Source organism: Pristiophorus japonicus, chromosome 12 (genome assembly GCF_044704955.1).
Source record: "Pristiophorus japonicus isolate sPriJap1 chromosome 12, sPriJap1.hap1, whole genome shotgun sequence".
Lineage (NCBI taxonomy): Eukaryota > Metazoa > Chordata > Chondrichthyes > Pristiophoridae > Pristiophorus > Pristiophorus japonicus.
The window spans coordinates 84,668,785-84,739,120 of NC_091988.1; the positions used below are offsets into that span (position 1 = coordinate 84,668,785).

The following is a 70,336-nucleotide window of genomic DNA, read 5'->3' on the forward strand; positions in this document are numbered from 1 at the left end:
TAGACACAAGGGGCGAGATCTTCGGCTTTCCGTTTTCAGGGCGAAAACAGAGGCGAGGCAGGAAATTTACTGCCCAATTAACGTTAGCGATTAATTGCTTAACTTTCAACATGAGGTGGAGCACAAAGGGAGGCGTTGAACTACTTTTGCAGCGCAAAAACAGGAACCTCGCCAACTTTAGTGCGGGGCCAGGAGCGCTCAGAGAGAGGCCTTGGGAGGGAAAAAAACATCAAAAAATCATTAAAGAAACATTGACAACACCCTTACCTCACAAATTGCTGCAAAAATTAAAACATTAAAAATTTTAACTTTCCAGTTTATCCAACTCACCACCGCCGACAGGGCTGTGTTTTCCCTGGTGGTCATCGTGGGGCGCGTTTCGCGGCGTACGGGTCGAGTGAGACTCGAAACTCGCAGCGGTGTCACAATGTGAGCCGGTGCACACCTGGCGCAGCTCTCCCCGGTGTTTCTAAGCGCCACCGCAAAAAACGAATCGAGGATCGCGGCAGGGTGAAAAACAGCTGACCGACAGATTTTTCGCCGCGGAGGGTCAAAACCCGGCAAAAACCCGGTCGCAAATGACCCCAAAATCCAGCCCAAGTTCGTTCTTTCTTTTCACTGGGTGTACAAATGGATTGTCCATTTTACCGTAGTAAAACCACACTAAAACATGACGCATCGGGACACTTCCTCCAATGGGGCCGCGCCACACTACCTGAGCACAGCTTCTGCCGAAACCAAACCACAAGTTCCTGAGGCGGCGGTTAATCCCCCCAATAAACCACAGCCAGCTTCCTCCACATCTTCCTGCCAAGGTCATGAACAACACAGCACAGCACTCCATAAACCAATTAATCAGCAAGGCCAGGAATTATAGCAGGGCATTGACTGACTTTCTCACCCATCCATTACCGAGAGACACTAAGGCAAATTGATCAGCACCATCGCCAAGATTAGTAAGATCTGGACAAGTTCAGAAGTTAAATGTGGTGTCTGCTTGCCTGTCTGGTTCATTTCCATCCTGTCCACCCTGAGTGAGCCATTGGGTCATAGATCAGGAGCTGGGATTCCAGGGCTGAGACTAAGGAGTGGGCAAGGGATGGTTGGAGAGGGGGAGGAGGGCACGGGGAGATCCCAGAGTAACAGAAGGGGGTTGGGGGCAGGGGCCAGCTGGTTTGGCAGGGTTCGGACAGGGAGTGGGGAGCAGTGCGAGTGGTGAGGTGCTGGGGCATATCGTGGCCAATTGAAGGGGAAAGGTGCGGGAATGAGGATGGGGGGGGTGGGCTGGGTGGGGCTAGGATGTAGGTAACAGATGTTGGGGTGAAGGAACTGTGGATGGGATGGGGTCAGTAGCTGGCAGCATCAGTCGGGGGAGGGGGCAGGGGATAGTTAGCAGGGTGCTTGAATTGGGGATGGGGGTGAGTTCAGGAGCCAGGAGTGGGTGCGGAGGGAAGCTCAATTGGCAAAAGAATTTTCAATGATAATCGAGAGAGAAGGAGACTTCAGTAATAACTTGACCTCTGACCCAGGGCCTGGCGAAGGCCCAGACTGAGTGCAGCCCACGGATTGCGAGGGGTCACTCAGCCTTCCTGTCTCTCCTCCACAGTCTTGTCCATGCTCAGGTGGCCCTGGAGAGGGAGCATGCGGTGCCCATAGGTACACTCGAGTCCTCCTGCAACCGATGGGTACCGCAGGGAAAGGAAAGTCTTATCGACACGAGTAATAATATTGTGATTTACATTATGAGTTTATTTTAGTTTAATAGGTGATGATGTTTAATTATATTAGTGGTACTGCCTCAGTTTGAGGGGCACTTATGCAGTTGCCTCTCTGTTGGTGGAACTGGGCAATCCAGTGTTACTTCTATTGATTTATTAAAATAAACCAAGACTTGACCAATTCTCAACATGCAATCAGCTATTGGACCTCAACAGGTCACTACAGACTGCATCAGGTTGTAGGCGCGTTATCCTGTTTAGATCTGAATCCAATCTCACTCTAAACAAGTCTCCAATCGTTTTCGGGTCTTGCACCAAAAGGATTATAAAAGAGCCCATATACAGCTTTAAAACCAACAACAACCTGCACTTATGTAGCACCTTTAACATCGTAAGATGACCCAAGGTGCTTCACAGGAAAGTTATCAAACACAATTTGACACTGAGTCACAAGTGGAGATATTAGAACAGGTGATCAAAAACATGTCAAATAGATAGGTCTTAAAGAGCGTCTTACAGGAGGACAAAAGCAAAATACTCCAGGTGTGGAAATTTGAAATAAAAATCGAAAATTTTGGAAATACTCAGCAGGTCAGGCAGCATCTTGGAGATAGAAACACAGTTAACGTTTCAGGTCGATGAACTTTCGTCAGAATTTAATGTCGATGACCTTTCATCAGCGTCTGAAAGGAGGAGAGAGGCAGAGAGGAGGAGAGGCTCAGGGAGGATATTCCAGAGCTGAGGGCAAAGGCAGCTGAAGGCACAGCCAGCAATGGTGGAGCAATCGAAATCAGGGAGACGCAAGAGTTAACAATTGGAGGAGCGCAGAGATCTCGGAGCGTTGCAGGGTTGGAGGAGCCGAGGCAGGGGCGGAGTCGGGCAGTGGTACGGAGATGGAAATAGACTTCTTTCAGTTCAACATTATCAAAGCTCTTAATAAAATATAGCTCTGTATTTATCTGAAGTTGTAAAGTTTGATTAAATTTACATAGTTTGAATAGAATGTATGTTCTTTAGGTGTCTGTATATGTTTCTTTCATTATATTCTGTTTCAGTAAATCTTCAGTACATCAAAAAACAAAAGCTGAACTTGTCTTGTTCCCATAGACCCAGATAGTCTCCAACCTGGAGCATCTCCCGATCACTGACCCAGTCTGTGTGAAAAACTTTCTGGAAACAACCAATTAGTAAGATTGTTGGATAGGCTATTGGTTTAGTTTAGCCACACCTGCTCCAATTGTTTTCAGGTGATGGCAGGCTGTGTGTATAAAAGGGGATCAGGGGACTCCCCACAGAGCACAGTTGAGCTGCAGTAGTTTGTATTATGGGGCAACTAGTGAAGGGTTTGGGGCCTCTGTTGGTTTTGATTGGAGCTGTTTGTTGCTCTGATACTAGGCAGCGGTTTAGAAACTGGGACTTCCCATGGAGCATTGACAAGGCCACTCGTGTCCCTCCTGGCCCAGCTTTTGATTCCAGTTTCAGTAAGTCTGAGGGGCGAAGTGTGTCTCCACTGCAGACTGTGATGGTGCAGTGTGGAGAGCAGAACCTGCTGGTCAGAGTACAGATGGATTTATTTGGAACCAGGCACCTGATTAAAGCAGCTGATCTGACCCTGGGGTCAACAGGTTGTCTGCCAACTGGGGTCTACTCTCAGAACCACACTGTCTTATTTCATTATGGGCTCCATGAATGTGACAGCACAGTAAAGGTAATGTGATTCTTGATCTAAAACCTTCTGCAAACAATGGGCCCCTGGGAGGAGGAATACTGGCATAGATTAGTTGGGCTGAATGGACTATTTGTGCTGAACATTCTATGAAATATTTGGACCTGAAACAATATGATTTTAATGTAAGCTTTCATTTTGATTGGACTTCATGTTCAGAATATTTTAGTGAGGCTTGTTTAAATGAGATTCTCCATTGAGGTTTCTTTCCCTGATTCAACCTCTTATTGATTGAATCAAAACTGGGCATCTGGACTGAAGTACAAGGTTATGAGACTGCCTTGAGCAATGTAATAGTGGAGGGTGAGATGAAGGGTTGCAGCTACATGAGTGACTTTTTTGCTGTACATTTGGTGGTTTAGCCTTGATTTTCTGAGATTGGTTGGGACACAGTTGGAGTTCCATGCTGTTTTTGACATGTAGAAAGAATCATGGGAACTGATTACTAAATATTCAAGTGTTCTTTATGCAAAAATGCTTGGAAAGATTGAGGCATTTTTCATCAAATTGAGGTGCCTCTAGAGTAAAGGCAGAACATGCTTATGGTGAAATTGTACTGAGGAAACCTAGACTGAAGACAATCCTTTGAAGGGATTCTCAGGATTGTTGACATTTTAGAATGTTATGTCTTGAATAGTCAGACTAGATACTGCAAGCTCAAAGTAAGATGTGACCATAGTCCTTTTATTACAGATCACAGTGCCTCTCCAGCCTGAGACCTCCTTTTTTTTTATATATACAGATGCTCGCATGGCATTGTGGGGTCCCTTGGGACTCCAGGGGATAAGTCCTCTGGTGGTTAGACATGTTTACATACATCACAGACTGCATCACCATAAGTGACCATAAAGTACTGAGACCCAATGGTGACCTGCTGATTTACACCAGCCACCTGTACTACAGGCCAAGCCGTATTGGAGGAGTCATTGTGAGAACCAGTGGAGCAGTTGTCCCTATTGTGTGCCATTATCCCAGGTAAGGTGGATGATTGACAGGCTCTCCTTTCCTCTGATGGGGTTGTGAATTGGAAGTAAAACTGGCCTTTCTTCTTCCCACAGGAAGAGGACAGTGAGCAGCAATGCGATCAAGCCCACCTGGGTCCCCTTCTCCTCCACCAAGGCCGGAGAGGGACATCTGTCATTCTCCCTGCGTCTGATGACTGGTAAGTGATTGTCAATGATCTACCATGCATGTTTTACCCATTCCTTGGAATCAAGTGAGGAACTCAAAGCTTGTGTTCCTGCTCTCATTCCCTTTCCCTTTCCAGCTAACTGGAGTGCAGAGCGTACCTCCAATATCTACCACCTGGGTGACCTCATTAACATTGAGGCCTCTGTGATGACTGTGAACCACATGCCTCTGAAGCTCTATATTGACCGCTGTATAGCTACACTGAGCCCAGACCAGGACTCCACCCCCAGATACAACATTATTGACTTCAACGGGTAAGGTCTTTATCTGGGCTGCATATGTCACACACATAACTGTTTGGCGGAGGGAATCCATTCTTAATGATGCAGCTCTTTCTGACCCTCTTTCCAGTTGCCTGTTGGACAGCCAAGACGAAGACTCCTTTTCGTCCTTCGTCACCGCGAGATCACCTGGATAAGCTTCAGTTCAAGCTGGATGCATTCCGCTTCTTTGAGGATGACAGGGACTTGGTAAGAGGAGACCAGATGTTGAGACAGTGAGCGTTTGACACTGAGTAACTCGTGCATGTGTCTCCTGCAGATCTTCATCACTTGCCACCTGAAAGTAGCTGCAGCAGATCAAAGGCCAGATTCAGTCAACAAAGCTTGTTCCTTCCAGAAGCCAGCCAACCAGTGAGTGAAATCTAACCAACAATGGTGATCCTCTTTGGTCAGAATGCATCCATATGCCAATGGTGTGCTTCCTTGTTTGTTTAGATGGTCCCTGGTGACTGAATTGGACCTGTCCATGGTGGAAGGATCCACTGAGGTTTGTGCATGTTGTGATGGGGGCAACTGCGGAGCCTCGAGATTGCGATCTGGAGGAAGACTTCACTCCAGGGGCAGGAGAGAGGTCCTATCTGAGCTGGGTATGTTGTGGTGGTGTTGGGACTATTGTTCGATGTTTGTTTGTAACTGGATGGAATGACTTGTTGCAGAGTCGGAGCCTGTGTGGGAGGGTGAAGCCTCCCTTGGGCCCCTGATCATTCTGGATGCTGATCTGAAGGACCTGGTCCATTCGATGGGAAGTGAAGCTGTCGAGCCTCGTGAGGAGATTCCGAGTTCTTCTCCAGGTGAGTGTTGATTTTGAGAACCCAATTCCAGTCTAGTGACTCCTGACTCAATGGCTTCTCATTCTCTGCAGGTGAGGTGCTTCTGGTTGTGATGTTGGTAGCTGGGGCCATGATCTCAGCCACTCTGGTGGCCTTCTTCCTCTTCAGGAAACACACCTGAATCCTTTCTCATTTGGGCTTTTCCACCATTTGTCAAAAAATGGAGTAATAAATTTGAAATGTGACTTGCTTGAATCAGTCTTTGGTCTTGGTGTTTTGAACTTCAGTTGTTTCAAAGGCCCCTCCTGTGTTTACATTCCACATTTCCCTTGTAACAAGTGTTTATATAAAAAAAAAAGACTCCATTCCTATTGCAGCTGCTTGTGCTATTATGATACTGGTCACGGCAACCATCCCACTCCCACTTTCCCTAATGAGCCCCGATTCTCTCTGACTATTTCCAGCACATTAGTCGGTCCCGGTTCTCTGATTCAATGAAATGGCCTTTTGCCCATCTGATATATTTTTTAACAATTAAAGGCCACAGGCTTTTGTTTTATTGTCCAAATTGGTCCCAGTAGTGTGCAGATCATTGTTGGAAGTTTGAAATCGCAGCTGGAACACAATATTGAGTGAAAAATTGGGTCTGAATGTGAGGCCCTCCTTGGTAAAGCAAGACTGCTAATGCTCACAGGTGAAGAATGAATGAGTTTGGGCAGCAAAGGGCAGCCAACACCCTTGTAACTATTGGTGTGAGTCAACCATTCAGCAGAGAAAATGAGGGCCAGGGTTGAGTTACTGCAGATTATATAAATGTGTTTGCAAACTGTTTCTGTTTTGCTGGTAATGGTGCCATTCAACTGGGCTGTCTCCCAAAAGACAGTGACTCACTGACCCTAGCATCTCCTTTACTCCCGGCACCTGCTGCCTATTTCCTTTCACCTTCATTTGATTGACAAACCTGACCGCACAAATGAGTGGAGAGTGGAGAGTGGAGAGTGGAGAGTGGAGAGTGGAGAGTGGAGAGTGGAGAGTGGAGAGTGGAGAGTGGAGAGTGGAGAGTGGAGAGTGGAGAGTGGAGAGTGGAGAGTGGAGAGTGGAGAGTGGAGAGTGGAGAGTGGAGAGTGGAGAGTGGAGAGTGGAGAGTGGAGAGTGGAGAGTGGAGAGTGGAGAGTGGAGAGTGGAGAGTGGAGAGTGGAGAGTGGAGAGTGGAGAGTGGAGAGTGGAGAGTGGAGAGTGGAGAGTGGAGAGTGGAGAGTGGAGAGTGGAGAGTGGAGAGTGGAGAGTGGAGAGTGGAGAGTGGAGAGTGGAGAGTGGAGAGTGGAGAGTGGAGAGTGGAGAGTGGAGAGGATTCTCACCACCTGCCACTTTGGGGTCAATTGAAACTCAGCAGTACCTGAGTTTAAAAGGATGGAACCTGCATGCATACAGCAGGGTAGGAGGCCACTTGACCCTTTTTGCCTGTATTTAATATTGAAGCATGGAAAATAGGAGCAGTAGTAGGCTGTTTGATCCTGTACCACCATTCAATATGATGTCTGATCCTCTCTCTCTCCTCTCCTCACCATATTCCTGCTTTCTCTCCATACTCCTTTGTCTTGCTATATCTCAAATATATTCCATGACTTAATTTCCACAGCCTTCTGTGGTAGAGAATTCCACAGGTTCACCACCCTCTGAAGAAATTTCTCATGTCCTAAATTTCCTACCCCTTATCCTGAGACACTGACCCCTTGTTCTAGACTTCCCAGCCAGGGGCAATATCCAGTCTGTCCAACCCATCAAAATTTTATATATTTCACTGAGCTCTCCTCATTCTGCTAAACTCTAGTGAATACAGGCCTAGTTGACTGATTTCTCGCCTCATACGAGTCTTGCCATCCCAAGGAATCAGTCTGGTGACCCTTTGCTGCACTCCCTCTATGGAAAGTATAACCTTTAGTACTTTAAATCTATCATCTGGTGACTGACCCTTCTGCTAGAAAGTGTTCTCCTTCCCATTCCTTATGAAAACCTTCATAACTTTTTGAAAGTCTCTATTAAATCTCCACTCCTCTGGATTAAATATTGTGCCTTTAAATGGATGTAAGTAATAAGGAGCTGCTGCCATCTTTCTGCAGAAGGTAGATGGGGTTACAGACATTCAGCATTCAGTCAGCCAGGAAGTTGTGTGAGCAGGTTCTAGTCTCTCTCCAGTGCCAAGGGAATAGACCAAAGCAGCATCTCCTTAATTGGCCACTGCAGATAGGTATGTTTTGGCCTGTGTACTGTAACTTCACTAAATGTGATCCATATTTAATATCCCTCAAGGGTTAGTTGTAATTGTCTTAATTTTCTATGGGTACATAAAGAAAGAATAGTTAAGGTAAATGTTGGCCCCCTAGAGAATGAGACTGGGGAACAGGGAAATGGCAGACATTGAACAAATATTTTGTAATCTTCGGTAGACAATTTTTTACTGCTCCAATGATTGACCTGGACCTTGTATATTTGTCACTGGTCACCATCCAGCACCTGATGGCCTACCTGCAGTAAGCTGGCTGCTGTGCATTCTCCCTGCCCCACAGGGGACAATGGAAAGCGTTGTGACGTCGAGGAAGCCATGCCCCTGTCACTCCCTGCTCCCGGAGGCAGGTGGACTCATGTTGCCCAAAGATGGCACCTAAAACTCACTGCAACCCCAGACAGTAAAAAAAAAAAAGCCCTTCCACCCAAAGGTGCCCTGCCGCCGACTCGGTAGCCAAATCTCTCCACCCGCACATGTACTTGAGTAAGTCTGCAGGGAGGTTGTGCGCTGCCCAGGACGCTCCTCCATCCTCCGCAGTGGCTGTGAAACACGTCTGTCCACCAGTAATCTCCCACATGGAAGGTTATTGCACAAGATAAAAGTTCACGGGGTTGGGGGTAATATATTAGCATGGATAGAGGATTGGCTAACACAAGAGTCGGGATAAATGGGTAATTTTCCACTTGGCGAACAGTAACTAGTGGGGTGCTGCAGGGATCGGTGCTGGGTCCTCGACTATGTACAATCTATTAATGACTTGGATGAAAGGACCGAGTGTAATGTAGCCAAGTTTGCTGATACAAAGATGGGTGGGAAAGCAAATTGTGAGGAGGACACAATCTGCAAAGGGATATAGACAAGCTAAGTGGGCAAAAATTTAGCAGCTGGAGTATAATGTGGGAAAATGTAAGGTTATCCACTTTGGCAGCAATAATTGAGAAGCAAATTATAATTTTAAATGAAGATAAATTGCAAAATGTTGCGGGGCGGGGGGGTCCTTGTGCAAGAAACAAAGTTAGTATGCAGCGACAGCAAGTAATCAGGAAGGCAAATGGCATGTTGGCCTTTATTGCAAGGGGGGGATAGAGTATCGAAGCAGGGAAGTCCTGCTACAACTGTACAGGGTATTGGTGAGGCCACACCTGGATTACTGTGTACAGTTTTGGTCTCCGTATTTAAGGAAGGATATACTTGCATTGGAGGTTGTTCAGAGAAAGTTTACTAGGTTGATTCTGGAGCTAAGGGGGTTGACTTATGAAGGTAGGTTGGGCCTATATCATTGGCGTTCAGAAGAATGTGAGATATTGACAAGATAATGAGAGCTTGACCAGGTGGATGCAGAGGACTTAGTCTCAGAATAGGGGGCTGCCCATTTAAAACTGAGATGAGGAATTTCTTCGAGTGTTGTAAATCTATGGAACTCTGTCCCAGAGCGCTGCAGTCATTGAATATATTTAAGCTGGTGATAGGTTTTTGAGCGGGCAGGGAAGGGAGCTGAGTTCATTATCAGGTCAGCCATGATCTTATTAATTGGTGGAGCATGCTCGAGGGACCAGGTTGCCAACTCCTGCACCTATTATTCTCATACTACTTCTAGGCTCCCTGACCAGAGGAAATATTTTTCCTCACCAATTCCTTTTAACCTACATCTCAATTCGATCACCCTTTTTCCTTCTTTACTCAAGGAATACAAACCTAGTCGAAGCAGCCTGTTTGTATAATTTAGCCCTAGTATCATTCTGATAAATATTGGCCAGAACATGTAGAGGACTGACCTCTTTTCAATAGTCCCATCGGATATTTTACGGCCGCTAGCGAGGCCAGATGGAGCCACGGTTGAACGTCCCATCAGAAAGACGAACCTCTACCAGTGTAGTGCTCCTTCAGTATTCAACTAGTGTTGGCCTGGATTTTGTGCTGCAGTCTCTGGAGTGGGATTTGCATACATGATCTTCTGACCTCGGGTAGGGGTGCTACCTACTGAGGCAAATTCAATGTCTGATCTCCTCTGTACTAAACATTGTTAATGGTACTGAGGCCAACAGAGCAGAAAATCCCAGATTCGATGCTTGGTCTGCTCAGTGTTTGCCAATCTCAGCAAGGGGAGCAGTGGGGGGGAATAGAGTTGGCCTCTGACTCTAGGCTAGTGCGGTGGCAAGTTAGCTGAAGATTCTTGCTCCTGATCACCATCTGGACATCCTGTCTGGAAAGTGCAGTTATGAGGAGTGGATTCAAATTTTTGATGCTGTTTTCCAATCCCCCACCCTCAACCCAACACTCCCTCAATATCCCTTTCCCAACTCCACCCCTAGGCTGGAATCAGTATAAAACTGCCCTTGGGCTGTACTTGTAATCTTTTTGTATATATAAAGCACCATGTAATGCAAGTTCTGTTCAGTAATGTATGTTGCAAAGAAATCTAACTATAACCTCACCCATTCCATGTACTGTAATTTGATGACTGTATTACAATGTATCCTGAATTGTACCTCTGCAATGTAAAGCAAGCAACTGTATTGAATGGAACCGCTGTCAGTATCCAAATGTATTGTATTAAATTGCTGACCACATCCAACTGTACTGAACTGCTTTTCAATGTATTTTGAATATAAAAATTTACAATTATACTTGGAAATGAAACAAAAACTCCACTTCCCTACCCTACCACGGTCAAGTAACGAAAACATGCATTGGCTGGGCATACAAGAACAGCAGCCAATCAGGGTGAGGAATCTCTTTGAATCAATGCCTTCAGGCAAGGAGAACATTGGAGTGGGGAACAAAAAGACCCAAACTAAAACAAATTGAGCTTTCTTCTTTGGGCTTTTGGGATTCAAGGTATGGATTTGACCCAGCCTGATGAAATGGAAGACTCTATACTCTCTTTCTCCCTTTTTTTTTTTTTTTTACTTCCTGCTGCCTTTACTGGTTAGAGGATAATCTCCACTCTTCCCAACCCAGACCCACAGCACAAAACTAACTCTCAATCAGGTGCTTAAAAATGGTCGTTCTCACTCTCCCAGCTCACAAGGAGTGTCTAGTGTGAGATGGGGTAATGCCACACTGGTATAGGGGTTCTTGCCCATGTCCGCGCAGTGTTAATTTTCATTGTTGGGGTCAGCATTCCTCTTCCCAAATCTCCAACCACCATTGTAAAAGGTCTGGGAATCTGGTTCGAAAATGAAATTGTGGGGAAAACTGGCCCGCCCTGGATATAGGGCTGCCAACGCTCCAGGATTATCCTGGAGTCTACACCAAATAAAGATAAATCTCCACGACACTGCTGCAAGCAGAAAAATCACAGGAGCATTAAAATAAATTGTCGTCTTCATTTTCTCTGAGTACTTCTGTTTATTGATGATAAAAATATTGGAGAAAGGATAAAATGGTTATCTGACTGGGAATTGGGAATCAAGAATCACCTGCGTGGGTAAGGAAATGACTCCGCTCTTCAATCAGGATGGGAAGGTGGGGTGCCCTCAGGATGAACGTGTTGGTGGAGGGGTTGGAGGTCATGTGATGAAACCTCCAGGAATATGTCCAAAGAGGAGTTGGCCGTTCTGCCTGGGTATCGGAACACTCCGACTGGGTTACCGCCTCCGCATCTTATTCATTCATAGAGTAGCTTTATATATTACACGAGTCGATCTCTCCTGGTGTTGTTCATGGGAAGTCCAGGATCTCTTTCTTGATAACTATAGGGGCCCTGTGGAAGATTATACATAATAGAGGCCCAACTGGTCAGCCATGGTGCAATAGGTAACATGCTCGCACCTCAGTCAGAAGGTTGTGGGTTCAAGTCCCACTTGAGGGAGTTGAGCAGGTAATCCAGGCCAACACTTCCAGTGCAGTACTGAGAGAGTGCTGCACTGTCGGAGGTGCCGTCTTACGGATAAGACATTAAACTGAGACTCTGCCTGTAATTCTGTCATTACAACTGTGACCACACTTCAAAAATTCTTTGTTGACTGTAAAGTGCTTTTGGATGTTCCGTGGTTGTGAAATGTGCTATATAGACACAAGGGGCGAGATCTTCGGCTTTCCGTCTTCAGGGTGAAAACAGAGGCGAGGCAGGAAATTTACTGCCCAATTAACGTTAGCGATTAATTGCTTAACTTTCAACATTTGGGCTCTGTGCCAGAGGTGGAGTGCAAAGGGAGGCGTTGAACTACTTTTGCAGCGCAAAAACAGGAACCTCGCCAACTTTAGTGCGGGGCCAGGAGCGCTCAGAGAGAGGCCTTGGGAGGGGAAAAAACGTCAAAAAATCATTAAAGAAACATTGCCAACACCCTTATCTCACAAATTGCTGCAAAAATGAAAACATTAAAAATTTTAACTTACCTTTTTTCCAGTTTATCCAACTCACCACCGCCGACAGGGCTGTGTTTTCCCTGGTGGTCATCGTGGGGCGCGTTTCGTGGCGTACGGGTCGAGTGAGACTCGAAACTCGCAGCGGTGTCACAATGTGAGCCGGTGCACACCTGGCGCAGCTCTCCCCGGTGTTTCTAAGCATCGCCGCCGCAAAAAACGAATCGAGGATCGCGACAGGGTGAAAAACAGCAGACCGACAGATTTTTCGCCGCGGAGGGCCAAAACCTGGCAAAAACCCGATCGCAAATGACCCCAAAATCCAGCCCAAGTTCTTTCTTTCTTTTCACTGAGTGTACAAATGGATTGTCCATTTTACCATAGTAGAACCACACTAAAACATGGCACATCGGGACACTTCCTCCAATGGGGCCGCGCCACACTACCTGAGCACAGCTTCTGCCGAAACCAAACCACAAGTTCCTGAGGCGGCGGTTAATCCCCCCAATAAACCACAGCCAGCTTCCTCCACATCTTCCTGCCAAGGTCATGAACAACACACCACAGCACTCCATAAACCAATTAATCAGCAAGGCCAAGAATTATAGCAGGGCATTGGTTGACTTTCCCCCCTTCCATAACCGACACTAAGGCAAATTGATCAACACCATGGGCCAAGATTAGTAAGCTCAGGACAAGTTCAGAAGTTAAATGTGGTGTCTGCTTGCCTGTCTGGTTCAGTTCCACCCTGTCCATCCTGAGTGAGCTATTGGGTCGTAGATCAGGAGCTGGGATTCCAGGTCAGGGACTAAGGAGTGAGCAGGGGAAGGTTGGAGAGGGGGCGGAGGGCTCCGGGGAGGTCCCAGAGTAACAGAAGAGGGTGGGGGCGGGAAGGTAGGGGAAGGGGATGGGGGGCAGGGACAGTTGCAGGGGGTGGGGTCTGGACCAGCTGATTTGGCAGGGCTTGGACAGTGGGCGGGGAACAGTGCGAGTGGTGAGGTGCTGGGGCACATAGTGGCCAGTTGAAGGGGAAAGGTGTGGGAATAGGGACGGGGGGTGGGTGGGGCTAGGAGGTAGGTAACAGACATTGGGGTGCAGGGATTGTGGATGGGGTGGGGTCAGTAGGTGGCAGCATCAGTGGGGGGAGGGGGCAGGGGATAGTTAGCAGGGTGCTGGAATTGGGGATGTGGGTGAGCTCAGGAGCCAGGAGTGCGAGAGGAGGGAAGCTCAAGTGGCAAAAGAATTTTCAATAATAATCGAGAGAAAAGAAGAATTCTGTAATAACTTGACCTCTGACCCAGGGCCTGGCGAAGACAAATATTCACAGGCCCAGACTGAGTGCAGCCCACGGGTTGGGAGGGTTCACTCAGCCTTCCTGTCTCTCCTCCTCGGTCTTGTCCATGCTCAGGTGGCCCTGGAGAGGGAGCATGCGGTGCCCATCGGTACACTCGAGTCCTCCTGCAACCGATGGGTGCCGCAGGGAAAGGAAAGTCTTATCGACACGAGTAATAATATTGTGATTTACATTATGAGTTTATTTTAGTTTAATAGGTGATGATGTTTAATTATATTAGTGGTGCCGCCTCAGTTTAAGGGGCATTTGTGCAGCTGCCTCTCTGTTGGTGGAACTGGGCAATCCAGCATCACTTCTATTGATTTATTAAAATAAACCAAGACATGACCAATTCTCCACATGCAATCAGCTATTGGACCTCAACAGGTCACTACAGACTGCATCAGGCTGTAGGGCAGTTAACCTGTTTAGATCTGAATCCGATCTCACTCTGAACAAGTCTCCAATCGTTTTAGGGTCTTGCACCGAAAGGATTATAAAAGAGCCCATGTACAGCTTTAAAACTAACAACAACCTGCACTTATGTAGCACCTTTAACATCATAAGATGACCCAAGGAGCTTCACAGGAAAGTTATCAAACACAATTTGACACTGAGTCACAAGTGGAGATATTAGAACAGGTGATCAAAAACTTGTCAAATAGATAGGTCTTAAAGAGCGTCTTACAGGAGGACAAAAGCAAAATACTCCAGGTGCTGGAAATTTGAAATAAAAATAAAAAATTTTGGAAATACTCTGCAGGTCAGGCAACATTTTGGAGAGAGAAACACAGTTAACGTTTCAGGTCGATGAACTTCCATGAGAATTTAATGTCGATGACCTTTCATCAGCGTCTGAAAGGAGGAGAAATGCAGAGAGGAGGAGAGGTTCAGGGAGGATATCACAGAGCTCAGGGCAAAGGCAGTTGAAGGCACAGCCACCAATGTTGGAGCAATCGAAATCAGGGAGATGCAAGAGTCCACAATTGGAGGAGTGCAGAGATCTCGGAGCGTTGCAGGGTTAGAGGACCCGAGGCAGGGGCGGAGTCGGGCAGTGGTACAGAGATGGAAATAGACTTCTTTCAGTTCAACATTATCAAAGCTCTTAATAAAATATAGCTCTGTATTTATCTGAAGTTGTAAAGTATGATTACATTTACATAGTTTGAATAGAATGTATGTTCTTTAGGTGTCTGTATATGTTTCTTTCATTATATTCTGTTTCAGTAAATGTTCAGTACATCAAAAAACAAAAGCTGAATTTGTCTTGTTCCCAGAGACCCAGATAGTCTCCAACCTGGAGCATCTCCCGATCACTAACCAGTCTGTGTGAAAAACTTTCTGGAAACAACCAATTAGTAAGATTGTTGGATAGTCTATTGGTTTAGTTTAGCCACACCTGCTCCAATTGTTTTCAGGTGATGGCAGGCTGTGTGTATAAAAGGGGATCAGGGGACTCCCCACAGAGAACAGTTGAGCTGCAGTAGTTTGTATTATGGGGCAACTAGTGAAGGGTTTGGTGCCTCTGTTGGTTTTGATTGGAGTGGTTTGTTGCTCTTATGCTAGGCAACAGTTTAGAAACTGGGACTTCCCATGGAGCATTCAGAAGGCCACTCGTGTCCCTCCAGGCCCAGCTTTTGGTTCTGGTTTCAGTAAGTCTGAGGGGCGAAGTGTGTCTCCACTGCAGACTGTGATGGTGCAGTGTGGAGAGCAGAACCTGCTGGTCAGTGTACAGATGGATTTATTTGGAACCAGGCACCTGATTAAAGCAGCTGATCTGACCCTGGGGTCAACAGGTTGTCGGCCAACTGGGGTCTACTCTCAGAACCACACCGTCCTATTTCATTATGGGCTCCATGAATGTGACAGCACAGTAAAGGTAATGTGATTCTTGATCTAAAACCTTCTGCAAACAAAGGGCCCCTGGGAGGAGGAACACTGGCATGGACTAGTTGGGCTGACTGGACTGTTTGTGCTGAACATTCTATGAAATATATGGACCTGTAACAATATGATTTTAATGTAAGCTTTCATTTTGATTGGGCTTTATGTTCAGAATATTTTAGTGAGGCCTGTTTAAATGAGATACTCATGGAGGTTTCTTTCCCTGATTCAACCTTTTATTGATTGAAAATAAACTGGTCATCTGGACTGAAGTACATGGTTACTAGACTGTCTTGAGCAATGTAACAGTGGAGGGTGAGATGAAGGATTGTGGCTACATGGGTGACTTTTTTTGATGTACATTTGCTGGTTTAGTTTTGATTTGAGATTGGTTGGGACACAGTTGGAGTTCCATGCTATTTTTGACTTGTAGAAAGAATCATGGGAACTGATTGCTAAATATTCAAGTGTTCTTTATGCAAAAATGCTTGGAAAAATTGAGGCATTTTTCATCAAATTAAGCTGCCCCTAGAGTAAAGGCAGAACATGCTTATGGTGAAATTGTACTGAGGAAACCTAGACCTGAAGACAATCCTTTGAAGGAATTCTCAGGATTGTTGAAATTTGGAATGTTATGTCTTGAATAGTCAGACTAGATACGGCAAGCTCAAAGTAAGCTGTGACCATAGTCCTTTTTATTACAGATCAGAGTCCCCTGAGACCTATTGATATATAAAAATATAATATATTATTTACAGCTTTATATGCATCACCATGTGACCATAAAGTACTGAGACCCAATGGAGCAGTTATCCCTGGTGCTGTCTTCCATCCCTAAACCCCTCTGCCTTTCTACCACTCCATCTGTTTATGGCACTTATTAAAACTTTGTTTGTGGCCAAGCCTTTGGTCAAATATCTTGTGTTGATTTGGTGCCAAACCTTTTTCTGAACCTCCCTGTGAAGTGCCTTAATGTTTTACAATGTCAAGTGAGTTTTATATAAATGCACAAGTGCTTGATTGTGGTTCACTTCCCCCAGAGGCCTACAATATCTCTTCAAATGGATTTGGATAGGGCTGGGACTCTAATTAATAGAAGTATGAATTGCTGTGTGTGTTTCTCCAAACACTGCTCTCTTGTCCAAGAATAACTCCCTTGTTCTGTACCTGACCAGATCACATTTTCTCTCCCAGATGACGGATGACCTGCTGATTTACACCAGCCACCTGTACTACAGGCCAAGCCATTGTGAGAACCAGTGGAGTAGTTGTCCCTATTGTGTGCCATTATCCCAGGTAAGGTGGATGATTGACAGGCTCTCCTTTTCTCTGATGGGGTAGTGAATTGGAAGTAAAACTTGCCTTGCTCCTTCCCACAGGAAGAGGACAGTGAGCAGCAATGCGATCAAGCCCACCTGGGTCCCCTTCTCCTCCACCAAGGCAGGAGAGGGACGTCTGTCGTTCTCCCTGCGTCTGATGACTGGTAAGTGATCGTCAATTATCTACTATGCCTGTTTTACCCATTCCTTGGAATCCAGTGAGGAACCCAAAGCTTGTGTTCCTGCTCTCATTCCCTTTCCCTTTCCAGCTAACTGGAGTGCAGAGCGTACCTCCAATATCTACCACCTGGGTGACCTCATTCACATCGAGGCCTCTGTGATGACCGTGAACCACATGCCTCTGAAGCTCTATATTGACCGCTGTATAGCTACACTGAGCCCAGACCAGGACTCCACCCCCAGATACAACATCATTGCCTTCAACGGGTAAGGTCTTTATCTGGGCTGCATATGTCACTCTCATAACTGTTTGGCGGAGGAAATCCATTCTTAATGATGCAGCTCTTTCTGACCCTCTTTCCAGTTGCCTGTTGGACAGCCGAGACGAAGACTCCTTTTCTTCCTTCGTGTCACCACGAGATCACCTGGATAAGCTTCAGTTCAAGCTGGATGCATTCTGCTTCTTTGAAGACGACAGGGACTTGGTAAGAGGAGACCAGATGTTGAGACAGTGAGCGTTTGACACTGAGTAACTCCTGCATGTGTCTCCTGCAGATCTTCATCACTTGCCACCTGAAAGTAGCTGCAGCAGATCAAAGGCCAGATTCAGTCAACAAAGCTTGTTCCTTCCAGAAGCCAGCCAACCAGTGAGTGAAATCTAACCAACTATGGTGATCCTCTTTGGTCAGAATGAATCCACATGCCAATCGTGTGCTTCCTTGTTTGTTTAGATGGTCCCTGGTGACTGAATTGGACCTGTCCATGGTGGAAGGATCCAATGAGGTTTGTGCCTGTTGTGATGGGGGCAACTGCGGAGCCTCGAGATTGCGATCTGGAGGAAGACTTCACTCCAGGGGCAGGAGAGAGGTCCTATCTGAGCTGGGTATGTTGTGGTGGTATTGGGTGTTGGGGCTATTGTTTGTTGTTTGTTTGTAACTGGATGGAATGAATTGTTGCAGAGTCGGAGCCTGTGTGGGAGGGTGAAGTTTCCCTTGGACCACTGATCATTCTGGATGCTGATCTGAAGGACCTGGTCCATTCGATGGGAAGTGAAGCTGTCGAGCCTCGTGAGGAGATTCCGAGTTCTTCTCCAGGTGAGTGTTGATTTTGAGAACCCAATTCCAGTCTAGTAACTCCTGACTCAATGGCTTCTCATTCTCTGCAGGTGAGGTGCTTCTGGTTGTGACGTTGGCAGCTGGGGCCCTGATCTCAGCCACTCTGGTGGCTGCCTTCCTCTTCAGGAAACTCACCTGAATCCTTTCTCCCATTTGGGCTTTTCCATCATTTGTCAAAAAATGTAGTAATAAATTTGAAATGTGACTTGCTTGAATTAGTCTTTGGTCTTGGTGTTTTGAACTTCAGTTGTTTCCAAGGCCCTTTTGCCTGTGTTTAAATTCCACATTTCCCTTGTAATGGTTATTTAAAAAAAATTAAAAATTAATAAATTCCTAGTGCAGCTGCTTGTGCTATCATGATACTGGTCACGGCACCCATCCCACTCCCACTTTCTCTAATGAGCCTCCATTCCCTCCGACTGTTTCCAGCACATTAGTCGGTCCCGGTTCTCTGATTTAGTGAAATGGCCTTTTGCCCATCTGGAATATTTTACATCAGTTAAAGGTCACAGGGTTTTTTTTCTTCATCCCAAATTGGTCCCAGTAGTGTGCAGATCACTGTTGGAAGGTTGAAATCCCAGCTGGAACACAATATTGAGTGAAGAATTGGGTCTGCCTGTGAGACCCTCCTTGGTAGAGCAAGACTGCTAATACTCACAAGTGAAGAATGAATGAATTTAGGCAGCAAAGGGCAGCTAACACCCTTGTAACTATTGGTGTGAGTCAACCATTCAGCAGAGAAAATGAGGGCCAGGGTTGAGTTACTGCAGATTATATAAATGTGTTTGCAAACTGTTTCCGTTTTGTTGGTAATGATGCCATTCAACTGGGCTTTTTCCCAAAAGCCAGTGACTCACTGACCCTAGCAGCTCCTTTACTCCCTGCACCTGCTGCCTATTTCCTTTCCCCTTCATTTGATTGACAAACCTGGCCGCACAAATAATACATGGGAGAAAAATTCCAAGCTGAAGTGGAGCCTCCATTGGCTGATTTCAATAGTCGCAGGATACTTGAAGTGGGTTAGTGTTGCAGCTGGTGACTTCTGCAGGGAGAGGATTTGGGGAGTGAGGAGTGAAGTTCTTCCAGAAAAAGGAAGACCAACCAACATAACATGGTGTTGGAACAAGTGGCGGTGGTGAGGTATGAATTATCATTACTGGTTCTGGGGGAGGTGGGACCAGTACAAACCAAATGGTCTGCACCTGGGCAGGACCGGAACAAATGTCCTCGGGGGAGTGTTTGCTAGTGCTGTTGGGGAGGAGTTAAACTAATATGGCAGGGGGATGGGAACCAATGCAGGGAGACAGGGAAACAAAAAGGAGACTAAAGCAAAAGACAGAAAGGAGATGAGGAAAAGTAGATGGCAGAGAAACTCAAGGCAAAGAACAAAAAGGGCCACTGTACAGCAAAATTCTAAGGACAAAGGGTGTTTAAAAAAACAAGCCTGAAGGCTTTGTCTTAATGCAAGGAGTATCTGTAATAAGGTGGATGAAGTAAGTATGCAAATAGATGTTAACAAATATGATGTGATTGGGATTACAGAGACGTGGCTCGAGGATGATCAGGGCTTGGAACTCAACTTCCAGGGGTATTCAACATTCAGGAAGGATAGATTAAAAGGAAAAGGAGGTGGGGTAGCATTGCTGGTTAAGGAGGAGATTAATGCAATAGTTGGGAAGGACATTAGCTTGGATGATGTGGAATCTATATGGGTAGAGCTGCAGAACACCAAAGGGCAAAAAACGTTAGTGGGAGTTGTGTACAGACCTCCAAACAGTAGTAGTGATGTTGGGGAGGGCATCAAACAGGAAATTAGGGGTGCATGCAATAAAGGTGCAGCAGTTATAATGGGTGACTTTAATATGCATAGATTGGGCTAACCAAACTGGAAGCAATACGGTGGAGGATTTCCTGGAGTGCATAAGGGATGGTTTTCTAGACCAATATGTCGAGGAACTAACTAGGGGCAGGCCATCTTAGACTGGGTGTTTAATGAGAGGATTAATTAGCAATCTTGTTGTGCGAGGCCCCTTGGGGAAGAGTGACCATAATATGGTTGAATTCTGCATTAGGATGGAGAATGTAAGTGTTAATTCAGAGACCATAGTCCAGAACTTGAAGGGTAACTTTGAAGGTATGAGGTGTGAATTGGCTAGGATAGATTGGCGAATGATACTTAAGGGGCTGACTTGGATGGGCAATGGCAGACATTTAGAGACCGCATGGATGAATTACAACAATTGTACATTCCTGTCTGGTGTAAAAATAAAAAGGGAAGGTGGCTATCAAGGGGAAATCAGGGATAGTATTAAAGCCAAGGAAGTGGCATACAAATTGGCCAGAAATAGCAGCGAACCCAGGGACTGGCTGAAATTTAGAACGAGGCAGACAAAGGGTTTGATTAGGGCAGGGAAAATGGAGTACGAGAAGAAGCTTGCAGGGAACATTAAGACGGATTGCAAAAATTTCTATAGATATGTAAAGAGAAAAAGGTTAGTGAAGACAAACGTAGGTCCCCTGCAGTCAGAATCTGGGGAAGTCATAATGGGGAACAAAGAAATGGCAGACCAATTGAACAAGTACTTTGGCTTGTTATTCACTCAGAAGGACACAAACAACCTTCCAGATATAAAAGAGGTCAGAGGGTCTAGTAAGGAGGAGGAACTGAGGGAAATCCTTATTAGTCGGGAAATTGTGTTGGGGAAATTGATTGGATTGAAGGCCGATAAATCCCCAGGGCCTGATGGACTGCATCGCAGAGTACTTAAGAAGGTTGCCTTGGAAATAGCGGATGCATTGACAGTCGTTTTCTGACATTCCATTGATTCTAGATCAATTCCTATCGAGTGCAGGGTAGCCAATGTAACCCCACTTTTTAAAAAAGAGGGAGAGAAAACAGGGAATTATAGACTGGTCAGCCTGACATCGGTAGTGGGTAAAATGATGGAATCAAGTATTAAGGATGTCACAGCAGCGCATTTGGAAAGAGGTGACATGATGGGTCCAAGTCAGCATGGATTTGTGAAAGGGAAATCATGCTTGACAAATCTTCTGGAATTTTTTGAGCATGTTTCCAGTAGTGGACAAAAGAGAACCAGTTGATGTGGTATATTTGGACTTTCAGAAGGCTTTCGACAAGGTCTGACACGAGATTAATGTGCAAAATTAAAGCACATGGGATAGTTGGGGGTTGTGTGCTGACATGGATTGAGAACTGGTTGTCAGACAAGAAGCAAAGAGGAGTAAATGGGTACTTTTCAGAATGGCAGGCAGTGATTAGTGGGGTACCGCAAGGTTCTGTGCTGGGGCCCCAGCTGTTTACACTGTACATTAATGATTTAGACGAGGGGATTAAATGTAGTATCTCCAAATTTGCAGATGACATTAAGTTGGGTGGCAGTGTGAGCTGCGAGGAGGATGCTATGAGGCTGCAGAGCGACTTGGATAGGTTAGGTGAGTGGGCAAATGCATGGCAGATGAAGTATAATGTGGATAAATGTGAGGTTATCCACTTTGGTGGTAAAAACAGAGACAGACTATTATCTGAATGGTGACAGATTAGGAAAAGGGGAGGTGCAATGAGACCTGGGTGTCATGGTACATCAGTCATTGAAGGTTGGCATGCAGATACAGCAGGTGGTTAAGAAAGCAAATGGCATGTTGGCCTTCATAGCGAGGGGATTTGAGTACAGGGGCAGGGAGGTGTTGCTACAGTTGTACAGAGCCTTGGTGAGTCCACACCTGGAGTATTGTGTACAATTTTGGTCTCCTGAATGGCTTGTATTCATTGGAGTTCAGAAGAAGGAGAGGGGACCTCATCGAAACGTTTAAAATTCTGATGGGTTTAGAGAGGTTAGATGCAGGAAGAATGTTCCCAATGTTGGGGGTCCTGAGCCAGGGGTCACAGTCTAAGGATAAGGGGTAAGCCATGTCGGACCGAGATGAGGAGAAACTTCTTCACCCAGAGAGTGGTGAACCTGTGGAGTTCTCTACCACAAAGTTGTTGAGGCTAATTCACTAAATATATTCAAAAAGGAGTTAGATCAAGTCTTTACTACTAGGGGATCAAGGGGTATGGTGAGAAAGCAGGAATGGGGTACTGAAGTTGCATGTTCAGCCATGAGCTCATTGAATGGCCGCCTCCTGCACCTATTTGCTATGTTTCTCTTTCTATAAGCTGCGGGGAGTGGAGGGCGGAGAGATTAAGGTGGCAGACCAGTGCTGCCAGCTTTCTCCCTTCAGTGAGCAGGTCCCTGGGCTTAGTGGCCGCTGCCGCCATCACAAACATTGGAGCGGGGGCTGGGGGACAGTGTTGTGTTCGGATCACAGCCACCTTTTTGCTCGGCTGGATTTCCCACCTAATATGGTGGGTTTTTTTAAAGCTGACTTATTAGTTTTTTAAAATCTGAGAATGCTGAACCTACTACCACTGAGTGGTTGAAACAAATAGCATAGATGTATATAAAGGGAGGTTGGACCAGCATGTCGGAGAAGGGATATGCTGCTAGATTTCAATGAAAGACTGGAGGAGGCTCGAGTGGAGCGTGGACTGATTGGACAGAATGAACTGTTTCTGTGCTGTATATCCTGTGTAAAATCCCAGGCTGCTTGGCAAGCTCTTTGCAATATTTTTGCAGACCATTGGTTGAGAACCTCTGATCTGAAAGACATGAGACCAGATTTGGAGGCCTAGATTTTACTGATTCTCACCACCTGCCACTTTGGGGTCAGTTGAAACTCAGCAGTACCTGAGTTTAAAAGGATGGAACCTGCACGCATACAGCACAGTAGGAGGCCACTTGACCCTTTCTGCCTATATTCAACATAGAAGCATGGAAAATAGGAGCAGTAGTAGGCTGTTTGATCCTGTACCACCATTCAATATGATAATGTCTGATCCTCTCTACACCATATTCCTGCTTTCTCTCCATACTCTTGTCTTGCTATATCTCAAATATATTCCATGACTTGGTCTTCACAGCCTTCTGTGGTAGAGAATTCCACAGGTTCACCACCCTCTGAAGAAATTTCTCATGTCCTAAATTTCCTACCCCTTATCCTGAGATTGTGACCCCCTTGTTCTAGACTTTCCAGCCATGGGCAATATCCAGTCTGTCCAACCCATCATAATTTTATACATTTCAATGAGATCTCCTCATTCTGCTAAACTCAATAAATGCAGGCCTCGTTGACTGATTTCTCTCCTCATACAACAGTCCTGCCATCCCAAGGAATCAGTCTGATGACCCTTTGCTGCACTGTCTCTATGGAAAGTATAACCTTTTAGTACGTTAAATCTATCATCTGGTGATTGACCTTTCTGCTAGAAAGTGTTCTCCTCCCCATTCCTTATGAAAACCTTCATTTTTTTTGAAAGTCTCTATTAAATCTCCCCTTCACAACTTTTCAAATAAATAAATCTCCACTCCTCTGGATTAAATATTGTGCCTTTTTAAATGGATGTAAGTAATAAGGAGCTGCTGCCATCTTTCTACAGAAAGTAGATGGGGTTACAGACACCCAGCATTCAGTCAGCCAGGAAGTTGTGTGAGCAGGTTCTAGTCTCCCTCCAGTGCCAAGGGAATAGACCAAAGCAGCATCTCCTTAATTGGCCACTGCAGATAGGTATGTTTTAGACTCCACATACTGTAACTTCACTAAATGTGTTCCACATTTAATATTCCTTAATGGTTAGTTGTAATTGTCTTTTTTTTAAATAAGTTTCGACAGGTACATTAAAAAGGACAAGAATAGTTAAAGTAAATGTTGGTCCCCTAGAGAATGAGACTGGGGAACAGGGAAATGGCAGACATTGAACAAATATTTTGTATTCTTCATGTTCGACAAAAAAAAAAAATCCAATAGTGGATAATCAAGGGACTATAGGATGGCAGAACAAGCTCTAAAGAAGTGGTACTCAGTAAAATGATGGGATTAAATGTGGACAAGTCCCCTGCCCCTGATGGCTAACATCTGAGGGTTTTAAAAGAAGTGGCTCCAGAGATAGTGGATGGATTGTTGTGATCTACCAAAATTCCCTGGATTCTAGGGCAGTCCCAGCAGATTGGAAAACCGCAAATATAACTGCCCCTCATTATTTTTTTTTTTTAAAATGAGGCAGTAAACTATAGACCAGTTAGCCTAATATGTAATTGGGGAAAATGCTGGAGTCTATTAAGGAAGCAGTAACGAGACATTTGGAAAAGCATAACTTTATGAAGGGGAAATCATGTTTGACAAATTTGCTGGTGTTTTGGTGAGGATGTAACAAGGTGGGTGAATAAGGGGGTACCAGTGGATGCGATGTATTTGCCTTCTGGAAATCTAAATAAGGTGCCATATTCATCACAAGCAGTCCCTCAAAACTAGGATGACTTCTTCCATGCCAAAAAAGGATGAGTTCACAGGTGTTTCAATGAAGGATCCTGAACAGTGGAAGATACCAGTACATGGATTTTATTAAACGTTGGTGTCCGTTACACACCAGCCACCACACGGGCTTGACAGCTAGGTCTTGGTCCAGTGGCAAGGGTTATCCAAGACGACTGGAGACCTGCTCTGCTGCACTGGTCTAGTGCGCGCACACATCGCAGTGTGGGCTGGCCGGTGCTGCCCCTGGCCCCGAACTCTCCTCTCCTGGGCCCCGATCACATCCCTCCAGTCTCTTGCCACTCCTGCTGTATTGCCCATGCTCCAATCACCGACCTGGACATTTATGTCACTGGTCACCATCCAGCACCTGATGGTCTCCCTGCAGTAAGCTGGCTGCTGCGCATGCTCCCTGCCCCACAGCGGGACAATGGAAAGTGGTGTGACATCGAGGAAGCCCCGCCCCATTGCTCCCTGAGGCGGGTGGACTTGTGCAGACCAAAGATGGCGCCCGAACTCACTGCAACCCCCGACAGTAACAAAGGCCCGTCCATGCCCGAAGGTGCCCCGCAGCCACTGCCGCTGACTGTGGCCAAATTCCCCCCCCCCCCCACCTTCCTGCACATGTACTTGAGTGCAAGTCTGCAGGGAGGTTGTGCGCTGCCCAGGCCACACCTCCATCCTCCGTGGTGGCTACAAAACTTGCCCATCCACCAGTAATCTCCCACGTAGAAGGTTACTGCACAAGATAAAAGTTCATGGGGTTGGGGGTAATATATTAGCATGGGTAAAGGATTGGCTAACAGAAGAGTTGGGATAAATGGGTAATTTTCCAGTTGGCAAACAGTAACTAGTGGAGTGCTGCAGGGATTGGTGCTGGGTCCTCCACTATTTACAATCCATTAATGATTTGGATGAAGGGACTGAGTGCAATGTAGCCAAGTTTGCTGCTGATACAAAGATGGGTGGGAAAGTAAATTTAAGAGGAGGATACAAAATCTAGAAAGGGATATAAACAGGCTAAGTGGGCAAAAATTTAGCAGCTGGAGTATAATATGGGAAAATGTGAGGTTATCTATTTTGGCAGCAATAATTGAGAAGCAAATTATAATTTAAATGAAGAAAAAGTGCTGCAGTACAGAGGGACTAGGTCGGAGGGGTGGTCTTTGTGCAAGAAACAGTTAGAATGCAGGTACAGCAAGTAATCAGGAAGGTAAATGGAATGTTGGCCTTTATTGCAAGGGGGATAGAGTATAAAAGCAGGGAAGTCCTCTTACAACTATACAGGGTATTGAGGCCATACCTGGAATACTGCATACAGTTTTGGTCTCTGTATTTAAGGAAGGATATACTTGCATTGGAGGCTGTTCAGAGAAAGTTCACTTGGTTGCTTCTGGAGCTAAGGAGGTTGACTTATGAAGGTAGGGTGGGCCTATATCATTGGTGTTCAGAAGAATGAGAGATGATATTGAATCATAAGATAATGAGGGAGCTTGACAAGGTGGATGCAGAGAGGATATTTCCACTCATGGGGGACATAGTTTTAAATGGGCGGCCCCTTATTCTGAGACTGAGTACTCAACTAGTGTTGGCCTGGATTTTGTGCTGCAGTCTCTGGAGTGGGATTTGAATACATGATCTTCTGACCTCGGGTAGGGGGTCTACCCACTAAAGCAAATTCCATGTCTGATCTCCTTGGTACTAAACATTTTTAAAGACACTGACTCTTGTGGTACTCAGGCCAACAGAGCAGAAAATCCCAGATTTGATGCTTGGTCTGCTCAGTGTTTGCCAATCTCAGCAAGTGGAACAGAGTTGGCCTCTGACCCGTGGCTAGTGAGGAGGCAAGTTAGCTGAAGATTCTTGCTCCTGATCACCATCTGGACACCCTGTCTGGAAAGTGCAGTTGTGAGGAGTGGATTCAAATTTATGATGCTGTTTTCCAATTTCCCCCACCCCCCCAACACTCCATCTCCCAGCTCCACCCAGGGGCTGGAATCAGTGTAAAACTCCCCGCGGGCTGTATTTGTAAACTTTTTATATATGTAAAGCATCATGATCTGAAAACATCGATGTAGCGTCATGTATAATGCAAGTTCTGTTTAGTAATGTATGTTGCAAAGAAATCTAACTAACCTCACCCATTCCATGTACTGTATAGTGCCATATGTAATGTAATTTAATGACTGTATTACAATGTATCCTGAATTGTACCTCTGAAATGTAAAGCAAGCAACTGCGTTGAACGGAACTGCCGTCAGTATCTAAATGTATTGTATGGAATTGCTGACCACATCTAAATGTACTGAACGGCTTTCCAATGTATTTTGTAAATTTTATATTCATGAAGTATATTGTGAAATTAAAAAAAAAACTCCACTTCTAGTCCCACTACACTCAAATAGAGTGAAAATACTCATTGGCTGGGCTCACATGACCAGCAGCCAATCAAGGTGAGGAATCTCTACGAATCAAAGCCTTCAGGCAAGGAGAACATTGGAGTGGGGAACAAAAAGACCCAAACTAAAAACAAACTGAACTTTCTCCTTTTGGCTTCTGGGATTCAAGGTATGAATTTGACCAAGCCTGATGAAATGGAAGACACAAAACTCTCTTTCTCCCATTCTTTTTTACTCCCTGCTGCCTTTAATGGCCTTGGCTGAAATAAGTTTTAGGATAATCTCCACTCTTCCCACCCCAGACCCCACAGCACAAAACTAACTCACAATCAGGTGCTTAAAAATGGTCGGTCTCTCTCCCAGCTCTCAAGGAGTGTCTAGTGTGAGATGGGGTAATGCTACACTGGTGTAGGGGTTCTTGACCATGTCTGCTCGGTGTTAATGTTCATTGTTGGGGTCAGAATTTCTCTCCCAAATCTCCACCCAATAATGTGAAATGTCTGGGAATCTGGTATGAAAATGACATTGTGGGGAAAACGGGCCAGCCCTGGATATAGGGTTGCCAACGCTCCAGGATTACCCTGGAGTCTCCACAAAATAAAGATTAAATCTCCAGGACACTGTCGGTGAGCAGAAAAATCACAGGAGCATTAAAATAAATTGTCTTTTTCATTTTCTCTGAGCACGTCTGTTTATTGATGATAAAAATATTGGAGAAAGGATAAAATGGTTGTCTGACTGGGAGTCAAGAATCACCTGAGTGGGTAAGGAAGCGAGTCCGCTCTCCAATCAGGGTGGGAAGGTGGGGTGCCCTCAGGATGAACGTGTTGGTGGAAGGGTTGGAGGTCATGTGATGAAACCTCCAGGAATATGTCCAAAGAGGAGTTGGCCACTCCGCCTGGGTATCGGAACACTCTGCCTGGGTTACCGCCTCCGCATCTTATCCATTCATAGAGTAGTTTTACATATTACACGAAGCAATCTCTCCTGGTGTTGTCCATGGGAAGGACAGGATCTCTTTCTTGATCGCTATAGGGGCCCTGTGGAAGATTATACACAATAAAGGCCCAACAGGTCACCCATGGCTCAATGGGTAACATGTTCCCTTCTGAGTCAGAAGGTCATGGGTTCATGTCCCACTCCAGGGAGTTGAGCAGGTAATCCAGGCCAACACTTCCAGTGCAGTACTGAGAGAATGCTGCACTGTCGGAGGTGCCGTCTTACGGATAAGACGTTAAACTAAGACACTGCCTGTAATTCTGACATTACAACAGTGACCACACTTGAAAAATACTGAATTGACTGTAAAGTGCTTTTGGATAATCCGTGGTTGTGAAATGTGCTATATAGACACAAGGGGCGAGATCTTCGGCTTTCCGTTTTCAGGGCGAAAACAGAGGCGAGGCAGGAAATTTACTGCCCAATTAACGTTAGCGATTAATTGCTTAACTTTCAACATGAGGTGGAGTGCAAAGGGAGGCGTTGAACTACTTTTGCAGCGCAAAAACAGGAACCTCGCCAACTTTAGTGCGGGGCCAGGAGCGCTCAGAGAGAGGCCTTGGGAGGGAAAAAAACATCAAAAAATCATTAAAGAAACATTGACAACACCCTTACCTCACAAATTGCTGCAAAAATTAAAACATAAAAAATTTTAACTTACCTTTTTTCCAGTTTATCCAACTCACCACCGCCGACAGGGCTGTGTTTTCCCTGGTGGTCATCGTGGGGCGCGTTTCGCGGCGTACGGGTCGAGTGAGACTCGAAACTCGCAGCGGTGTCACAATGTGAGCCGGTGCACACCTGGCGCAGCTCTCCCCGGTGTTTCTAAGCGCCACCGCAAAAAACGAATCGAGGATCGCGGCAGGGTGAAAAACAGCTGACCGACAGATTTTTCGCCGCGGAGGGTCAAAACCCGGCAAAAACCCGGTCGCAAATGACCCCAAAATCCAGCCCAAGTTCGTTCTTTCTTTTCACTGGGTGTACAAATGGATTGTCCATTTTACCGTAGTAAAACCACACTAAAACATGACGCATCGGGACACTTCCTCCAATGGGGCCGCGCCACACTACCTGAGCACAGCTTCTGCCGAAACCAAACCACAAGTTCCTGAGGCGGCGGTTAATCCCCCCAATAAACCACAGCCAGCTTCCTCCACATCTTCCTGCCAAGGTCATGAACAACACAGCACAGCACTCCATAAACCAATTAATCAGCAAGGCCAGGAATTATAGCAGGGCATTGACTGACTTTCTCACCCATCCATTACCGAGAGACACTAAGGCAAATTGATCAGCACCATCGCCAAGATTAGTAAGATCTGGACAAGTTCAGAAGTTAAATGTGGTGTCTGCTTGCCTGTCTGGTTCATTTCCATCCTGTCCATCCTGAGTGAGCCATTGGGTCATAGATCAGGAGCTGGGATTCCAGGGCTGAGACTAAGGAGTGGGCAAGGGATGGTTGGAGAGGGGGAGGAGGGCACGGGGAGATCCCAGAGTAATAGAAGGGGGTTGGGGGCAGGGGCCAGCTGGTTTGGCAGGGTTCGGACAGGGAGTGGGGAGCAGTGCGAGTGGTGAGGTGCTGGGGCATATCGTGGGCAATTGAAGGGGAAAGGTGCGGGAATGAGGATGGGGAGGGGGTGGGCTGGGTGGGGCTAGGATGTAGGTAACAGATGTTGGGGTGAAGGAACTGTGGATGGGATGGGGTCAGTAGCCGGCAGCATCAGTGGGGGGAGGGGGCAGGGGATAGTTAGCAGGGTGCTGGAATTGGGGATGGGGGTGAGTTCAGGAGCCAGGAGTGGGTGCGGAGGGAAGCTCAATTGGCAAAAGAATTTTCAATGATAATCGAGAGAGAAGGAGACTTCAGTAATAACTTGACCTCTGACCCAGGGCCTGGCGAAGGCCCAGACTGAGTGCAGCCCACGGGTTGCGAGGGGTCACTCAGCCTTCCTGTCTCTCCTCCACAGTCTTGTCCATGCTCAGGTGGCCCTGGAGAGGGAGCATGCGGTGCCCATAGGTACACTCGAGTCCTCCTGCAATCGATGGGTACCGCAGGGAAAGGAAAGTCTTATCGACACGAGTAATAATATTGTGATTTACATTATGAGTTTATTTTAGTTTAATAGGTGATGATGTTTAATTATATTAGTGGTACTGCCTCAGTTTGAGGGGCACTTATGCAGTTGCCTCTCTGTTGGTGGAACTGGGCAATCCAGTGTTACTTCTATTGATTTATTAAAATAAACCAAGACTTGACCAATTCTCTACATGCAATCAGCTATTGGACCTCAACAGGTCACTACAGACTGCATCAGGCTGTAGGCGCGTTATCCTGTTTAGATCTGAATCCAATCTCACTCTAAACAAGTCTCCAATCGTTTTCGGGTCTTGCACCAAAAGGATTATAAAAGAGCCCATATACAGCTTTAAAACCAACAACAACCTGCACTTATGTAGCACCTTTAACATCGTAAGATGACCCAAGGTGCTTCACAGGAAAGTTATCAAACACAATTTGACACTGAGTCACAAGTGGAGATATTAGAACAGGTGATCAAAAACATGTCAAATAGATAGGTCTTAAAGAGCGTCTTACAGGAGGACAAAAGCAAAATACTCCAGGTGCTGGAAATTTGAAATAAAAATCGAAAATTTTGGAAATACTCAGCAGGTCAGGCAGCATCTTGGAGATAGAAACACAGTTAACGTTTCAGGTCGATGAACTTTCGTCAGAATTTAATGTCGATGACCTTTCATCAGCGTCTGAAAGGAGGAGAGAGGCAGAGAGGAGGAGAGGCTCAGGGAGGATATCCCAGAGCTGAGGGCAAAGGCAGCTGAAAGCACAGCCAGCAATGGTGGAGCAATCGAAATCAGGGAGACGCAAGAGTCCACAATTGGAGGAGCGCAGAGATCTCGGAGCGTTGCAGGGTTGGAGGAGCCGAGGCAGGGGCGGAGTCGGGCAGTGGTACGGAGATGGAAATAGACTTCTTTCAGTTCAACATTATCAAAGCTCTTAATAAAATATAGCTCTGTATTTATCTGAAGTTGTAAAGTTTGATTAAATTTACATAGTTTGAATAGAATGTATGTTCTTTAGGTGTCTGTGTATGTTTCTTTCATTATATTCTGTTTCAGTAAATCTTCAGTACATCAAAAAACAAAAGCTGAACTTGTCTTGTTCCCATAGACCCAGATAGTCTCCAGCCTGGAGCATCTCCCGATCACTGACCCAGTCTGTGTGAAAAACTTTCTGGAAACAACCAATTAGTAAGATTGTTGGATAGGCTATTGGTTTAGTTTAGCCACACCTGCTCCAATTGTTTTCAGGTGATGGCAGGCTGTGTGTATAAAAGGGGATCAGGGGACTCCCCACAGAGCACAGTTGAGCTGTAGTAGTTTGTATTATGGGGCAACTAGTGAAGGGTTTGGGGCCTCTGTTGATTTTGATTGGAGCTGTTTGTTGCTCTGATACTAGGCAGCGGTTTAGAAACTGGGACTTCCCATGGAGCATTGACAAGGCCACTCGTGTCCCTCCTGGCCCAGCTTTTGATTCCAGTTTTAGTAAGTCTGAGGGGCGAAGTATGTCTCCACTGCAGACTGTGATGGTGCAGTGTGGAGAGCAGAACCTGCTGGTCAGAGTACAGATGGATTTATTTGGAACCAGGCACCTGATTAAAGCAGCTGATCTGACCCTGGGGTCAACAGGTTGTCGGCCAACTGGGGTCTACTCTCAGAACCACACCGTCCTATTTCATTATGGGCTCCATGAATGTGACAGCACAGTGAAGGTAATGTGATTCTTGATCTAAAACCTTCTGCAAACAATGGGCCCCTGGGAGGAGGAACACTGGCATAGATTAGTTGGCCTGAATGGACTATTTGTGCTGAACATTCTATGAAATATTTGGACCTGGTAACAATATGATTTTAATGTAAGCTTTCATTTTGATTGGACTTCATGTTCAGAATATTTTAGAGGCTTGTTTAAATGAGATTCTCATTGAGGTTTCTTTCCCTGATTCAACCTTTTATTGATTGAATCAAAACTGGGCATCTGGACTGAAGTACAAGGTTGAGACTGCCTTGAGCAATGTAATAGTGGAGGGTGAGATGAAGGGTTGCAGCTACATGAGTGACTTTTTTTTTGCTGTACATTTGGTGGTTTAGTCTTGATTTTCTGAGATTGGTTGGGACACAGTTGGAGTTCCATGCTGTTTTTGACTTGTAGAAAGAATCATGGGAACTGATTACTAAATATTCAAGTGTTCTTTATGCAAAAATGCTTGGAAAGATTGAGGCATTTTTCATCAAATTGAGGTGCCTCTAGAGTAAAGGCAGAACATGCTTATGGTGAAATTGTACTGAGGAAACCTAGACTGAAGACAATCCTTTGAAGGGATTCTTAGGATTGTTGACATTTTAGAATGTTATGTCTTGAATAGTCAGACTAGATACTGCAAGCTCAAAGTAAGATGTGACCATAGTCCTTTTATTACAGATCACAGTGCCTCTCCAGCCTGTGAGACCTCCTTTTTTTATAATATATAATATTGCTCCCACGGCATTGTGGGGTCCCTTGGGACTCCAGGGGATAAGTCCTCTGGTGGTTAGACATGTTTACATACATCACAGACTGCATCACCATAAGTGACCATAAAGTACTGAGACCCAATGGAGCAGTTATCCCTATTTCTGTCTTCCATCCCTAAACCCCTCTGCCTCTACCACTCCATCTGTTTATGGCACTTATTAAAACTTTGTTTGTGGCCAAACCTTTGGTCAAATATCTTTCATTGATTTGGTGCCAAACTTTTTTTTCTGAACCTCCCTGTGAAGTGCCTTAATGTTTTACTATGTCAAGTGAGTTTTATATAAATGCACAAGTGGATGATTGTGGGTCACTTCCCTGCAGAGGCCTACAATATCTCTTCAAATGGATTTGGATAGGGCTGGGACTCTAATTAATAGAAGTATGAAGGGCTGTGTGTTTCTCTAAACACTGCTCTCTTGTCCAAGAATGACTCCCTTGTTCTGTACCTGACCCTGACCAGATCACATTTTCTCTCCCAGATGACGGATGACCTGCTGATTTACACCAGCCACCTGTACTACAGGCCAAGCCGTATTGGAGGAGTCATTGTGAGAACCAGTGGAGCAGTTGTCCCTATTGTGTGCCATTATCCCAGGTAAGGTGGATGATTGACAGGCTCTCCTTTCCTCTGATGGGGTTGTGAATTGGAAGTAAAACTGGCCTTTCTTCTTCCCACAGGAAGAGGACAGTGAGCAGCAATGCGATCAAGCCCACCTGGGTCCCCTTCTCCTCCACCAAGGCCGGAGAGGGACATCTGTCATTCTCCCTGCGTCTGATGACTGGTAAGTGATTGTCAATGATCTACCATGCATGTTTTACCCATTCCTTGGAATCAAGTGAGGAACTCAAAGCTTGTGTTCCTGCTCTCATTCCCTTTCCCTTTCCAGCTAACTGGAGTGCAGAGCGTACCTCCAATATCTACCACCTGGGTGACCTCATTAACATCGAGGCCTCTGTGATGACCGTGAACCACATGCCTCTGAAGCTCTATATTGACTGCTGTATAGCTACACTGAGCCCAGACCAGGACTCCACCCCCAGATACAACATCATTGCCTTCAACGGGTAAGGTCTTTATCTGGGCTGCATATGTCACATACATAACTGTTTGGCGGAGGGAATCCATTCTTAATGATGCAGCTCTTTCTGACCCTCTTTCCAGTTGCCTGTTGGACAGCCGAGACGAAGACTCCTTTTCGTCCTTCGTGTCACCGCGAGATCACCTGGATAAGCTTCAGTTCAAGCTGGATGCATTCCGCTTCTTTGAGGATGACAGGGACTTGGTAAGAGGAGACCAGATGTTGAGACAGTGAGCGTTTGACACTGAGTAACTCCTGCATGTGTCTCCTGCAGATCTTCTTCACTTGCCACCTGAAAGTAGCTGCAGCAGATCAAAGGCCAGATTCAGTCAACAAAGCTTGTTCCTTCCAGAAGCCAGCCAACCGGTGAGTGAAATCTAACCAACAATGGTGATCCTCTTTGGTCAGAATGCATCCATATGCCAATGGTGTGCTTCCTTGTTTGTTTAGATGGTCCCTGGTGACTGAATTGGACCTGTCCATGGTGGAAGGATCCACTGAGGTTTGTGCCTGTTGTGATGGGGGCAACTGCAGAGCCTCGAGATTGCGATCTGGAGGAAGACTTCACTCCAGGGGCAGGAGAGAGGTCCTATCTGAGCTGGGTATGTTGTGGTGGTATTGGGTGTTGGGACTATTGTTTGATGTTTGTTTGTAACTGGATGGAATGAATTGTTGCAGAGTCTGAGCCTGTGTGTGAGGGTGAAGCCTCCCTTGGGCCCCTGATCATTCTGGATGCTGATCTGAAGGACCTGGTCCATTCGATGGGAAGTGAAGCTGTCGAGCCTCGTGAGGAGATTCCGAGTTCTTCTCCAGGTGAGTGTTGATTTTGAGAACCCAATTCCAGTCTAGTGACTCCTGACTCAATGGCTTCTCATTCTCTGCAGGTGAGGTGCTTCTGGTTGTGATGTTGGTAGCTGGGGCCATGATCTCAGCCACTCTGGTGGCCTTCTTCCTCTTCAGGAAACACATCTGAATCCTTTCTCATTTGGGCTTTTCCATCATTTGTCAAAAAATGGAGTAATAAATTTGAAATGTGACTTGCTTGAATTAGTCTTTGGTCTTGGTGTTTTGAACTTCAGTTGTTTCAAAGGCCCCTCCTGTGTTTACATTCCATATTTCCCTTGTAACAAGTGTTTATTAAAAAAAAAAAATGACTCAATTTCTATTGCAGCTGCTTGTGCTATTATGATACTGGTCACGGCGACCATCCCACTCCCACTTTCCCTAATGAGCCCCGATTCTCTCTGACTATTTCCAGCACATTAGTCTGTCCTGGTTCTCTGATTCAATGAAATGGCCTTTTGCCCATCTGATATATTTTTTAACAATTAAAGGCCACAGGGTTTTGTTTTATTGTCCAAATTGGTCCCAGTAGTGTGCAGATCATTGTTGGAAGTTTGAAATCGCAGCTGGAACACAATATTGAGTGAAAAATTGGGTCTAAATGTGAGGCCCTCATTGGTAGAGCAAGACTGCTAATGCTCACAGGTGAAGAATGAATGAGTTAGGGCAGCCAACAGCCTTGTAACTATTTGTGTGAGTCAACCATTCAGCAGAGAAAATGAGGGCCAGGGTTGAGTTACTGCAGATTATATAAATGTGTTTGCAAACTGTTTCTGTTTTGCTGGTAATGGTGCCATTCAACTGGGCTGTCTCCCAAAAGACAGTGACTCACTGACCCTAGCATCTCCTTTACTCCCGGCACCTGCTGCCTATTTCCTTTCACCTTCATTTGATTGACAAACCTGACCGCACAAATAATACATGGGAGAAAAATTCCAAGCTGAAGTGGAGCCTCCATTGGCTGATTTCAATAGTCGCAGGATGAGTGGAGAGTGGAGAGTGGAGAGTGGAGAGTGGAGAGTGGAGAGTGGAGAGTGGAGAGTGGAGAGTGGAGAGTGGAGAGTGGAGAGTGGAGAGTATCTGAAAGACATGAGACCAGATTTGGAGGCCTAGATTTTACTGATTCTCACCACCTGCCACTTTGGGGTCAGTTGAAACTCAGCAGTACCTGAGTTTAAAAGGATGGAACCTGCACGCATACAGCAGGGTAGGAGGCCACTTGACCCTTTTTGCCTGTATTTAATATTGAAGCATGGAAAATAGGAGCAGTAGTAGGCTGTTTGATCCTGTACCACCATTCAATATGATGTCTGATCCTCTCTCTCTCCCCTCCTCACCATATTCCTGCTTTCTCTCCATACTCTTTTGTCTTGCTATATCTCAAATATATTCCATGACTTAATTTCCACAGCCTTCTGTGGTAGAGAATTCCACAGGTTCACCACCCTCTGAAGAAATTTCTCATGTCCTAAATTTCCTACCCCTTATCCTGAGACACTGACCCCTTGTTCTAGACTTCCCAGCCAGGGGCAATATCCAGTCTGTCCAACCCATCAAAATGTTATATATTTCACTGAGCTCTCCTCATTCTGCTAAACTCTAGTGAATACAGGCCTAGTTGACTGATTTCTCGCCTCATATGAGTCTTGCCATCCCAAGGAATCAGTCTGGTGACCCTTTGCTGCACTCCCTCTATGGAAAGTATAACCTTTAGTACTTTAAATCTATCATCTGGTGACTGACCCTTCTGCTAGAAAGTGTTCTTCCCATTCCTTATGAAAACCTTCATAACTTTTTGAAAGTCTCTATTAAATCTCCACTCCTCTGGATTAAATATTGTGCCTTTAAATGGATGTAAGTAATAAGGAGCTGCTGCCATCTTTCTGCAGAAGGTAGATGGGGTTACAGACATCCAGCTTTCAGTCAGCCAGGAAGTTGTGTGAGCAGGTTCTAGTCTCTCTCCAGTGCCAAGGGAATAGACCAAAGCAGCATCTCCTTAATTGGCCACTGCAGATAGGTATGTTTTGGCCTCCGTGTACTGTAACTTCACTAAATGTGATCCATATTTAATATCCCTCAAGGGTTAGTTGTAATTGTCTTAATTTTCTATGGGTACATAAAGAAAGAATAGTTAAGGTAAATGTTGGCACCCTAGAGAATGAGACTGGGGAACAGGGAAATGGCAGACATTGAACAAATATTTTGTAATCTTCGGTAGACAATTTTTTACTGCTCCAATGATTGACCTGGACCTTGTATATTTGTCACTGGTCACCATCCAGCACCTGATGGCCTACCTGCAGTAAGCTGGCTGCTGTGCATTCTCCCTGCCCCACAGGGGACAATGGAAAGCGTTGTGATGTCGAGGAAGCCATGCCCCTGTCACTCCCTGCTCCGAGGCAGGTGGGCTCATGTTGCCCAAAGATGGCACCCAAACTCACCGCAACCCCTGACAGTAAAAAAGCCCTTCCACCCAAAGGTGCCCCGCCGCCGACTCGGTAGCCAAATCTCTCCACCCGCACATGTACTTGAGTAAGTCTGCAGGGAGGTTGTGCGCTGCCCAGGACGCTCCTCCATCCTCCGCAGTGGCTGTGAAACACGTCTGTCCACCAGTAATCTCCCACATGGAAGGTTACTGCACAAGATAAAAGTTCACGGGGTTGGGGGTAATATATTAGCATGGATAGAGGATTGGCTAACAAGAGTCGGGATAAATGGGTAATTTTCCACTTGGCGAACAGTAACTAGTGGGGTGCTGCAGGGATCGGTGCTGGGTCCTCAACTATGTACAATCTATTAATGACTTGGATGAAAGGACCGAGTGTAATGTAGCCAAGTTTGCTGATACAAAGATGGGTGGGAAAGCAAATTGTGAGGAGGACACAATCTGCAAAGGGATATAGACAAGCTAAGTGGGCAAAAATTTAGCAGCTGGAGTATAATGTGGGAAAATGTAAGGTTATCCACTTTGGCAGCAATAATTGAGAAGCAAATTATAATTTTAAATGAAGATAAATTGCAAAATGCTGCGGGGCGGGGGGGTCCTTGTGCAAGAAACAAAGTTAGTATGCAGCGACAGCAAGTAATCAGGAAGGCAAATGGCATGTTGGCCTTTATTGCAAGAGGGATAGAGTATCGAAGCAGGGAAGTCCTGCTACAACTGTACAGGGTATTGGTGAGGCCACACCTGGATTACTGTGTACAGTTTTGGTCTCAGTATTTAAGGAAGGATATACTTGCATTGAAGGTTGTTCAGAGAAAGTTTACTAGGTTGATTCTGGAGCTAAGGGGGTTGACTTATGAAGGTAGGTTGGGCCTATATCATTGGCGTTCAGAAGAATGTGAGATATTGACAAGATAATGAGAGCTTGACCAGGTGGATGCAGAGGACTTAGTCTCAGAATAGGGGGCTGCCCATTTAAAACTGAGATGAGGAATTTCTTCGAGTGTTGTAAATCTATGGAACTCTGTCCCAGAGCGCTGCAGTCATTGAATATATTTAAGCTGGTGATAGGTTTTTGAGCGGGCAGGGAAGGGAGCTGAGTTCATTATCAGGTCAGCCATGATCTTATTAATTGGTGGAGCATGCTCGAGGGACCAGGTTACCAACTCCTGCACCTATTATTCTCATACTACTTCTGGGCTCCCTGACCAGAGGAAATATTTTTCCCCACCAATTCCTTTTAACCTACATCTCAATTCGATCACCCTTTTTCCTTCTTTACTCAAGGACTACGAACCTAGTCGAAGCAGCCTGTTTGTATAATTTAGCCCTAGTATCATTCTGATAAATATTGGCCAGAACATGTAGAGGACTGACCTCTTTTCAATAGTCCCATCGGATATTTTACGGCCGCTAGAGAGGCCAGATGGAGCCACGGTTGAACGTCCCATCAGAAAGACGAACCTCTACCAGTGTAGTGCTCCTTCAGTATTCAACTAGTGTTGGCCTGGATTTTGTGCTGCAGTCTCTGGAGTGGGATTTGCATACATGATCTTCTGACCTCAGGTAGGGGTGCTACCTACTGAGGCAAATTCAATGTCTGATCTCCTCTGTACTAAACATTGTTAATGGTACTGAGGCCAACAGAGCAGAAAATCCCAGATTCGATGCTTGGTCTGCTCAGTGTTTGCCAATCTCAGCAAGGGGAGCAGTGTGGGGGAATAGAGTTGGCCTCTGACTCTTGGCTAGTGCGGTGGCAAGTTAGCTGAAGATTCTTGCTCCTGATCACCATCCGGACATCCTGTCTGGAAAGTGCAGTTATGAGGAGTGGATTCAAATTTCTGCTGCTGTTTTCCAATCCTCAACCCAACACTCCCTCAATATCCCTTTCCCAACTCCACCCCTAGGCTGGAATCAGTATAAAACTCCCCTTGGGCTGTACTTGTAAACTTTTTGTATATATAAAGCACCATGATCTGAAAACACCATGTAATGCAAGTTCTGTTCAGTAATGTATGTTGCAAAGAAATCTAACTGTAACCTCACCCATTCCATGTACTGTAATTTGATGACTGTATTACAATGTATCCTGAATTGTACCTCTGCAATGTAAAGCAAGCAAATGTATTGAATGGAACCGCTGTCAGTATCCAACTGTATTGTATTAAATTGCTGACCACATCCAACTGTACTGAACTGCTTTTCAATGTATTTTGAATATAAAAATTTACAAGTATACTTGGAAATGAAACAAAAACTCCACTTCCCTACCCTACCACGGTCAAGTAACGAAAACATGCATTGGCTGGGCATACAAGAACAGCAGCCAATCAGGGTGAGGAATCTCTGAATCAATGCCTTCAGGCAAGGAGAACATTGGAGTGGGGAACAAAAAGACCCAAACTAAAACAAATTGAGCTTTCTTCTTTGGGCTTTTGGGATTCAAGGTATGGATTTGACCCAGCCTGATGAAATGGAAGACTCTATACTCTTTTTCTCCCTTTCTTTTTTTTACACTCCCTACTGCCTTTACTGGTTAGAGGATAATCTCCACTCTTCCCAACCCAGACCCACAGCACAAAACTAACTCTCAATCAGGTGCTTAAAAATGGTCGTTCTCACTCTCCCAGCTCACAAGGAGTGTCTAGTGTGAGATGGGGTAATGCCACACTGGTATAGGGGTTCTTGCCCATGTCCGCGCAGTGTTAATTTTCATTGTTGGGGTCAGCATTCCTCTTTCCAAATCTCCAACCACCATTGTAAAAGGTCTGGGAATCTGGTTCGAAAATGAAATTGAGGGGAAAACTGGCCCGCCCTGGATATAGGGCTGCCAACGCTCCAGGATTACCCTGGAGTCTACACAAAATAAAGATAAATCTCCACGACACTGCTGCAAGCAGAAAAATCACAGGAGCATTAAAATAAATTGTCGTCTTCATTTTCTCTGAGTACTTCTGTTTATTGATGATAAAAATATTGGAGAAAGGATAAAATGGTTATCTGACTGGGAATCAAGAATCACCTGCGTGGGTAAGGAAATGACTCCGCTCTCCAATCAGGATGGGAAGGTGGGGTGCCCTCAGGATGAACGTGTTGGTGGAGGGGTTGGAGGTCATGTGATGAAACCTCCAGGAATATGTCCAAAGAGGAGTTGGCCGTTCTGCCTGGGTATCGGAACACTCCGACTGGGTTACCGCCTCCGCATCTTATTCATTCATAGAGTAGCTTTATATATTACACGAAGCAATCTCTCCTGGTGTTGTTCATGGGAAGTCCAGGATCTCTTTCTTGATAACTATAGGGGCCCTGTGGAAGATTATACATAATAGAGGCCCAACTGGTCAGCCATGGTGCAATAGGTAACATGCTCGCACCTCAGTCAGAAGGTTGTGGGTTCAAGTCCCACTTGAGGGAGTTGAGCAGGTAATCCAGGCCAACACTTCCAGTGCAGTACTGAGAGAGTGCTGCACTGTCGGAGGTGCCGTCTTACGGATAAGACATTAAACTGAGACTCTGCCTGTAATTCTGTCATTACAACTGTGACCACACTTCAAAAATTCTTTGTTGACTGTAAAGTGCTTTTGGATGTTCCGTGGTTGTGAAATGTGCTATATAGACACAAGGGGCGAGATCTTCGGCTTTCCGTCTTCAGGGTGAAAACAGAGGCGAGGCAGGAAATTTACTGCCCAATTAACGTTAGCGATTAATTGCTTAACTTTCAACATTTAGGCTCTGTGCCAGAGGTGGAGCGCAAAGGGAGGCGTTGAACTACTTTTGCAGCGCAAAAACAGGAACCTCGCCAACTTTAGTGCGGGGCCAGGAGCGCTCAGAGAGAGGCCTTGGGAGGGGAAAAAACGTCAAAAAATCATTAAAGAAACATTGCCAACACCCTTATCTCACAAATTGCTGCAAAAATGAAAACATTAAAAATTTTAACTTACCTTTTTTCCAGTTTATCCAACTCACCACCGTCGACAGGGCTGTGTTTTCCCTGGTGGTCATCGTGGGGCGCGTTTCGTGGCGTACGGGTCGAGTGAGACTCGAAACTCGCAGCGGTGTCACAATGTGAGCCGGTGCACACCTGGCGCAGCTCTCCCCGGTGTTTCTAAGCATCGCCGCCGCAAAAAACGAATCGAGGATCGCGACAGGGTGAAAAACATCTGACCGACAGATTTTTCGCCGCGGAGGGTCAAAACCTGGCAAAAACCCGATCGCAAATGACCCCAAAATCCAGCCCAAGTTCTTTCTTTCTTTTCACTGGGTGTACAAATGGATTGTCCATTTTACCATAGTAGAACCACACTAAAACATGGCACATCGGGACACTTCCTCCAATGGGGCCGCGCCACACTACCTGAGCACAGCTTCTGCCGAAACCAAACCACAAGTTCCTGAGGCGGCGGTTAATCCCCCCAATAAACCACAGCCAGCTTCCTCCACATCTTCCTGCCAAGGTCATGAAGGGTTGCAGCTACATGAGTGACTTTTGTTTTTGCTGTACATTTGGTGGTTTAGGCTTGATTTTCTGAGATTGGTTGGGACACAGTTGGAGTTCCATGCTGTTTGTGACTTGTAGAAAGAATCATGGGAACTGATTACTAAATATTCAAGGGTTCTTTATGCAAAAATGCTTGGAAAGATTGAGGCATTTTTCATCAAATTGAGGTGCCTCTAGAGTAAAGGCAGAACATGCTTATGGTGAAATTGTACTGAGGAAACCTAGACTGAAGACAATCCTTTTGAAGGAATTGTCAGGATTGTTTAAATTTGGAATGTTATGTCTTGCATAGTCAGACTAGATACTGCGAGCTCAAAGTAAGATGTGACCATAGTCCTTTTATTACAGATCAGAGTAGCCTGTGAGACCTCTTTTTTTTTTAAATATATAATGATGCTCCCATGGCATACTGGGTTACCTTGGGACTCCAGGGGATAAGTCCTCTGGTGGTTTGACATGGTATTTAAAGGTTTACATGCATCACCATAAGTGACCATAAAGTACTGAGGCCCAATGGAGCAGTTATCCCTAGTGCTGTCTTCCATCCCTAAACCCCTCTGCCTTTCTACCACTCCATCTGTTTATGGTACTTATTCAAACTTTGCTTAAGTGGCCAAGCCTTTCGTCAAATATCTTGCGTCGATTGGTGCCAAACTTTTTTTTTTGAACCTCCCGTGAAGTGCCTTAATGTTTTACGATGTCAAGTGAGTTATATAAATGCATAAGTGCTTGATTGAGGTTCCCTTCCCCCAGAGGCTGAAATATCTCTTCAAATGCATTTGGATAGGGCTGGGACTCTATAATAGAAGTATGAATTGCTGTGTGTTTCTCTAAACACTGCTCTCTTGTCCAAGAATAACTCCCTTGTTCTGTACCTGACCCTGACCAGATCACATTTTCTCTCCCAGATGACGGACGACCTGCTGATTTACACCACCCACCTGTACTACAAGCCGAGCCATATTGGAGGAGTCATTGTGAGAACCAGTGGAGCAGTGGTCCCTATTGTGTGCCATTATCCCAGGTAAGGTAGATGATTGACAGGCTCTCCTTTCCTCCAACGGCGGTTGGGGGTGGTGGGGTTTGTGAATTGGAAGTTAAGCTGGCCGCCTTCCTTCCCAAAGGAAGAGGACAGTGAGCAGCAATGCGATCAAGCCCACCTGGGTCCCCTTCTCCTCCACCAAGGCAGGAGAGGGACGTCTGTCATTCTCCCTGCGTCTGATGACTGGTAAGTGATCGTCAATTGTCTACCATGCCTGTTTTACCCATTCCTTGGAATCAAGTGAGGAACCCAAAGCTTGTGTTCCTGTGCTCATTCTCTTTCCCTTTCCAGCTAACTGGAGTGCAGAGCGTACCTCCAATATCTACCACCTGGGTGACCTCATTCACATCGAGGCCTCTGTGATGACCGTGAACCACATGCCTCTGAAGCTCTATATTGACCGCTGTATAGCTACACTGAGCCCAGACCAGGACTCCACCCCCAGATACAACATTATTGACTTCAACGGGTAAGGTCTTTATCTGGGCTGCATAAGTCACACTCCTAACTGTTTGGCGGAGGGAATCCATTCTTAATGATGCAGCTCTTTCCGACCCTCTTTCCAGTTGCCTGTTGGACAGCCGAGATGAAGACTCTTTTTCTTCCTTCGTGTCACCACGAGATCACCTGGATAAGCTTCAGTTCAAGCTGGATGCATTCCGCTTCTTTGAAGACGACAGGGACTTGGTAAGAGGAGACCAGATGTTGAGATGGTGAGCGTTTGACACTGAGTAACTCCTGCATGTGTCTCCTGCAGATCTTCATCACTTGCCACCTGAAAGTAGCTGCAGCAGATCAAAGGCCAGATTCAGTCAACAAAGCTTGTTCCTTCCAGAAGCCAGCCAACCGGTGAGTGAATTCTAACCAACAATGGTGATCGTCTTTGGTCAGAATGCATCCATATGCCAATCGTGTGCTTCCTTGTTTGTTTAGATGGTCCCTGGTGACTGAATTGGACCTGTCCATGGTGGAAGGATCTAATGAGGTTTGTGCCTGTTGTGATGGGGGCAACTGTGGAGCCTCGAGATTGCGATCTGGAGGAAGACTTCACTCCAGGGACAGGAGGGAAGTCCTATCTGAGCTGGGTATGTTGTGGTGGTATTGGGTGTTGGGGCTATTGTTCGATGTTTGTTTGTAACTGGATGGAATGAATTGTTGCAGAGTCGGAGCCTGTGTGGGAGGGTGAAGTTTCCCTTGGACCACTGATCGTTCTGGATGCTGATCTGAAGGACCTGGTCCATTCGATGGGAAGTGAAGCTGTCGAGACTCGTGAGGAGATTCCGAGTTCTTCTCCAGGTGAGTGTTGATTTTGAGAACCCAATTCCAGTCTAGTGACTCCTGACTCAATGGCTTCTCATTCTCTGCAGGTGAGGTGCTTCTGGTTGTGACGTTGGCAGTTGGGGCCCTGATCTCAGCCACTCTGGTGGCCGCCTTCCTCTTTAGGAAACACACCTGAATCCTTTCTCATTTGGGCTTTTCTATCATTTGTCAAAAAATGGAGTAATAAATTTGAAATGTGAAGTGCTTGAATTAGTCTTTGGTCTTGGTGTTTTGAACTTCAATTGTTTCAAAGGCCCTTTTGCCTGTGTTTAAATTCCACATTTCCCTTGTAACTGTTTTTATAAAAAAAAAATGACTAAATTTCTAGTGCAGCTGCTTGTGCTATCATGATACTGGTCACGGCGACCATCCCACTCCCACTTTCCCTAATGAGCCCCCATTCTCTCCGACTGTTTCCAGCACATTAGTCGGTCCCGGTTCTCTGATTCAGTAAAATGGCCTTTTGCCCATCTGCAATATTTTACATCAGTTAAAGGCCACAGGGTTTTATTTTCATCCCAAATTGGTCCCAGTAGTGTGCAGATCATTGTTGGAAGGTTGAAATCCCAGCTGGAACATAATATTGAGTGAAAAATTGGGTCTGCCTATGTGGCCCTCCTTGGTAGAGCAAGGCTGCTAATGCTCACAGGTGAAGAATGAATGAGTTTAGGCAGCAAAGGGCAGCCAACACCCTTGTAACTATTGGTGTGAGTCAACCATTCAGCAGAGAAAATGAGGGCCAGGGTGGAGTTACTGCAGATTATATAAATATGTTTGCAAACTGTTGCTGGTAATGGTGCCATTCAACTGGGCTTTCTCCCAAAAGACTGACTCACTGACCCTCGAAGCTCCTTTACTCCCTGCACCTGCTGCCTATTTCCTTTCCCCTTCACTTGATTGACAAACCTGACCGCACAAATAATACATGGGAGAAAAAATCCAAACTGAAGTGTAGCCTCGATTGGCTGATTTCAATAGTCGCAGGATACTTGAAGTGGGCTAGTGTTGCAGCTGCTGACGTATGCAGGAAGAGGATTTGGGAAGTGAGGGGTGAAATTCTTCCAGGAAAAGGAAGACCAACCAACGTAACATGGTGTTGGAACAAGTGGCGGTGGTGAGGGATGAATTATCATAAGCTGCGGAGAGATTAAGGTGGCAGACCAGTGCTGCCAGCTTTCTCCATTCAGTGAGCAGGTCCCTGGGCTTTGTGGCCGCTGCTGCCATCACAAACATTGGAGGGGGGGTGCAGTGTTGTGTTTGGATCACAGCCACCATTTTGCTTGGCTGGATTCCCACCTAATATGGCATGTTTTTTTTTAAAGCTGACTTATTAAAGTTTTTAAATCAGTGGTGAGAATCCTGAACCTACCACTGAGTGGTTGAAACAAATAGCATGGGTGTATATAGAGGGAGGTTGGACCAGCATGTCGGAGAAGGGATATGCTGCTAGATTTCAATGAAAGACTGGAGGAGACTCGAGTGGAGCATGGACTGATTGGGCAGAATGAACTGTTTCTGTGCTGTATATCCTGTGTAAAATCCCAGGCTGCTTGGCAAGCCATTTGCAATATTTTTGCAGACCATTGGTTGAGCACCTCTGATCTGAAAGACATGAGACCAGATTTGGAGGCCTAGATTTTACTGATTCTCTCCACCTGCCACTTTGGGGTCAGTTGAAACTCAGCAGTACCTGAGTTTAAAAGGATGGAACCTGCACGCATACAGCAGGGTAGGAGGCCACTTGACCCTTTTTGCCTGTATTTAATATTGAAGCATGGAAAATAGGAGCAGTAGTAGGCTGTTTGATCCTGTACCACCATTCAATATGATGATGTCTGATCCTCTCTCTCTCCCCTCCTCACCATATTCCTGCTTTCTCTCCATACTCCTTTGTCTTGCTATATCTCAAATATATTCCATGACTTAATTTCCACAGCCTTCTGTGGTAGAGAATTCCACAGGTTCACCACCCTCTGAAGAAATTTCTCATGTCCTAAATTTCCTACCCCTTATCCTGAGACACTGACCCCTTGTTCTAGACTTCCCAGCCAGGGGCAATATCCAGTCTGTCCAACCCATCAAAATTTTATATATTTCACTGAGCTCTCCTCATTCTGCTAAACTCTAGTGAATACAGGCCTAGTTGACTGATTTCTCGCCTCATACGAGTCTTGCCATCCCAAGGAATCAGTCTGGTGACCCTTTGCTGCACTCCCTCTATGGAAAGTATAACCTTTAGTACTTTAAATCTATCATCTGGTGACTGACCCTTCTGCTAGAAAGTGTTCTCCTTCCCATTCCTTATGAAAACCTTCATAACTTTTTGAAAGTCTCTATTAAATCTCCACTCCTCTAGATTAAATATTGTGCCTTTAAATGGATGTAAGTAATAAGGAGCTGCTGCCATCTTTCTGCAGAAGGTAGATGGGGTTACAGACATCCAGCATTCAGTCAGCCAGGAAGTTGTGTGAGCAGGTTCTAGTCTCTCTCCAGTGCCAAGGGAATAGACCAAAGCAGCATCTCCTTAATTGGCCACTGCAGGTAGGTATGTTTTGGCCTCCGTGTACTGTAACTTCACTAAATGTGATCCATATTTAATATCCCTCAAGGGTTAGTTGTAATTGTCTTAATTTTCTATGGGTACATAAAGAAAGAATAGTTAAGGTAAATGTTGGCCCCCTAGAGAATGAGACTGGGGAACAGGGAAATGGCAGACATTGAACAAATATTTTGTAATCTTCGGTAGACAATTTTTTACTGCTCCAATGATTGACCTGGACCTTATATATTTGTCACTGGTCACCATCCAGCACCTGATGGCCTACCTGCAGTAAACTGGCTGCTGTGCATTCTCCCTGCCCCACAGGGGACAATGGAAAGCGTTGTGACGTCGAGGAAGCCATGCCCCTGTCACACCCTGCTCCGAGGCAGGTGGACTCATGTTGCCCAAAGATGGCACCTAAAACTCACTGCAACCCCCGACAGTAAAAAAAGCCCTTCCACCCAAAGGTGCCCCGCTGCCGACTCGGTAGCCAAATCTCTCCACCCGCACATGTACTTGAGTAAGTCTGCAGGGAGGTTGTGCGCTGCCCAGGACGCTCCTCCATCCTCCGCAGTGGCTGTGAAACACGCCTGTCCACCAGTAATCTCCCACATGGAAGGTTATTGCACAAGATAAAAGTTCACGGGGTTGGGGGTAATATATTAGCATGGATAGAGGATTGGCTAACACAAGAGTCGGGATAAATGGGTAATTTCCCACTTGGCGAACAGTAACTAGTGGGGTGCTGCAGGGATCGGTGCTGGGTCCTCGACTATGTACAATCTATTAATGACTTGGATGAAAGGACCGAGTGTAATGTAGCCAAGTTTGCTGATACAAAGATGGGTGGGAAAGCAAATTGTGAGGAGGACACAATCTGCAAAGGGATATAGACAAGCTAAGTGGGCAAAAATTTAGCAGCTGGAGTATAATGTGGGAAAATGTAAGGTTATCCACTTTGGCAGCAATAATTGAGAAGCAAATTATAATTTTAAATGAAGATAAATTGCAAAATGCTGCGGGGCGGGGGGGTCCTTGTGCAAGAAACAAAGTTAGTATGCAGCGACAGCAAGTAATCAGGAAGGCAAATGGCATGTTGGCCTTTATTGCAAGAGGGATAGAGTATCGAAGCAGGGAAGTCCTGCTACAACTGTACAGGGTATTGGTGAGGCCACACCTGGATTACTGTGTACAGTTTTGGTCTCAGTATTTAAGGAAGGATATACTTGCATTGGAGGTTGTTCAGAGAAAGTTTACTAGGTTGATTCTGGCGCTAAGGGGGTTGACTTATGAAAGTAGGTTGGGCCTATATCATTGGCGTTCAGAAGAATGTGAGATATTGACAAGATAATGAGCTTGACCAGGTGGATGCAGAGGACTTAGTCTCAGAATAGGGGGCTGCCCATTTAAAACTAAGATGAGGAATTTCTTCTCGAGTGTTGTAAATCTATGGAACTCTCTGTCCCAGAGCGCTGCAGTCATTGAATATATTTAAGCTGGTGATAGGTTTTTGAGCGGGCAGGGAAGGGAGCTGAGTTCATTATCAGGTCAGCCATGATCTTATTAATTGGTGGAGCATGCTCGAGGGACCAGGTTGCCAACTCCTGCACCTATTATTCTCATACTACTTCTGGGCTCCCTGACCAGAGGAAATATTTTTCCCCACCAATTCCTTTTAACCTACATCTCAATTCGATCACCCTTTTTCCTTCTTTACTCAAGGAATACGAACCTAGTCGAAGCAGCCTGTTTGTATAATTTAGCCCTAGTATCATTCTGATAAATATTGGCCAGAACATGTAGAGGACTGACCTCTTTTCAATAGTCCCATCGGATATTTTACGGCCGCTAGAGAGGCCAGATGGAGCCACGGTTGAACGTCCCATCAGAAAGACGAACCTCTACCAATGCAGTGCTCCTTCAGTATTCAACTAGTGTTGGCCTGGATTTTGTGCTGCAGTCTCTGGAGTGGGATTTGCATACATGATCTTCTGACCTCAGGTAGGGGTGCTACCTACTGAGGCAAATTCAATGTCTGATCTCCTCTGTACTAAACATTGTTAATGGTACTGAGGCCAACAGAGCAGAAAATCCCAGATTCGATGCTTGGTCTGCTCAGTGTTTGCCAATCTCAGCAAGGGGAGCAGTGTGGGGGAATAGAGTTGGCCTCTGACTCTTGGCTAGTGCGGTGGCAAGTTAGCTGAAGATTCTTGCTCCTGATCACCATCCGGACATCCTGTCTGGAAAGTGCAGTTATGAGGAGTGTATTCAAATTTCTGATGCTGTTTTCCAATCCTCAACCCAACACTCCCTCAATATCCCTTTCCCAACTCCACCCCTAGGCTGGAATCAGTATAAAACTCCCCTTGGGCTGTACTTGTAAACTTTTTGTATATATAAAGCACCATGATCTGAAAACACCATGTAATGCAAGTTCTGTTCAGTAATGTATGTTGCAAAGAAATCTAACTGTAACCTCACCCATTCCATGTACTGTAATTTGATGACTGTATTACAATGTATCCTGAATTGTACCTCTGCAATGTAAAGCAAGCAAATGTATTGAACGGAACCGCTGTCAGTATCCAACTGTATTGTATTAAATTGCTGACCACATCCAACTGTACTGAACTGCTTTTCAATGTATTTTGAATATAAAAATTTACAAGTATACTTGGAAATGAAACAAAAACTCCACTTCCCTACCCTACCACGGTCAAGTAACGAAAACATGCATTGGCTGGGCATACAAGAACAGCAGCCAATCAGGGTGAGGAATCTCTTTGAATCAATGCCTTCAGGCAAGGAGAACATTGGAGTGGGGAACAAAAAGACCCAAACTAAAACAAATTGAGCTTTCTTCTTTGGGCTTTTGGGATTCAAGGTATGGATTTGACCCAGCCTGATGAAATGGAAGACACTATACTCTTTTTCTCCCTTTCTTTTTTTTTTTACTCCCTGCTGCCTTTACTGGTTAGAGGATAATCTCCACTCTTCCCAACCCAGACCCACAGCACAAAACTAACTCTCAATCAGGTGCTTAAAAATGGTCGTTCTCACTCTCCCAGCTCACAAGGAGTGTCTAGTGTGAGATGGGGTAATGCCACACTGGTATAGGGGTTCTTGCCCATGTCCGCGCAGTGTTAATTTTCATTGTTGGGGTCAGCATTCCTCTTCCCAAATCTCCAACCACCATTGTAAAAGGTCTGGGAATCTGGTTCGAAAATGAAATTGTGGGGAAAACTGGCCCGCCCTGGATTACCCTGGAGTCTACACAAAATAAAGATAAATCTCCACGACACTGCTGCAAGCAGAAAAATCACAGGAGCATTAAAATAAATTGTCGTCTTCATTTTCTCTGAGTACTTCTGTTTATTGATGATAAAAATATTGGAGAAAGGATAAAATGGTTATCTGACTGGGAATCAAGAATCACCTGCGTGGGTAAGGAAATGACTCCGCTCTTCAATCAGGATGGGAAGGTGGGGTGCCCTCAGGATGAACGTGTTGGTGGAGGGGTTGGAGGTCATGTGATGAAACCTCCAGGAATATGTCCAAAGAGGAGTTGGCCGTTCTGCCTGGGTATCGGAACACTCCGACTGGGTTACCGCCTCCGCATCTTATTCATTCATAGAGTAGCTTTATATATTACACGAGTCGATCTCTCCTGGTGTTGTTCATGGGAAGTCCAGGATCTCTTTCTTGATAACTATAGGGGCCCTGTGGAAGATTATACATAATAGAGGCCCAACTGGTCAGCCATGGTGCAATAGGTAACATGCTCGCACCTCAGTCAGAAGGTTGTGGGTTCAAGTCCCACTTGAGGGAGTTGAGCAGGTAATCCAGGCCAACACTTCCAGTGCAGTACTGAGAGAGTGCTGCACTGTCGGAGGTGCCGTCTTACGGATAAGACATTAAACTGAGACTCTGCCTGTAATTCTGTCATTACAACTGTGACCACACTTCAAAAATTCTTTGTTGACTGTAAAGTGCTTTTGGATGTTCCGTGGTTGTGAAATGTGCTATATAGACACAAGGGGCGAGATCTTCGGCTTTCCGTCTTCAGGGTGAAAACAGAGGCGAGGCAGGAAATTTACTGCCCAATTAACGTTAGCGATTAATTGCTTAACTTTCAACATTTGGGCTCTGTGCCAGAGGTGGAGCGCAAAGGGAGGCGTTGAACTACTTTTGCAGCGCAAAAACAGGAACCTCGCCAACTTTAGTGCGGGGCCAGGAGCGCTCAGAGAGAGGCCTTGGGAGGGGAAAAAACGTCAAAAAATCATTAAAGAAACATTGCCAACACCCTTATCTCACAAATTGCTGCAAAAATGAAAACATTAAAAATTTTAACTTACCTTTTTTCCAGTTTATCCAACTCACCACCGTCGACAGGGCTGTGTTTTCCCTGGTGGTCATCGTGGGGCGCGTTTCGCGGCGTACGGGTCGAGTGAGACTCGAAACTCGCAGCGGTGTCACAATGTGAGCCGGTGCACACCTGGCGCAGCTCTCCCCGGTGTTTCTAAGCATCGCCGCCGCAAAAAACGAATCGAGGATCGCGACAGGGTGAAAAACATCTGACCGACAGATTTTTCGCCGCGGAGGGTCAAAACCTGGCAAAAACCCGATCGCAAATGACCCCAAAATCCAGCCCAAGTTCTTTCTTTCTTTTCACTGGGTGTACAAATGGATTGTCCATTTTACCATAGTAGAACCACACTAAAACATGACGCATCGGGACACTTCCTCCAATGGGGCCGCGCCACACTACCTGAGCACAGCTTCTGCCGAAACCAAACCACAAGTTCCTGAGGCGGCGGTTAATCCCCCCAATAAACCACAGCCAGCTTCCTCCACATCTTCCTGCCAAGGTCATGAACAACACACCACAGCACTCCATAAACCAATTAATCAGCAAGGCCAGGAATTATAGCAGGGCATTGGTTGACTTTCCCCCCTTCCAGAACCGACACTAAGGCAAATTGATCAACACCATGGGCCAAGATTAGTAAGCTCAGGACAAGTTCAGAAGTTAAATGTGGTGTCTGCTTGCCTGTCTGGTTCAGTTCCACCCTGTCCATCCTGAGTGAGCTATTGGGTCGTAGATCAGGAGCTGGGATTCCAGGGCAGGGACTAAGGAGTGAGCAGGGGAAGGTGGGAGAGGGGGCGGAGGGCTCCGGGGAGGTCCCAGAGTAACAGAAGAGGGTGGGGGCGGGAAGGTAGGGGAAGGGGATGGGGGGCAGGGACAGTTGCAGGGGGTGGGGTCTGGACCAGCTGGTTTGGCAGGGCTCGGACAGGGGGTGGGGAACAGTGCGAGTGGTGAGGTGCTGGGGCACGTAGTGACCAGTTGAAGGGGAAAGGTGTGGGAATAGGGACGGGGGGTGGGTGGGGCTAGGAGGTAGGTAACAGACATTGGGGTGCAGGAATTGTGGATGGGGTGGGGTCAGTAGGTGGCAGCATCAGTGGGGGGAGGGGGCAGGGGATAGTTAGCAGGGTGCTGGAATTGGGGATGTGGGTGAGCTCAGGAGCCAGGAGTGGGAGAGGAGGGAAGCTCAAGTGGCAAAAGAATTTTCAATAATAATCGAGAGAAAAGAAGAATTCTGTAAAAACTTGACCTCTGACCCAGGGCCTGGCGAAGACAAATATTCACAGGCCCAGACTGAGTGCAGCCCACGGGTTGGGATGGTTCACTCAGCCTTCCTGTCTCTCCTCCTCGGTCTTGTCCATGCTCAGGTGGCCCTGGAGAGGGAGCATGCGGTGCCCATTGGTACACTCGAGTCCTCCTGCAACCGATGGGTACCGCAGGGAAAGGAAAGTCTTATCGACACGAGTAATAATATTGTGATTTACATTATGAGTTTATTTTAGTTTAATAGGTGATGATGTTTAATTATATTAGTGGTGCCGCCTCAGTTTAAGGGGCATTTGTGCAGCTGCCTCTCTGTTGGTGGAACTGGGCAATCCAGCATCACTTCTATTGATTTATTAAAATAAACCAAGACATGACCAATTCTCCACATGCAATCAGCTATTGGACCTCAACAGGTCACTACAGACTGCATCAGGCTGTAGGGCAGTTAACCTGTTTAGATCTGAATCCGATCTCACTCTGAACAAGTCTCCAATCGTTTTAGGGTCTTGCACCAAAAGGATTGTAAAAGAGCCCATGTACAGCTTTAAAACTAACAACAACCTGCACTTATGTAGCACCTTTAACATCATAAGATGACCCAAGGAGCTTCACAGGAAAGTTATCAAACACAATTTGACACTGAGTCACAAGTGGAGATATTAGAACAGGTGATCAAAAACTTGTCAAATAGATAGGTCTTAAAGAGCGTCTTACAGGAGGACAAAAGCAAAATACTCCAGGTGCTGGAAATTTGAAATAAAATCAAAAATTTTGGAAATACTCAGCAGGTCAGGCAACATTTTGGAGAGAGAAACACAGTTAACGTTTCAGGTCGATGAACTTCCATGAGAATTTAATGTCGATGACCTTTCATCAGCGTCTGAAAGGAGGAGAAATGCAGAGAGGAGGAGAGGTTCAGGGAGGATATCACACAGCTTAGGGCAAAGGCAGTTGAAGGCACAGCCACCAATGTTGGAGCAATCGAAATCAGGGAGATGCAAGAGTCCACAATTGGAGGAGTGCAGAGATCTCGGAGCGTTGCAGGGTTAGAGGACCCGAGGCAGGGGCGGAGTCGGGCAGTGGTACAGAGATGGAAATAGACTTCTTTCAGTTCAACATTATCAAAGCTCTTAATAAAATATAGCTCTGTATTTATCTGAAGTTGTAAAGTATGATTAAATTTACATAGTTTGAATAGAATGTATGTTCTTTAGGTGTCTGTATATGTTTCTTTCATTATATTCTGTTTCAGTAAATGTTCAGTACATCAAAAAACAAAAGCTGAATTTGTCTTGTTCCCAGAGACCCAGATAGTCTCCTACCTGGAGCATCTCCCGATCACTGAACCAGTCTGTGTGAAAAACTTTCTGGAAACAACCAATTAGTAAGAATGTTGAATAGTCTATTGGTTTAGTTTAGCCACACCTGCTCCAATTGTTTTCAGGTGATGGCAGGCTGTGTGTATAAAAGGGGATCAGGGGACTCCCCACAGAGAACAGTTGAGCTGCAGTAGTTTGTATTATGGGGCAACTAGTGAAGGGTTTGGTGCCTCTATTGGTTTTGATCGGAGTGGTTTGTTGCTCTGATACCAGGCAGCAGTTTAGAAACTTGGACTTCCCATGGAGCATTCAGAAGGCCACTCGTGTCCCTCCAGGCCCAGCTTTTGGTTCTGGTTTCAGTAAGTCTGAGGGGCGAAGTGTGTCTCCACTGCAGACTGTGATGGTGCAGTGTGGAGAGCAGAACCTGCTGGTCAGTGTACAGATGGATTTATTTGGAACCAGGCACCTGATTAAAGCAGCTGATCTGACCCTGGGGTCAACAGGTTGTCGGCCAACTGGGGTCTACTCTCAGAACCACACCGTCCTATTTCATTATGGGCTCCATGAATGTGACAGCACAGTAAAGGTAATGTGATTCTTGATCTAAAACCTTCTGCAAACAAAGGGCCCCTGGGAGGAGGAACACTGGCATGGACTAGTTGGGCTGAATGGACTGTTTGTGCTGAACATTCTATGAAATATATGGACCTGTAACAATATGATTTTAATGTAAGCTTTCATTTTGATTGGGCTTTATGTTCAGAATATTTTAGTGAGGCCTGTTTAAATGAGATACTCATGGAGGTTTCTTTCCCTGATTCAACCTTTTATTGATTGAAAATAAACTGGTCATCTGGACTGAAGTACATGGTTACTAGACTGTCTTGAGCAATGTAACAGTGGAGGGTGAGATGAAGGATTGTGGCTACATGGGTGACTTTTTTTGATGTACATTTGCTGGTTTAGTTTTGATTTGAGATTGGTTGGGACACAGTTGGAGTTCCATGCTATTTTTGACTTGTAGAAAGAATCATGGGAACTGATTGCTAAATATTCAAGTGTTCTTTATGCAAAAATGCTTGGAAAAATTGAGGCATTTTTCAACAAATTAAGCTGCCCCTAGAGTAAAGGCAGAACATGCTTATGGTGAAATTGTACTGAGGAAACCTAGACTGAAGACAATGCTTTGAAGGAATTCTCAGGATTGTTGAAATTTGGAATGTTATGTCTTGAATAGTCAGACTAGATACGGCAAGCTCAAAGTAAGCTGTGACCATAGTCCTTTTTATTACAGATCAGAGTCCCCTGAGACCTATTGATATATAAAAATATAATATATTATTTACAGCTTTATATGCATCACCATGTGACCATAAAGTACTGAGACCCAATGGAGCAGTTATCCCTGGTGCTGTCTTCCATCCCTAAACCCCTCTGCCTTTCTACCACTCCATCTGTTTATGGCACTTATTAAAACTTTGTTTGTGGCCAAGCCTTTGGTCAAATATCTTGTGTTGATTTGGTGCCAAACCTTTTTCTGAACCTCCCTGTGAAGTGCCTTAATGTTTTACAATGTCAAGTGAGTTTTATATAAATGCACAAGTGCTTGATTGTGGTTCACTTCCCCCAGAGGCCTACAATATCTCTTCAAATGGATTTGGATAGGGCTGGGACTCTAATAGAAGTATGAATTGCTGTGTGTGTTTCTCCAAACACTGCTCTCTTGTCCAAGAATAACTCCCTTGTTCTGTACCTGACCAGATCACATTTTCTCTCCCAGATGACGGATGACCTGCTGATTTACACCAGCCACCTGTACTACAGGCCAAGCCATATTGGAGTCATTGTGAGAACCAGTGGAGTAGTTGTCCCTATTGTGTGCCATTATCCCAGGTAAGGTGGATGATTGACAGGCTCTCCTTTTCTCTGATGGGGTAGTGAATTGGAAGTAAAACTTGCCTTGCTCCTTCCCACAGGAAGAGGACAGTGAGCAGCAATGCGATCAAGCCCACCTGGGTCCCCTTCTCCTCCACCAAGGCAGGAGAGGGACGTCTGTCATTCTCCCTGCGTCTGATGACTGGTAAGTGATCGTCAATTATCTACCATGCATGTTTTACCCATTCCTTGGAATCAAGTGAGGAACCCAAAGCTTGTGTTCCTGCTCTCATTCCCTTTCCCTTTCCAGCTAACTGGAGTGCAGAGCGTACCTCCAATATCTACCACCTGGGTGACCTCATTAATATCGAGGCCTCTGTGATGACCATGAACCACATGCCTCTGAAGCTCTATATTGACCGCTGTATAGCTACACTGAGCCCAGACCAGGACTCTACCCCCAGATACAACATTATTGACTTCAACGGGTAAGGTCTTTATCTGGGCTGCATATGTCACTCTCGTAACTGTTTGGTGGAGGAAATCCATTCTTAATGATGCAGCTCTTTCTGACCCTCTTTCCAGTTGCCTGTTGGACAGCCGAGACGAAGACTCCTTTTCTTCCTTCGTGTCACCGCGAGATCACCTGGAGAAGCTTCAGTTCAAGCTGGATGCATTCCGCTTCTTTGAAGACGACAGGGACTTGGTAAGAGGAGACCAGATGTTGAGACAGTGAGCGTTTGACACTGAGTAACTTGTGCATGTGTCTCCTGCAGATCTTCATCACTTGCCACCTGAAAATAGCTGCAGCAGATCAAAGGCCAGATTCAGTCAACAAAGCTTGTTCCTTCCAGAAGCCAGCCAACCAGTGAGTGAAATCTAACCAACAATGGTGATCCTCTTTGGTCAGAATGAATCCATATGCCAATGGTGTGCTTCCTTGTTTGTTTAGATGGTCCCTGGTGACTGAATTGGACCTGTCCATGGTGGAAGGATCCAATGAGGTTTGTGCCTGTTGTGATGGGGGCAACTGCGGAGCCTCGAGATTGCGATCTGGAGGAAGACTTCACTCCAGGGGCAGGAGAGAGGTCCTATCTGAGCTGGGTATGTTGTGGTGGTATTGGGTGTTGGGGCTATTGTTTGTTGTTTGTTTGTAACTGGATGGAATGAATTGTTGCAGAGTCGGAGCCTGTGTGGGAGGGTGAAGTCTCCCTTGGACCCCTGATCATTCTGGATGCTGATCTGAAGGACCTGGTCCATTCGATGGGAAGTGAAGCTGTCGAGACTCGTGAGGAGATTCCGAGTTCTTCTCCAGGTGAGTGTTGATTTTCAGAACCCAATTCCAGTCTAGTGACTCCTGACTCAATGGCTTCTCATTCTCTGCAGGTGAGGTGCTTCTGGTTGTGACGTTGGCAGCTGGGGCCCTGATCTCAGCCACTCTGGTGGCTGCCTTCCTCTTCAGGAAACTCACCTGAATCCTTTCTCTCATTTGGGCTTTTCCATCATTTGTCAAAAAATGTAGTAATAAATTTGAAATGTGACTTGCTTGAATTAGTCTTTGGTCTTGGTGTTTTGAACTTCAGTTGTTTCCAAGGCCCTTTTGCCTGTTTAAATTCCACATTTCCCTTGGAATGGTTATTTAAAAAAAAAAAAAAAAAAAAAAATTCCTAGTGCAGCTGCTTGTGCTATCATGATACTGGTCACGGCACCCATCCCACTCCCACTTTCTCTAATGAGCCTCCATTCCCTCCGACTGTTTCCAGCACATTAGTCGGTCCCGGTTCTCTGATTTAGTGAAATGGCCTTTTGCCCATCTGCAATATTTTACATCAGTTAAATGCCACAGGGTTTTTTTTCTTCATCCCAAATTGGTCCCAGTAGTGTGCAGATCACTGTTGGAAGGTTGAAATCCCAGCTGGAACACAATATTGAGTGAAGAATTGGGTCTGCCTGTGAGACCCTCCTTGGTAGAGCAAGACTGCTAATACTCACAGGTGAAGAATGAATGAATTTAGGCAGCAAAGGGCAGCTAACACCCTTGTAACTATTGGTGTGAGTCAACCATTCAGCAGAGAAAATGAGGGCCAGGGTTGAGTTACTGCAGATTATATAAATATGTTTGCAAACTGTTTCCGTTTTGTTGGTAATGATGCCATTCAACTGGGCTTTTTCCCAAAAGCCAGTGACTCACTGACCCTAGCAGCTCCTTTACTCCCTGCACCTGCTGCCTATTTCCTTGCCCTTTCATTTGATTGACAAACCTGGGCGCACAAATAATACATGGGAGAAAAATTCCAAGCTGAAGTGGAGCCTCTTGGCTGATTTCAATAGTCGCAGGATACTTGAAGTGGGTTAGTGTTGCAGCTGGTGACTTCTGCAGGGAGAGGATTTGGGGAGTGAGGAGTGAAGTTCTTCCAGAAAAAGGAAGACCAACCAACCTAACATGGTGTTGGAACAAGTGGTGGTGGTGAGGTATGAATTATCATTACTGGTTCTGGGGGAGGTGGGACCAGTACAAACCAAATGGTCTGCACCTGGGCAGGACCGGAACAAATGTCCTAGGGGGAGTGTTTGCTAGTGCTGTTGGGGAGGAGTTAAACTAATATGGCAGGGGGATGGGAACCAATGCAGGGAGACAGGGAAACAAAAAGGAGACTAAAGCAAAAGACAGAAAGGAGATGAAGAAAAGTAGAGGGCAGAGAAACCCAAGGCAAAGAACAAAAAGGGCCACTGTACAGCAAAATTCTAAAAGGACAAAGGGTGTTTAAAAAAACAAGCCTGAAGGCTTTGTGTCTTAATGTAAGGAGCATCTGTAATAAGGTGGATGAATTAAGTATGCAAATAGATGTTAACAAATGATGTGATTGGGATTAGAGACGTGGCTCCAGGATGATCAGGGCTTGGAACTCAACTTCCAGGGGTATTCAACATTCAGGAAGGATAGATTAAAGGAAAAGAAGGTGGGGTAGCATTGCTGGTTAAGGAGGAGATTAATGCAATAGTTGGGAAGGACATTAGCTTGGATGATGTGGAATCTATATGGGTAGAGCTGCAGAACACCAAAGGGCAAAAAATGTTAGTGGGAGTTGTGTACAGACCTCCAAACAGTAGTAGTGATGTTGGGGAGGGCATCAAACAGGAAATTAGGGGTGCATGCAATAAAGGTGCAGCAGTTATAATGGGTGACTTTAATATGCACATAGATTGGGCTAACCAAACTGGAAGCAATACAGTGGAGGATTTCCTGGAGTGCATAAGGGATGGTTTTCTAGACCAATATGTCGAGGAACCAACTAGGGGGGAGGCCATCTTAGACTGGGTGTTTAATGAGAGGATTAATTAGCAATCTTGTTGTGCGAGGCCCCTTGGAGAAGAGTGACCATAATATGGTTGAATTCTGCATTAGGATGGAGAATGTAAGTGTTAATTCAGAGACCATAGTCCAGAACTTGAAGGGTAACTTTGAAGGTATGAGGTGTGAATTGGCTAGGATAGATTGGCGAATGATACTTAAGGGGTTGACTTGGATGGGCAATGGCAGACATTTAGAGACCGCATGGATGAATTACAACAATTGTACATTCCTGTCTGGTGTAAAAATAAAAAAGGGAAGGTGGCTATCAAGGGGAAATCAGGGATAGTATTAAAGCCAAGGAAGTGGCATACAAATTGGCCAGAAATAGCAGCGAACCCAGGGACTGGCTGAAATTTAGAACTTGGCAGAGGCAGACAAAGGGTTTGATTAGGGCAGGGAAAATGGAGTACGAGAAGAAGCTTGCAGGAAACATTAAGACGGATTGCAAAAATTTCTATAGATATGTAAAGAGAAAAAGGTTAGTGAAGACAAACTTAGGTCCCCTGCAGTCAGATTCTGGGAAGTCATAATGGGGAACAAAGAAATGGCAGACCAATTGAACAAGTACTTTGGCTCGTTATTCACTCAGGAGGACACAAACAACCTTCCAGATATAAAAGGGGTCAGAGGGTCTAGTAAGGAGGAGGAACTGAGGGAAATCCTTATTAGTCGGGAAATTGTGTTGGGGCAATTGATGGGATTGAAGGCCGATAAATCCCCAGGGCCTGATGGACTGTATCGCAGAGTACTTAAGAAGGTGGCCTTGGAAATAGCGGATGCATTGACAGTCGTTTTCTGACATTCCATTGATTCTAGATCAATTCCTATCGAGTGGAGGGTAGCCAATGTAACCCCACTTTTTAAAAAAGAGGGAGAGAAAGCAGGGAATTATAGACTGGTCAGCCTGACATCGGTAGTGGGTAAAATGATGGAATCCAGTATTAAGGATGTCACGGCAGCGCATTTGGAAAGAGGTGACATGATGGGTCCAAGTCAGCATGGATTTGTGAAGGGGAAATCATGCTTGACAAATCTTCTGGAATTTTTTGAGCATGTTTCCAGTAGAGTGGACAAAGGAAAACCAGTTGATGTGGTATATTTGGACTTTCAGAAGGCTTTTGACAAGGTCTGACACGAGATTAATGTGCAAAATCAAAGTACATGGGATAGTTGGGGGTTGTGTGCTGACATGGATTGAGAACTGGTTGTCAGACAAGAAGCAAAGAGTAGGAGTAAATGGGTACTTTTCAGAATGGCAGGCAGTGATTAGTGGGGTACCGCAAGGTTCTGTGCTGGGGCCCCAGCTGTTTACACTGTACATTAATTTAGACGAGGGGATTAAATGTAGTATCTCCAAATTTGCAGATGACATTAAGTTGGGTGGCAGTGTGAGCTGCGAGGAGGCTGCTATGAGGCTGCAGAGCAACTTGGATAGGTTAGGTGAGTGGGCAAATGCATGGCAGATGAAGTATAATGTGGATAAATGTGAGGTTATCCACTTTGGTGGTAAAAACAGAGACAGACTATTATCTGAATGGTGACAGATTAGGAAAAGGGGAGGTGCAATGAGACCTGGGTGTCATGGTACATCAGTCATTGAAGGTTGGCATGCAGATACAGCAGGTGGTTAAGAAAGCAAATGGCATGTTGGCCTTCATAGCGAGGGGATTTGAGTACAGGGGCAGGGAGGTGTTGCTACAGTTGTACAGAGCCTTGGTGAGTCCACACCTGCAGTATTGTGTACAATTTTGGTCTCCTGAATGGCTTGTATTCATTGGAGTTCAGAAGAAGGAGAGGGGACCTCATCGAAACGTTTAAAATTCTGATGGGTTTAGACAGGTTAGATGCAGGAAGAATGTTCCCAATGTTGGGGAAGTCCCAAGCCAGGGGTCACAGTCTAAGGATAAGGGGTAAGCCATGTTGGACCGAGATGAGGAGAAACTTCTTCACCCAGAGAGTGGTGAACCTGTGGAGTTCTCTACCACAGAAAGTTGTTGAGGCCAATTCACTAAATATATTCAAAAAGGAGTTAGATCGAGTCCTTACTACTAGGGGATCAAGGGGTATGGTGAGAAAGCAGGAATGGGGTACTGAAGTTGCATGTTCAGCCATGAGCTCATTGAATGGCCGCCTCCTGCACCTATTTGCTATGTTTCTGTTTCTATAAGCTGCGGGGAGTGGAGGGCGGAGAGATTAAGGTGGCAGACCAGTGCTGCCAGCTTTCTCCCTTCAGTGAGCAGGTCCCTGGGCTTAGTGGCCGCTGCCGCCATCACAAACATTGGAGCGGGGTCTGGGGGACAGTGTTGTGTTCGGATCACAGCCACCTTTTTGCTCGGCTGGATTTCCCACCTAATATGGTGGGTTTTTTTAAAGCTGACTTATTAAAGTTTTTTAAAATCGGAGAATGCTGAACCTACTACCACTGAGTGGTTGAAACAAATAGCATGGATGTATATAAAGGGAGGTTGGACCAGCATGTCGGAGAAGGGATATGCTGCTAGATTTCAATGAAAGACTGGAGGAGGCTCGAGTGGAGCATGGACTGATTGGACAGAATGAACTGTTTCTGTGCTGTATATCCTGTGTAAAATCCCAGGCTGCTTGGCAAGCCCTTTGCAATATTTTTGCAGACCATTGGTTGAGAACCTCTGATCTGAAAGACATGAGATCAGATTTGGAGGCCTAGATTTTACTGATTCTCTCCACCTGCCACTTTGGGGTCAGTTGAAACTCAGCAGTACCTGAGTTTAAAAGGATGGAACCTGCACGCATACAGCACAGTAGGAGGCCACTTGACCCTTTCTGCCTATATTCAACATAGAAGCATGGAAATTAGGAGCAGTAGTAGGCTGTTTGATCCTGTACCACCATTCAATATGATAATGTCTGATCCTCTCTACACCATATTCCTGCTTTCTCTCCATACTCTTGTCTTGCTATATCTCAAATATATTCCATGACTTAGTCTCCACAGCCTTCTGTGGTAGAGAATTCCACAGGTTCACCACCCTCTGAAGAAATTTCTCATGTCCTAAATTTCCTACCCCTTATCCTGAGATTGTGACCCCCTTGTTCTAGACTTTCCAGCCATGGGCAATATCCAGTCTGTCCAACCCCATCATAATTTTATACATTTTAATGAGATCTCCTCATTCTGCTAAACTCAATAAATGCATGCCTAGTTGACTGATTTCTCTCCTCATACAACAGTCCTGCCATCCCAAGGAATCAGTCTGATGACCCTTTGCTGCACTGTCTCTATGGAAAGTATAACCTTTTAGTACGTTAAATCTATCATCTGGTGATTGACCTTTCTGCTAGAAAGTGTTCTCCTCCCCATTCCTTATGAAAACCTTCATTTTTTTTTTGAAAGTCTCTATATTAAATCTCCCCTTCACAACTTTTCAAATAAATAAATCTCCACTCCTCTGGATTAAATATTGTGCCTTTTTAAATGGATGTAAGTAATAAGGAGCTGCTGCCATCTTTCTACAGAAAGTAGATGGGGTTACAGACACCCAGCATTCAGTCAGCCAGGAAGTTGTGTGAGCAGGTTCTAGTCTCCCTCCAGTGCCGAGGGAATAGACCAAAGCAGCATCTCCTTAATTGGCCACTGCAGATAGGTATGTTTTAGACTCCACATACTGTAACTTCACTAAATGTGTTCCACATTTAATATTCCTTAATGGTTAGTTGTAATTGTCTTTTTTTAAATAAGTTTCTACAGGTACAAAAAAAGGACAAGAATAAAGTAAATGTTGGTCCCCTAGAGAATGAGACTGGGGAACAGGGAAATGGCAGACATTGAACAAATATTTTGTATTCTTCATGTTCGACAAAAAAAAAATTCCAATAGTGGATAATCAAGGGGCTATAGGAGGGCAGAACAAGCTCTAAAGAAGTGGTACTCAGTAAAATGATGGGATTAAATGTGGACAAGTCCCCTGCCCCTGATGGCTAACATCTGAGGGTTTTAAAAGTGGCTGCAGAGATAGTGGATGGATTGTTGTGATCTACCAAAATTCCCTGGATTCTGGGGCAGTCCCAGCAGATTGGAAAACCGCAAATATAACTGCCCCTCATTTTTTTTTAAATGAGGCAGTAAACTATAGACCAGTTAGCCTAATATGTCATTGGGGAAAATGCTGGAGTCTATTAAGGAAGCAGTAGCGAGACATTTGGAAAAGCATAACTTTATGAAGGGGAAATCATGTTTGACAAATTTGCTGGTGTTTTGGTGAGGATGTAACAAGGTGGGTGAATAAGGGGGTACCAGTGGATGTGATATATTTGCCTTCTGGAAATCTAAATAAGGTGCCATATTCATCACAAGCAGTCCCTCAAAACTAGGATGACTTCTTCCATGCCAAAAAAGGATGAGTTCACAGGTGTTTCAATGAAGGATCCTGAACAGTGGAAGATACCAGTACATGGATTTTATTAAACGTTGGTGTCCGTTACACACCAGCCACCACACGGGCTTGACAGCTAGGTCTTGGTCCAGTGGCAAGGGTTATCCAAGACGACTGGAGACCTGCTCTGCTGCACTGGTCTAGTGCGCGCACACATCGCAGTGTGGGCTGGCCGGTGCTGCCCCTGGCCCCGAACTCTCCTCTCGGGCCCTGATCACATCCCTCCAGTCTCTTGCCACTCCTGCTGTATTTGCCCATGCTCCAATCACCGACCTGGACATTTATGTCACTGGTCACCATCCAGCACCTGATGGTCTCCCTGCAGTAAGCTGGCTGCTGCGCATGCTCCCTGCCCCGCAGCGGGACAATGGAAAGCAGTGTGACATCGAGGAAGCCCCGCCCCATCACTCCCTGCTCCCTGAGGCGGGTGGACTTGTGCAGACCAAAGATGGCGCCCGAACTCACTGCAACCCCCGACAGTAACAAAGGCCCGTCCATGCCCGAAGGTGCCCCGCAGCCACTGCCGCTGACTCTGGCCAAATCCCCCACCTTCCTGCACATGTACTTGAGTGCAAGTCTGCAGGGAGGTTGTGCGCTGCCCAGGCCACACCTCCATCCTCTGTGGTGGCTGCAAAACTTGCCCGTCCACCAGTAATCTCCCACGTAGAAGGTTACTGCACAAGATAAAAGTTCATGGGGTTGGGGGTAATATATTAGCATGGGTAAAGGATTGGCTAACAGAAGAGTTGGGATAAATGGGTAATTTTCAAGTTGGCAAACAGTAACTAGTGGAGTGCTGCAGGGATTGGTGCTGGGTCCTCCACTATTTACAATCTATTAATGATTTGGATGAAGGGACTGAGTGCAATGTAGCCAAGTTTGCTGCTGATACAAAGATGGGTGGGGAAAGTAAATTGAGAGGAGGATACAAAATCTAGAAAGGGATATAAACAGGCTAAGTGGGCAAAAATTTAGCAGCTAGAGTATAATATGGGAAAATGTGAGGTTATCTATTTTGGCAGCAATAATTGAGAAGCAAATTATAATTTAAATGAAGAAAAAGTGCTGCAGTACAGAAGGACTAGGTCGGAGGGGTGGTCTTTGTGCAAGAAACAGTTACAATGCAGGTACAGCAAGTAATCAGGAAGGTAAATGGAATGTTGGCCTTTATTGCAAGGGGGATAGAGTATAAAAGCAGGGAAGTCCTCTTACAACTATACAGGGTATTGAGGCCATACTTGGAATACTGCATACAGTTTTGGTCTCTGTATTTAAGGAAGGATATACTTGCATTGGAGGCTGTTCAGAGAAAGTTCACTTGGTTGCTTCTGGAGCTAAGGAGGTTGACTTATGAAGGTAGGGTGGGCCTATATCATTGGTGTTCAGAAGAATAAGAGATGATATTGAATCATAAGATAATGAGGGAGCTTGACAAGGTGGATGCAGAGAGGATATTTCCACTCATGGGGGACATAGTTTTAAATGGGCAGCCCCTTATTCTGAGACTGAGTACTCAACTAGTGTTGGCCTGGATTTTGTGCTGCAGTCTCTGGAGTGGGATTTGAATACCTGATCTTCTGACCTCGGGTAGGGGGTCTACCCACTAAAGCAAATTCCATGTCTGATCTCCTCGGTACTAAACATTTTTAAAGACACTGACTCTTGTGGTACTCAGGCCAACAGAGCAGAAAATCCCAGATTTGATGCTTGGTCTGCTCAGTGTTTGCCAATCTCAGCAAGTGGAACAGAGTTGGCCTCTGACCTGTGGCTAGTGAGGAGGCAAGTTAGCTGAAGATTCTTGCTCCTGATCACCATCTGGACACCCTGTCTGGAAAGTGCAGTTGTGAGGAGTGGATTCAAATTTATGATGCTGTTTTCCAATTTCCCCCAACCCTACACTCCATCTCCCAGCTCCACCCAGGGGCTGGAATCAGTGTAAAACTCCCCGCGGGCTGTATTTGTAAACTTTTTATATATGTAAAGCATCATGATCTGAAAACATCTATGTAGGGCCATGTATAATGCAAGTTCTGATTAGTAATGTATGTTGCAAAGAAATCTAACTAACCTCACCCATTCCATGTACTGTATAGTGCCATATGTAATGTAATTTAATGACTGTATTACAATGTATCCTGAATTGTACCTCTGAAATGTAAAGCAAGCAACTGTGTTGAACGGAACTGCCGTCAGTATCTAAATGTATTGTATGGAATGGAATTGCTGACCACATCCAAATGTACTGAACTGCTTTCCAATGTATTTTGTAAATTTTATATTCATGAAGTATATTTTGAAATTAAAAAAAAACTCAAATAGAGTGAAAATACTCATTGGCTGGGCTCACAAGACCAGCAGCCAATCAAGGTGAGGAATCTCTAAGAATCAAAGCCTTCAGGCAAGGAGAACATTGGAGTGGGGAACAAAGACCCAAACTAAAACAAACTGAACTTTCTCCTTTTGGCTTCTGGGATTCAAGGTATGAATTTGACCAAGCCTGATGAAATGGAAGACACAAAACTCTTTTTCTCTCCCATTCTTTTTTTACTCCCTGCTGCCTTTAGTGGCCTTGGCTGAAATAAGTTTGAGGATAATCTCCACTCTTCCCACCCCAGACCCCACAGCACAAAACTAACTCTCAATCAGGTGCTAAAAATGATCGGTCTCTCTCCCAGCTCTCAAGGAGTGTCTAGTGTGAGATGAGGTAATGCTACACTGGTGTAGGGGTTCTTGACCATGTCTGCTCGGTGTTAATGTTCATTGTTGGGGTCAGAATTCCTCTCCCAAATCTCCACCCAATAATGTGAAATGTCTGGGAATCTGGTATGAAAATGACATTGTGGGGAAAACAGGCCAGCCCTGGATATAGGGTTGCCAACGCTCCAGGATTACCCTGGAGTCTCCACAAAATAAAGATTAAATCTCCAGGACACTGTCGGTGAGCAGAAAAATCACAGGAGCATTAAAATAAATTGTCTTTTTCATTTTCTCTGAGCACGTCTGTTTATTGATGATAAAAATATTGGAGAAAGGATAAAATGGTTGTCTGACTGGGAGTCAAGAATCACCTGAGTGGGTAAGGAAGCAAGTCCGCTCTCCAATCAGGGTGGGAAGGTGGGGTGCCCTCAGGATGAACGTGTTGGTGGAAGGGTTGGAGGTCATGTGATGAAACCTCCAGGAATATGTCCAAAGAGGAGTTGGCCACTCCGCCTGGGTATCGGAACACTCTGCCTGGGTTACCGCCTCCGCATCTTATCCATTCATAGAGTAGTTTTACATATTACACGAAGCAATCTCTCCTGGTGTTGTCCATGGGAAGGACAGGATCTCTTTCTTGATCGCTATAGGGGCCCTGTGGAAGATTATACACAATAAAGGCCCAACAGGTCACCCATGGCTCAATGGGTAACATGTTCCCTTCTGAGTCAGAAGGTCATGGGTTCATGTCCCACTCCAGGGAGTTGAGCAGGTAATCCAGGCCAACACTTCCAGTGCAGTACTGAGAGAATTCTGCACTGTCGGAGGTGCCGTCTTACGGATAAGCCGTTAAACTGAGACTCTGCCTGCAATTCTGACATTACAACAGTGACCACACTTGAAAAATACTGAATTGACTGTAAAGTGCTTTTGGATAATCCGTGGTTGTGAAATGTGCTATATAGACACAAGGGGCGAGATCTTCGGCTTTCCATTTTCAGGGCGAAAACAGAGGCGAGGCAGGAAATTTACTGCCCAATTAACGTTAGCGATTAATTGCTTTACTTTCAACATGAGGTGGAGCGCAAAGGGAGGCGTTGAATTACTTTTGCAGCGCAAAAACAGGAACCTCGCCAACTTTAGTGCGGGGCCAGGAGCGCTCAGAGAGAGGCCTTGGGAGGGAAAAAAACATCAAAAAATCATTAAAGAAACATTGACAACACCCTTACCTCACAAATTGCTGCAAAAATTAAAACATTAAAAATTTTAACTTACCTTTTTTCCAGTTTATCCAACTCACCACCGCCGACAGGGCTGTGTTTTCCCTGGTGGTCATCGTGGGGCGCGTTTCGCGGCGTACGGGTCGAGTGAGACTCGAAACTCGCAGCGGTGTCACAATGTGAGCCGGTGCACACCTGGCGCAGCTCTCCCCGGTGTTTCTAAGCGCCACCGCAAAAAACGAATCGAGGATCGCGGCAGGGTGAAAAACAGCTGACCGACAGATTTTTCGCCGCGGAGGGTCAAAACCCGGCAAAAACCCGGTCGCAAATGACCCCAAAATCCAGCCCAAGTTCGTTCTTTCTTTTCACTGGGTGTACAAATGGATTGTCCATTTTACCGTAGTAGAACCACACTAAAACATGACGCATCGGGACACTTCCTCCAATGGGGCCGCGCCACACTACCTGAGCACAGCTTCTGCCGAAACCAAACCACAAGTTCCTGAGGCGGCGGTTAATCCCCCCAATAAACCACAGCCAGCTTCCTCCACATCTTCCTGCCAAGGTCATGAACAACACAGCACAGCACTCCATAAACCAATTAATCAGCAAGGCCAAGAATTATAGCAGGGCATTGACTGACTTTCTCACCCATCCATTACCGAGAGACACTAAGGCAAATTGATCAGCACCATCGCCAAGATTAGTAAGATCTGGACAAGTTCAGAAGTTAAATGTGGTGTCTGCTTGCCTGTCTGGTTCATTTCCATCCTGTCCATCCTGAGTGAGCCATTGGGTCATAGATCAGGAGCTGGGATTCCAGGGCTGAGACTAAGGAGTGGGCAAGGGATGGTTGGAGAGGGGGAGGAGGGCACGGGGAGATCCCAGAGTAACAGAAGGGGGTTGGGGGCAGGGGCCAGCTGGTTTGGCAGGGTTCGGACAGGGAGTGGGGAGCAGTGCGAGTGTGAGGTGCTGGGGCATATCGTGGGCAATTGAAGGGGAAAGGTGCGGGAATGAGGATGGGGGCGGTGGGCTGGGTGGGGCTAGGATGTAGGTAACAGATGTTGGGGTGAAGGAACTGTGGATGGGATGGGGTCAGTAGCCGGCAGCATCAGTGGGGGGAGGGGGAAGGGGATAGTTAGCAGGGTGCTGGAATTGGGGATGGGGGTGAGTTCAGGAGCCAGGAGTGGGTGCGGAGGGAAGCTCAATTGGCAAAAGAATTTTCAATGATAATCGAGAGAGAAGGAGACTTCAGTAATAACTTGACCTCTGACCCAGGGCCTGGCGAAGGCCCAGACTGAGTGCAGCCCACGGGTTGCGAGGGGTCACTCAGCCTTCCTGTCTCTCCTCCACAGTCTTGTCCATGCTCAGGTGGCCCTGGAGAGGGAGCACGCGGTGCCCATAGGTACACTTGAGTCCTCCTGCAACCGATGGGTACCGCAGGGAAAGGAAAGTCTTATCGACACGAGTAATAATATTGTGATTTACATTATGAGTTTATTTTAGTTTAATAGGTGATGATGTTTAATTATATTAGTGGTACTGCCTCAGTTTGAGGGGCACTTATGCAGTTGCCTGTCTGTTGGTGGAACTGGGCAATCCAGTGTTACTTCTATTGATTTATTAAAATAAACCAAGACTTGACCAATTCTCCACATGCAATCAGCTATTGGACCTCAACAGGTCACTACAGACTGCATCAGGCTGTAGGCGCGTTATCCTGTTTAGATCTGAATCCAATCTCACTCTAAACAAGTCTCCAATCGTTTTCGGGTCTTGCACCAAAAGGATTATAAAAGAGCCCATATACAGCTTTAAAACCAACAACAACCTGCACTTATGTAGCACCTTTAACATCGTAAGATGACCCAAGGTGCTTCACAGGAAAGTTATCAAACACAATTTGACACTGAGTCACAAGTGGAGATATTAGAACAGGTGATCAAAAACATGTCAAATAGATAGGTCTTAAAGAGCGTCTTACAGGAGGACAAAAGCAAAATACTCCAGGTGTTGGAAATTTGAAATAAAAATAGAACATTTTGGAAATACTCAGCAGGTCAGGCAGCATCTTGGAGATAGAAACACAGTTAACGTTTCAGGTCGATGAACTTTCGTCAGAATTTAATGTCGATGACCTTTCATCAGCGTCTGAAAGGAGGAGAGAGGCAGAGAGGAGGAGAGGCTCAGGGAGGATATCCCAGAGCTGAGGGCAAAGGCAGCTGAAGGCACAGCCAGCAATGGTGGAGCAATCGAAATCAGGGAGACGCAAGAGTCCACAATTGGAGGAGCGCAGAGATCTCGGAGCGTTGCAGGGTTGGAGGAGCCGAGGCAGGGGCGGAGTCGGGCAGTGGTACGGAGATGGAAATAGACTTCTTTCAGTGAAACATTATCAAAGCTCTTAATAAAATATAGCTCTGTATTTATCTGAAGTTGTAAAGTTTGATTAAATTTACATAGTTTGAATAGAATGTATGTTCTTTAGGTGTCTGTATATGTTTCTTTCATTATATTCTGTTTCAGTAAATCTTCAGTACATCAAAAAACAAAAGCTGAACTTGTCTTGTTCCCATAGACCCAGATAGTCTCCAGCCTGGAGCATCTCCCGATCACTGACCCAGTCTGTGTGAAAAACTTTCTGGAAACAACCAATTAGTAAGATTGTTGGATAGGCTATTGGTTTAGTTTAGCCACACCTGCTCCAATTGTTTTCAGGTGATGGCAGGCTGTGTGTATAAAAGGGGATCAGGGGACTCCCCACAGAGCACAGTTGAGCTGCAGTAGTTTGTATTATGGGGCAACTAGTGAAGGGTTTGGGGCCTCTGTTGGTTTTGATTGGAGCTGTTTGTTGCTCTGATACTAGGCAGCGGTTTAGAAACTGGGACTTCCCATGGAGCATTCAGAAGGCCACTCGTGTCCCTCCAGGCCCAGCTTTTGGTTCTGGTTTCAGTAAGTCTGAGGGGCGAAGTGTGTCTCCACTGCAGACTGTGATGGTGCAGTGTGGAGAGCAGAACCTGCTGGTCAGAGTACAGATGGATTTATTTGGAACCAGGCACCTGATTAAAGCAGCTGATCTGACCCTGGGGTCAACAGGTTGTCGGCCAACTGGGGTCTACTCTCAGAACCACACTGTCCTATTTCATTATGGGCTCCATGAATGTGACAGCACAGTAAAGGTAATGTGATTCTTGATCTAAAACCTTCTGCAAACAATGGGCCCCTGGGAGGAGGAATACTTGCATAGATTAGTTGGGCTGAATGGACTATTTGTGCTGAACATTCTATGAAATATTTGGACCTGTAACAATATGATTTTAATGTAAGCTTTCATTTTGATTGGACTTCATGTTCAGAATATTTTAGTGAGGCTTGTTTAAATGAGATTCTCATTGAGGTTTCTTTCCCTGATTCAACCTTTTATTGATTGAATCAAAACTGGGCATCTGGACTGAAGTACAAGGTTATGAGACTGCGTTGAGCAATGTAATAGTGGAGGGTGAGATGAAGGGTTGCAGCTACATGAGTGACTTTTTTTTTTGCTGTACATTTGGTGGTTTAGTCTTGATTTTCTGAGATTGGTTGGGACACAGTTGGA

The 70,336-nt window shown here is 45.6% G+C and overlaps 4 protein-coding genes and 2 pseudogenes across 4 annotated transcripts in view; all 6 read left to right on the forward strand.

Annotated features, from left to right (window-relative positions):
* Positions 1 to 4,249: 4,249 nt before the first annotated feature.
* On the forward strand, positions 4,250 to 5,867 carry LOC139276801 (zona pellucida sperm-binding protein 3-like; annotated as a pseudogene).
* A 4,791-nt stretch (positions 5,868 to 10,658) lies between these two features.
* On the forward strand, positions 10,659 to 18,251 carry LOC139276802 (zona pellucida sperm-binding protein 3-like; annotated as a pseudogene).
* Positions 18,252 to 30,728: 12,477 nt separating this feature from the next.
* Positions 30,729 to 34,519, forward strand: LOC139276803 (zona pellucida sperm-binding protein 3-like). Its single transcript, XM_070894801.1, has 10 exons — positions 30,729 to 30,841; positions 31,352 to 31,664; positions 32,947 to 33,062; positions 33,146 to 33,249; positions 33,355 to 33,532; positions 33,630 to 33,750; positions 33,821 to 33,912; positions 33,997 to 34,148; positions 34,225 to 34,359; positions 34,431 to 34,519. The coding sequence occupies exons 1-10, from the start codon at positions 30,729 to 30,731 to the stop codon at positions 34,517 to 34,519; spliced, it is 1,413 nt and encodes a 470-aa protein (XP_070750902.1).
* A 7,719-nt stretch (positions 34,520 to 42,238) lies between these two features.
* On the forward strand, positions 42,239 to 43,828 carry LOC139276804 (zona pellucida sperm-binding protein 3-like). Its single transcript, XM_070894803.1, has 8 exons — positions 42,239 to 42,354; positions 42,455 to 42,558; positions 42,664 to 42,841; positions 42,939 to 43,059; positions 43,130 to 43,221; positions 43,306 to 43,457; positions 43,534 to 43,668; positions 43,740 to 43,828. The coding sequence occupies exons 1-8, from the start codon at positions 42,239 to 42,241 to the stop codon at positions 43,826 to 43,828; spliced, it is 987 nt and encodes a 328-aa protein (XP_070750904.1).
* Positions 43,829 to 48,965: 5,137 nt separating this feature from the next.
* LOC139276805 (zona pellucida sperm-binding protein 3-like) lies at positions 48,966 to 56,532 on the forward strand. The gene is made up of 11 exons (XM_070894804.1): positions 48,966 to 49,004; positions 50,601 to 50,713; positions 53,456 to 53,768; positions 54,963 to 55,075; positions 55,159 to 55,262; positions 55,368 to 55,545; positions 55,643 to 55,763; positions 55,834 to 55,925; positions 56,010 to 56,161; positions 56,238 to 56,372; positions 56,444 to 56,532. Exons 1-11 carry the CDS (start codon positions 48,966 to 48,968, stop codon positions 56,530 to 56,532), a joined length of 1,449 nt encoding a protein of 482 aa, XP_070750905.1.
* Positions 56,533 to 63,272: 6,740 nt separating this feature from the next.
* LOC139276806 (zona pellucida sperm-binding protein 3-like) overlaps positions 63,273 to 70,336 on the forward strand; it is a 9,496-nt gene continuing 2,432 nt past the window's right edge. The window contains exons 1-3 of the mRNA XM_070894805.1: positions 63,273 to 63,395; positions 66,808 to 66,920; positions 69,605 to 69,917. Coding sequence (XP_070750906.1) covers positions 63,273 to 63,395; positions 66,808 to 66,920; positions 69,605 to 69,917 — 549 coding nt within the window. The remainder of the gene's footprint in view (positions 63,396 to 66,807; positions 66,921 to 69,604; positions 69,918 to 70,336) is intronic.

Bases quoted from the DNA above. Each gene is read 5' to 3' on its own strand.
- LOC139276803 (XM_070894801.1), top strand. From the start codon at position 30,729: ATGGTGGAGCAATCGAAATCAGGGAGACGCAAGAGTCCACAATTGGAG. The intron at 33,063-33,145 runs GTAAGGTGGATG...TTCTTCCCACAG, and splicing joins ATTGTGTGCCATTATCCCAG to GAAGAGGACAGTGAGCAGCA. The intron at 34,149-34,224 runs GTATGTTGTGGT...GAATTGTTGCAG, and splicing joins AGAGGTCCTATCTGAGCTGG to AGTCTGAGCCTGTGTGTGAG.
- LOC139276804 (XM_070894803.1), top strand. From the start codon at position 42,239: ATGACGGACGACCTGCTGATTTACACCACCCACCTGTACTACAAGCCG. The intron at 43,458-43,533 runs GTATGTTGTGGT...GAATTGTTGCAG, and splicing joins GGAAGTCCTATCTGAGCTGG to AGTCGGAGCCTGTGTGGGAG. The intron at 43,669-43,739 runs GTGAGTGTTGAT...CATTCTCTGCAG, and splicing joins GATTCCGAGTTCTTCTCCAG to GTGAGGTGCTTCTGGTTGTG.
- LOC139276805 (XM_070894804.1), top strand. From the start codon at position 48,966: ATGCATTGGCTGGGCATACAAGAACAGCAGCCAATCAGG. The intron at 50,714-53,455 runs GTGAGCCGGTGC...CTCTGATACCAG, and splicing joins ACTCGCAGCGGTGTCACAAT to GCAGCAGTTTAGAAACTTGG. The intron at 53,769-54,962 runs GTAATGTGATTC...TTTCTCTCCCAG, and splicing joins AATGTGACAGCACAGTAAAG to ATGACGGATGACCTGCTGAT.